Genomic DNA, 72,089 nt, shown 5'->3' on the forward strand with positions numbered 1-72,089 from the left:
ACATTCGACGGAAGGATGTCAAGTAAGGTACTTAAGGGTGTTATGGCTCACCTATGGATTTCATCAGAGTTTTTGATTAAAATTCAAAATATTTGTGTAAAAACCTTTTTGTCCAGTTATCTGACTATTAGAAAAAATATAGTCCTTCTATAAAAAAAAAGAACTCTTTTGAGTATTCATAAATTAAAATTTGCCAAAAACTCACTTCTGGGCCATAACACTCTCAGGTATCTTATGTTAAACAAGTTTCGTTAATTAGCTACTTTTAACCGAACTAAACCATCCTAATTGTTCTTAACCAAGTAGAATTTTGCTTTAACTCTAACGAACTGGAATCGTTGTTTTTTTAACGATAAACGCATTTTCATTATCTACCTTTTTATATTCTTCTCAAATCTTATCGCACGATCTCTATGTGTTACACATACATGTATATATATTCTATACCTATAGGTACATAGACGGGAAAAATGATGTTTGCTTACTGTCGTAAGCAGACATCATTGAGGAAATAATCATCGAGTTATTTTTATTCGCTTTAACCTTTGCATGGCCTCGATTTACGCGACACGGTATTGAAAGAAAACGAGTGCCGTCTCGTTATTTTCTTTGAGAATTCACGTATGTATATAGATGTATACATAATAGGTATGTATACATAAGTACACTGCACGCTCTCACTCCTATTCGAAGCACTTGGAGTTATCGTTATTATGCGATCGATTAAATGGAAACGCGTGGAACGCTCTCTCGTATAGAAGGTATTTGCACGATCGACACTATTATACAGAAACGAGAAGAAGAGAATGAGAGAGAAATAGAAAGAGAAAGAGAGAGAGAGAGGGAAAGAGTGATTCATCCATTGAATCGGAAAAGGACAATGACTCGACGGGTGTACCGAATGTATTATGCATGCATTATACTATCTTTATAGCGTAAGAATATCGTAGGAACACAAATCGATGATTACGCCAATAGAACATTTGTATTCTACGATTTTCAAGACCACCACCACCACCACCAATAATAGACGACGATAACGATTAATTCGATTTTCAAGAAACATCCAGTCGGAACTCTTCCTCAAACGAACTGCCATTACCATTCTTTATCGTCGCGTCAACATTACAATGGACTCACGAATACACAAAAGGGGAAAATCGATTTAACGGATGGACGGTATATATGGTTTTCTCTCGCGGGACACAGAACGTTCTTTCGAAATATTTTATTTCTACGGATATCATGATACCGAGCTCGATGTGGATAAAAAAATAATAGTTACCTATCTCTCTCTCTCTCTCTCTCTCTCTCTCTCTCTCTGTTTTTTTCTCTGTTAATATTCCTTATCCTTTTATATGCGTTCTAATCTATATACACGTCAGAACCCGACATCAACTTTTTTTTTCCATCGTCTGTCAGCATCGTTCTCAAAGATGCACGATTGCGCACGGCAAGCTTCCGTTTCTCAAGGACTACAGACATGGCAGCAGGCGTGGCGAAATAAAGAAAGAAAGATATTAAAGACGTCAGCTGTGCGGTAAGCAAGGCTTGGTCAAGGCAGATCGAGTCACGTCTAAACTCGACACTCTATCGCGATTCCGATCCCGAGGAGAGGTCGAGCCGAGTCGTGGCCGAGGTATAGTAGTAATAGTAGTAGTAGTAGTAGTAGTAGAAGACCGCGTGGCCTTGAACTTCGTGTACAAGACCGTGACTTCCGTGCAAGGAGGAAATATTTACAGTTTCTTCCAATTCGCACTCTTGATAGGTTACTTCTAATTATCCATCATTCAGGTCTTCATCATCTACTAAAACATTTATAACAATTTTCGATAATTACAGAAATTTGTTCGCGATATTTTACATTTTTATTTAGATCAAATTAGCATTTCTTTATTGACCTTGAAATACGTTTAGTTTATAAATTTCGAAATGTTTATGGTTCCATTCGAAACTTATTATAAAAATTGTTTTACAATTTAAACATTTCGATTGAGATCGAATAATTTAGTGTAACTTGTTCTTAGTTTAAACGAGACTAATTTTAAAATACGATAACATTGAATTTAGTTATGTGTGTGAAAGGGATTTTCTCTCGTTGGAAGGTCCGATGATCAACGCGTCAACGAACAAGCGAGCTGAGCTTGAATTATCGACGCTCGGCACGTTTTCCTTCCTTTTCTTCGACGTCGTGCAGAGCCTGGCTTACGTCAGTCGCGTGTCAGACTTAAAGCTATTCCCATGGCGCGTTTCCGTTTCGCTCTTGCCATTCTTTTCTAACTCCTCGATTCCCTCGATAAATGGAAGACGCGATTTTAACTATCGAATTATCTTCTTTAAATACTAAACTCAATGATAATTCATTGATTGATACTCACTCAAATCGTAATCGACCAAATGATCGATCTTTAACATAAATTATATTTTTGTTTTTTAAACGTAATCCAATTTAAATTAAAACAAGTAGAATGAAAACCCAATAATATCGAATACATAATATTAATACAAACAATTTGATGTCAAAGAAATTTACTCGTAAGGAAAAAAATAATTTGATCAATTATCAACACGGGTCAAACAATTAAAAAGAAAAGTTGATTTCTTTAATTAACGCGCATCTAAGTTTAGTAGTCAATCGGTACGTTTAATCTCTGCTGTGAGAAGTTAGTACTTCCTATCCTATCCTGCGATGACGCAAGCTTTCAGATTTGCTGGATGTCATGACGTAAGAGTGAAAGCGTAGACCGGTGATGCAGGACGATGATGAGAATATCCGTGAATCCGAAGAAATAGTAATAGTCGACGATGACGTACTTATGATACTTTTAGTTTCTAACAATAAGTTGAGGACGCCCTACCTTACATTTTTATTATATTTTACAACGTAACTTTAAAGAAAATAATACATTTTTCTGTAATCAAAGTAATTTAGCAAGTTGGATTGTTTGGAAAAATTTATGCCAAATTTAACCAAATTTTAAATGAAACCATTTAAATTTAATATTCTATCAATATCCATGATTATATATATATTAGCAACAAATTAAACCTATTTGCATTGTAATAATTTGATCATTAATTTAGATTCTTTTAGAACTTAAATATTAAATCGAAGTTTATTTATAAATCTACATAAACTTTGTGGAAAATCTAATAGACTTATATACATTACGTTTAGATAAATTCGTGACTAATCGTGATGAGATTTCCGAAGGAAAGCTCGTGTCGTTAGTGTTGTCATATGAGACGCAAATGAGCCGTGTTATTTATGTAAAGCGCTTGGAAGCTCTTTGGTTCGTGCTCGAAGGAATTGCTGATGGTTGAGTATCAGAGAGAGAGGGAGAGATGAGAAGAAAAGAGAAAAAGGGAACAAGGAGAGGTACTTGAAGATAAGAAGAGAAAAAGAGAGAGAGAAAGATTTTCTTATGTATAGATATCCAGCCAAACGCTTTGTAAATTGTATAGCTTATACAGCCATATAGATATAAATAGTACGATATATATAGTCATATACATATACATATATTCTTATCCAAACAAAAACCGATCCTCGTGCTTTTCTCCACGAATCACCGAGATGCTTGAAATAAGAAACATTTCTTATTGCGACGATATTTCTTTCAAGAAAGAATCCTTTCTAAAAGGACCTTGAAGAGGTAAAGGAGGAGGTAGATGGGTATATAGGTAGGTAGGTAGGTAGGTAGGTAGACCGGATAGCCGAAGCTGAGTAAAGCTGACTGAAAAGAGCAAAATAAAAAGAGAAGAAGAAGAAGAAAATAAAAGAGATTCAAGATTCGTAAGTTACTCTAGTGAGATCCTTTCTCGAATTTCTCAGTTATCCATCTCTTTTCTCCATTTGGCTCGTAGTTCCTTTCGCACTAGCCCAGGGTGCTTATCGTAATCATTTCTCCCGTTTGCCCTGGGGTTATATTTATGCGGTAATTAACTCTCATTAACGGCGTACTCATTAACTTGGTAAGTACGTTCTGGTGCATCGCCGTATAAGCCACCTTGCATTTTGTCTGGACTTCATTACGACGATAAAACAAGTCGATACTTTTCCTACTCCTCAATTCTTTCCTTTCTCTTCTTCCTTTTCTTCTTCTTTTTCTTCTTCTTTTTCTTCTTCTACTTGTAGAATTCAAACAACTCGGCAGTGAACACAGACGATCGCGTCTGACAAACACCAGCTCTCAATCTTTCGATCTTTACTCGACTAAATCCCTATTTCCTATCTTATTCCATTTCACTTTCACGCGAATTGAAATCATCGTAAGAATATCTAAACGTTAATTACTTTTCATCGATACAAATGTTTGATTTCTTTTTAGAGTTTAACGATAAATCGTAAAAAAACAAAATATTCTGCACAATTCATTTAAAATTTGTCTTAACCCCTTCTTATAGATAATTCCATTAACCCCAAGTATGTTCATAATCTTTTGGACTAAAGTGGCTAGCAAGATTCGTATCTCTATAAATTTTCAACTCTACGTCTTTATATGTAGAGTTCATCGTCCTTGACAGGATCTTTCGTACGCCCACAAAGCGATTATCCTCGGGTTCAATCCACTCGGCTAAAGTGCCTTATGAAAAATACCTACGAGGTCGAGGGACGGTTGGTTCCTTTTCTTCTCTCTCTCTTTCTCGCTCTTTCCTTTCTTTTTTCTTTTCCTACGATCTCCCCCTCGTATCTTTTCTCTCGGCTAGACGTGTGTGTGAGGATGGGAAAAGGAGAGGCTTTTAAATTTTTCAAGAAGGAACTAATTCTTTCGAAAGAATCGCCGATTACTCAATTCGCTTCTACTCCACGCATTTTGATGAAAAGTTTTTGAAGAAAGAAAAAAAAATATAATTATAAAGTTTAAAGAAAAAAATAAAGAGGAAATAGTAAAAATTCTAAAACACTAAAAAAGCATGAGCGAGAAAGAAAGAAATAAACAAAGAGAGAGAGAGAGAGAGAGAGATTTCAATTCTCGGAGTTTAAGAGCGAGTTCGGAATACGAAAAGAGAAGCCGAGAGCTCGAGAATTAAAAGTGAAACGATCCACGTGCGAGTATGAAGGCGTGCGCTCGGTACCGACTAACACCGTTTGCCAGCGATGCGAGAGGGATCCATTTCAAGGTGCGGAACATTACCCAAACCATCGGCCAGCTCCCTGGAACCCAGCCATAGTTGCCATGGTGACCGCGTCCATCTCCCTCCCCGACTCGTGCAATCCTCCGCAAGCACCCCTCGCTCTTTGCCGACGCCCACCGCGTTCCATACCCCTTTCCAACGAGCAACCCTCCACCGACCTTCCGTTAACCCTCCTCCGAGCTTCCACCCCCCACCCCATCCCATCTCCCGCCATATTCGACACGACGTCGACCGATATCAACCTACGCGATATTAATTATTGCCAGGCAAATCACCGTGTCTAACGATTCCGTTTAACCAGTTTCAAAGAGGGATACTTTTTAACAAAGCTATATAACTTTTTTTATTTTTTATATTTTATGCTGCTTTCTTTTTTTTTTTTTTTATTATTTTTTCTTGCGTTAATTCGTTGTTTATCTGCCTTCGTCCTTCGAAAAGGAAACAAATAGCGCTTGGATAGATTATTATCGAGTTCGAAAGGTAGTCGATAAAAACGATAAATCGTGTTCATTATCTTCTCGGATTAAATTCGAATTTAGCGGGTAGGATTAAACGAACGGATAACACGGGTAGTTGAAGGGGGTTAACTTGCGACGATGCGAGAACGTTATGAGAAAACTAACATAGATATAACCCTCGACTGTTATCCCATCATTGATTAGATGAAATTCCTGTGGTTGATCGCATTACTATTACCATTGTCCAATCTTTTCCATGCGATTATTCCCAAACAGTATTTAAATGAAGTTTTAACTAATGATTTGTTAATTATAACAAAGGATAACTTACAAATGATATTTAATCTTAGAAGAATTAATATGATAATAACGTTAACTGTGGGCCGAAACGTTTAGAAAAACTATGTTGAGGACACGTTGATAGAAAAGATAAGAGAATCTAGTCTTTCAGGATACGACACGTAGCATAGTCCTGAAGGTGGAAGCGATATCCGCTTAAGAATCAAGTTACGAGAACACGAGAGAGGTAGTAGCACTTCTTGCACGAAACCGTACGGGAGAGTCTCTTTCTTTCCTTCTAAATCCCTCCTTCTCTCTGACGTTCCTGTCCGGAACGTTTCTCCTTTCCTCTTTCTCCTTCTCTTCCTCCTCCTTCTTCTTCTCCTGTTGGTCGTCGTGCACCACCTCTTGGCGAGTGGAGTCGATCGGTCGGTCGGTCAGTGAACCGCTGCCTTGTAACTCCGTGCCATTCCATCCCATCCTGGTTGCGATCGAGCGAGTACCGTTACGATCTTGCCCCGGTCTACCTGGAAAATACTGAGAAGGAGGTGGGGCTGTAGAAGGAGGAGAAAAAGCAAAACTACCAGAAGTAGAAGGAGGTGGTTGATGTTGATGTGAATGTGGATATGGATGTGGAGGTGGTGATGATGGTGGTGGTATGGTGGTGGTATGGTGGTGGTGTTTGAGGTGGAGGAAAAAGAGGAAGACTCGTTCGTCGTGAACGACGAAAAGAAACGCGCTCGTTGCGTGCACGAGTAAGCGAACGCACCAGCCGAGTAGTCTAGAGCGGATGTGTACATAAGTGCCAATTTCACAAATAACGGTATTAAATTGTTCCCGTGGCTAGCTGGCTGGATGACTGGCTGGCTGGCTGGCTGACTGGTTGGTTGGCTGGCTGGTTGGCTGGTTGGTTGGTTGGTTGGCTAGCAAGCGCGAAACGTCACGAGCGCGCGTAACTTCCTATCAAGTTATGGACGGGAATTCGAGAGGGGGTTGGAACTTACTCGAGAACGAAATATGTTCGATTAATTTAAGTACAGGTTTTTTGATTTTGTGTTCTATTTTATTTATATTTTTCTTTTTTTTTTACACTAAATCTACTCTACGCACTTGTTAAATATTTATTTATTGCACAACTTATGAAATTATCGGGCTTTAACATACGTTATTTTTTTTTTTAATTCAACGTAGATAATAGTGCAGTAATTTGATATTGATTTAAATGGCAAATAAAATAGTATTAGTAATTTAAATGATTATAAAATCATATATAAGCAAATGATAACATTCGGTGTAAAATTGTAATCGAATATTTCAAAACTCTTACACAATATGTTGTTTAATGAAAATATGATAATTTAAATATATAATGAATAATAAACGATCTCCATCGGTATCGTTCATTTCATATTCATCATTATTCTCCTTACAATTAGCTTCACGGGCTTTTCTCTCGCGGAATGAAATTTATTGATAAAATTTATCGAAGGTCGTGAAAAACGATTAAAAGTCAGAGCGAATAGAAGTTTTGAACGAGATGGAAGGGTTAAAAAAACATAATGAAACAAAAAGAAAAAAAGTTGAGGAGGATCGAATTGAAACTATTGAGAATAAAACGGGATAGATCGATATCGTTATTTCTTTATTTTCTTCCTCCCTGGTACTCTTTCGTTCTCATTCGGAACTTTAATTTCGTTTAAAACGAATCGCGCCGACAATTATACCTCCATGGCACGCTGAACCTTTCTATCGATTCTGATTCTCTTCCTCCTTCTCTTTCTCCTCTCTTTTCCCTCTCTTTCTTTCGTAAAAGAACGCACGACCACGAATTCCACACTAACCGTACAAGGATTTATCGTCGTCGTTCGATCCTGAAAAAGGCTTGGCGAATGAAGGGGGATGAATTCGAGCGAAAACGTTTCCTCTGTGACAAAAATTCACTCTCCAGTCATTCCTGTTCGCAGCTGCGAAAGAACGTTGGAATGTAACCTAAGCAAATCATTCATTGATTAACAACAATCTTTTATATAGGACCTCTTCGTCCTATTTATTTATTTCAAGAATCTTATTACTTTATTATTTATTTAATCAATATTCATATGTATCGCTGATTTTATTCAAACTAATTTTTATCGTAATAACATTGTTTATTGGTTTAATACAATTTATATTTATCACAAAACTAGTTTAAAAACGTCTCTCAAGTAATTTTTATATTAATCGATGTAATATAAAACATTCATATAACACATTGTTTTCTTTTTTTTATTATGGATATATTGACTATTTATTAAGAATATTTATTATAAATATTGAAAAAAAATACTGACCTATTGAAAAATACCAAACAAATTATATCGGACGATAACAATTTCTTCGAGGAGGAATTGTAAAAAAAAAAAACAAAAAAGAAAGATAAAAGTAATGACGAGGAAGAGAAATAGAAAGAAAGAAAGAGAGAAAGAAAAGGGTCATTGTTTCGTAGTAGCTCCCTGTGGTGCACTAACATTGCAGTGGCCCTTTCGTGCACTTTCCAAAAGCTACCGAGATTTTATTTCTGTTATAAACGCCGACGCCACCCCTCTATTACATCTTCTCTAGCCACGTACATACACTCACACCAAATAGACGCACACACTCACACACATACACTAAAAGTATATAGACGTTTGTGTGTATGAGAGAAAGAGTACGCGATGGACCTTCGTGCCGTTGAATAAATTACATAATTTCCCTCTCGGAGACTACCCTTCTTCTTCTTCTTCTTCTTCTTCTTCTTCTTCTTCTCTTCCTCATTCTCCTCTTACCCCTTCTTTTTCTTCTTCTTTTTCACCCTTCTCACGTTACTTCTCCTCTCAAGCATTGTATTTCGTTCTCGAGGGATACACGACAGCAATGGGAACGGCAGAGAACTAACTTTCTCCGCTTCGTTTACTATTTTCCTTTCTCTCATATTTTCCCCTTCTTTTTCACCATTTCCTCTTTTTTTTATTTTATTTTTTATTTTAAATGTGTACATATACAATGAATGTTCCTTAAAATCCATACACCTTTAACGCTTACTAGACTTTTACTTCAAGACTATTGATATATTGTGTTTAAAGTAAGAAAAATTTTAAATTAAATACATTAGGATATCTTAAAATTACATATTTAATGAATTTAATTTAAAAGTCTTATTTGTATAATAACACGTTAATTAAATAAATAGGAAAATAATGTACATAGAAAATGCTTTTACCTTAAAATCGTACATGTTAATACCCGGTTTTTTCATGCTTAACAATTAACCATCCTTTGTTTTCACTACTATTTAAATGTTTTTTGATATAAAGATTTATTTAATACCCATTAAAGTAAGAATAATACAAAGTACATTTTTCTATTAGTATACTTGAAATATTAAATAATTTCAATTTGAATTTTATTAAATAAAAATTTTCAACACTAAAAGTTATCATTGGTTAGGAACATTAAAAAAAATGTATTTTAGTTTAAATAATCCAAAATCTTAGTAGGATGCATTAGAATTTTCCATGTATCTTAAATGATTATTAATTAATCGAAAAAACTTTTATTGTAATCTAAAAGCACGGAGTATATAAAGTTCAACGTACCGTACGCGACGTACACCGTTAGACTGTCTCATTGTTATCTATGAATGTCAGTTAAAATTCTTTTATTGATTGTTGCTTATATAGCTTTCAAAAGAATACATTTTATTTACTATGCGTATTACTTTTGTTATATGTATGTAACCTTCGAAAAGTCATATAAACAAAAATCAATAAGAGAATTTTAACTGACTTTCAATGAGTCAGTTTAACAATGAATTTTCAAGAGGACGGTACGTAAAATATATACTCCGTGCTTTTAAACTATAATATACATTTTTTTTCTATTATTTAAAAATCGTTTGAGATATATCGAACACTTTAATGTACTCTACTAATATTTACGACCGTTTAAACTAAAATGCATTTGTTATACCAACACATACGATTTTTATTGACGAATATTTCTTATATCCTATTTTCGTATTTCTTTAATTCACTTGTTATAAATAATCCTTTCAAGTTAAAACTCATTAAAAATGTAATATTTCCAGACTGTCTTGGTTCTAAATTCCCTATATTAATATTTTTCAAGCAAAAATCTAATAAGCGTAACGGTGTACGATTTGAAGGAATACTCACACACAAACATTATATGTATATTTCTTTTTCTTCAGCTTTTCAGACGGCTAACGAAAAAGGTAAGATTTCTCTTTGACTTCGATCTTACTCTGTTTCTCTTATGCATGTAAATGTGTAAACATATACTGTACGTTTTTCACAAACGCGAATATAATGTGAAAACACTGTAGAAATAACTTTTCAAATTTGCAGTTTGCGCTTGAAAGGCTTTCAATTAGTAGAACGAATAACGACCGGTATATTGCGATGCTAAAGCCCACCACCCGAAATCGCATCGAATTTGCACTGGGACGAATTGTCTCTCGTTACGGGTGCGCTATTATACTGCGTAATGAGACGTTAATAATTCGTCGAAAGTATGGATGTACGTCGTTACAGTTCGCGATCCGTACTAAATGTTATCGTGTGATTTGCCTTTCCCTACATTTTCGGGTACATCAATAAAATTAGAGAGAGAGAGAGAGAGTAAGTTGATCTATCTTTTAGATTATTGAAAATGGAAATATATCCATAATTTCTCTCTCTTTTAGAGTCGATAAAAATAATCAAAATAAAAAAAAAACAAACAGTAGCAGTGATTTCGGATCATTATTTCGGATTCGCGTGAAAAATAAATCGCAAAATATAATCGATAATAAATCCAATTAAAAAAAAAAGATACAAAACAAGATATACGTCTATAGGAAAAGAATAAAAAAAAAGAAGGAGAATAAGATGAGAGGGTTTTGTCGAAAGACGATGTCATCGTAAGACGTTCTTTGCTTATCCCCTTACCAATAGCCCATAGCAATGCTCGTAAAAGCCGATGGACGTTGTGCAAGCGATAGGACAAGTTTACGAGGCTGTAGTACTTGCTTACTTTCTTGTGTTTCTTTTTTTTTTCTTTAAGCAAAAATAACGAGCTCACAGATAGTAGATATTTGAAAAGTCCGAAGATATAACACGAGCTATGAACGATCATCGGGATATTGGTGATTGAAAGTACGATGAGAAAAGAAAGAATAAATAATAGAATAAGAAAAAGAAAAAAGAAAAAGAAAAGAAATAATAAAAAGAAAGTTAAAAACATAAAAAGGAAAAAATATTTGGATGAGGGGTGGGAGGGGGAGGAACAAAAAGAACGGAGTTAGATCGGGGAAAAACGTTATCGAAATTTTTCCGGATGAACGGGAGAAAGGCAGATAGAGACAGAGAAAGAGAGAGAGATAGAGATAGAAAGTGAAGTACGTTGGAGCTCTCTCGGTATCGAGCCAATTAACTTTGTAGCTATCCAGTAGAGCGATTAAATCAGCTTGCGGAAGATCACTCGACGACGATTAATCACCACGTTTCACCTATGCGTTCGTTTTCAAAGTACAAAGCGATCAAATTAATTTGTTTTATCATCGGGGCAGGAAGAGGGGACGAGGCCTCGTTTTATATGAAACGTAATAATTAGCAGATGAAAGTAAAAGAATTTTTGACGAAAATTAAAACGAAAAAGAAAAGAAAAAAAGAAAAAAAGAAAAGATTAAGAGAAATAACTAAAACTTTTGCTAGAAAAGATCCGTAGCAAGGTAATATCTTTGCGCATATCTTTCTCTCTCTCTCTATTATTCTTTCTCTTTCTCTTTTCTCGTCAGACGAGACCGAACAGACGACTCGATCTCGCTCTCCACGTTGAGCTATACGGTGCAAGGAAGGTCAGTCTATTAATAGAACAGAACCCGGGACCATCGGGCCTCTCGACCATGGAGAGAGAAAAGAAAAAAGAGAAAAAGAGAGAGAAAGAAAGAGACTCAATCGCTATCTCGACTTACATAATGGAGCGTCGTTTAACGCGACTTCTCTTATGTTATTAGTATTAGATCTTCATTCGTGCGCAAATACACGCAAGACGAGAAAAATGTCGAATAGAAAGGATCGATTATTCGGATATCCGCTAGTTTCGGATAAATCGATCGACCAATAACTATATTACCTTAGAAACAAAACATTTTCATAGTGACAATCGATTCAAATTTATTTATCAATTTATATTTTGTATATAGTTAGAATTTATTTTAATTTTCTTTTAGTATAAATAATAATTTTGTCAGTAGATTAAACGGGTACTCAGTTGCATAAAGATTTATTATTTATATCGATATTTTATTATAAATATTCTATACAAAATATTGATAATTTTCAGTATAAAATAGGTTTGGTAAATTAATCACTTATATTTCATACTCTGATATTTTAATTAATTAAATATTAAATAAATTTACTTAATCATATTTTATTTATTTTTCAATATTCATTTATTTATTTTACAATCACGACGCAACTCTGACAAAAAAATCTTTTCGAACATTGATTTAATAAATAACATACTTTATGCATATATTTGTTTGTTATTTGTATAATGCACCAAAATTACGATCAATATCACGAATGTGATTTTGATTTAATTGAAAAAAATCGACTCCGTTATTTATCGGAAGAAAGTTGAGCGAATTTCGAAGCAATCGATGTTATCAGTTTAATGGAAACGAATCGATCCACGAATTAACAGAACTTCGCTTTCGAGAAAAAAAAAAGAGGATGGAACGGAGCGAGTAGTTGGCATAATCGATTATCCGAGACTACGTTAAAGCTGGACTTTGTAATGTTTTCGAAGTACTACTGAATTCGAAACTACACGAGATATAACAACACGTTCTTCCAAGAGTATTACGGAATTCTGAGTTACGTTTACTTGTTGGTTATGCACCGTACGTTTTCTCTCTTACGCATAGTGCTTATTGTTCTTCACTAGTTCTTACATCAGCCAATTCGATGAAACGAAGAATGTAATAATGTTTTCTATAATATTATTTTCTTTCTTTCTCGTATTAAGCATAAAATACTAGAATTTAATTAAATATTAAAAGATTAAAGGAGAATAATATAAGGAAACATAGAGAAGGATCGATATTCGAACGAGGTGTGGATAGATAATATAGTGTAAAGTGGAATATAACGGATATATATCGGACAAATATCGATTCTAAAGACGCGATTTGTGGCATACACTTCGTCCTATTCCGGTTCTAATCTTCTATGCACCATCGACTTACGGGCTGGGCTCGTGGCACACGCTCCATCTGTGTTTCCGCGTACATGGACCTTACATTACCATCGTCGTACGTGCGAACAGGCAAATCGATATTGTTCGTTCGTCCGTGTACGTTTTACATATATGTATCTATATATATATATACTGCACGAAAATACACATAGAGAAATATGTGTGCGAACAGAGAGAGAGAGAGAGAGAGAGAGAGGGAGGAGGAGGGGAAGTAAACGAGAGAAAGAGAGAAAATAAACGAACGTGTTCGTGTAAGTCCATGTCTGTGCACATCGCGTACGGTTAGTAAGCAGAAACAAAGTTTTAATGAAGCCACCTATTCCCTGGTATTCCGTACGTATGGGCCCTTAAAGTAGGCCAAGTCGTATCGTTTCTCGCTTCTAACCACCTTCGAGCAAACGTTTATCTCAACGGCGAATCCACCTACGAACGATTTTTTTTCTTCTTAACTAACGACAATATAACGTAGGTGTGTAAGTAAGTACACACGCTAATAATAATAGACATTTAGATCTTATATTATATTCAGTGAGTCATTGGAATATTCGTTATTTTACTGTTCATTTAAAACAATCAATATATTTTTGTAATACAGTGTTTTAAAAATTCTTATACATAAAAATGTATTTTTAAATTATTCAACTTTTAAATTAATATAAATTTGATTACATAAAGAACATTTTATTATATATAAGAATAATTATAATTTAACGTAAATGATAAGTATTTGACAAATTGTATGAAAAGCGTTAGAAAATGTAAAAGAGGATCAACCAAGTATTATTTTTTTTAAAATAATCATCTTATATTTATTATATCTTACACAAATGAATATACTCTCTTGTGAGATTAATTTTGTATCATTTAAGTATTATCATAGTTCTCTAATTATAAAACGTTATTTTCTATAATGAAATTTATATCAAGAAAACTTGATATTATGTATATATATATTAGGATGGGTCAAAAAAATCAATTATTTTTTTTTACAAGTGCCACGGAAAAATGGGTTGCTTGACACCTTAAAAAGATTCTCACCAAATACGAGCTCTTAATTTTAATAGGAAGATCCTCCGCATCGCAGTTTTTTTCTTCTCAGTCCAATAGAATAAAATTCATACCTCATCATTAATTGATTGTACAGGAAAATGTTCTGGAAGAATTTTGTAGGAAATTTAATGCTCTACAAAAAAGGTTTCTTATATTTTTTCCGTAAACCTCACCATTTGAATTTTATAATGTGTTTTGATTATTTTAAGACAAATTTCATTTTTGTTTATGAATTTTATAACTCGACAATAAATGACTATTAAAAATTAAGACTAAGAGAGAGACTGCGATGCGGAGGATCTTCCTATTAAAATTAAGAGCTCATATTTAGTGAGAATTTTTTTAAGGTTTCTAGCAACCCATTTTTCCGTGTCACTTGTAAAAAAAAAAATAATTGATTTTTTTGACCCACCCTAATATATATCTGATTATGTCAAGAAATATATTTATCGTATTAAGCGGTAATGAAAAGCCAACGAAATTCGATGGTAGAGAAGAAATTTATAAATATCAACGAACAAACTTCGTGTAGACAACTTTGCGAGATCGTATTTCGAGAATCTTTAGGATCACAGTGGGTGCACGTTGACGTTTTAAATCGAGATAAAACCGGCGTTACAAACGCTTTGATCCGGTTCAGAGATCGCAAAGAGAGAGAGAGAGAGAGAGAGAGAGAGAGAGAAAGGAATACGTAGAGGATGAGTAGCGAAACCCATTAGGTGTAGTCTCTCGTATAATCCTCCTTGAAGGATGATATAGGTTTTTCCACGGTCCAGAACCGACGAGTTTTGAGCTTCTCTTTGCATCCCCTACCTGAGATAGAAGAACATATCTTTCTCTTTTTCTTTCTCTCATTCATTTTCATGGGAATGATCTCCCAAAAGCATGTAAACTTATTCGCCAGAGATTTTATTCCCCCTATCATCTCGGTCGATTCTTTCTCTTCCGAGGAGAATTCACGATAAAATACCGTATCTCTAATGTAATAACTTCATTTTTTCCCTTTGAAGCACGGAGCATTGAAGAAATACTTTTTAAATCGATCGTGATCGACAATCGCATTGAACGATAAGATCGTACTGAAAAATAATTAAACTTGTTAATATTTCAAAAAGGGAAAAAATGAATAACGACAAATCGTCTCAAAATTAATCGATAAATGTGATTGCTACGAAAATCGTTTAATTTAATTTAAACCTTTCTTTTTTTCGAAATAATTTATATATTCGATATACAATCTACTTACTTACTTACTTGTATCACAAAAAATTTAATCCACGCATGGTATCGAATATAAACAGTACCGTAACGTATTCCCTTTGTTTCTCGAGAGGGTGGTAAAGTAAAAGAAAGAAAGAAAGAAAGATTTAAAAAAATAAAAACAAGATAAAAATATAAAAATGAGAAGGATGATCGAGTGATTTGTATTTTTCCGATATTTCAAATATGTCCGATTAATTTGGCCCGGACGTGTCAGTCATATCGGTAAACGAGCGTGTACGAGTCGTTACGGTTTAATTAAAACTCGTTATTATTTGTATCGAGCACGAGGTAACATTTTGCGTTTGCGTTATACCATTGAGTTCGATTTTCTCTCCCTCTCTCTCTCTCTCTTTCCTTCTTTTTCCATTTTTCTTCTTTTTTATTATTTTATCATAGAGAAACAATTCGCAACAAAGTTTGCAAATTTTCTACGATCTCAACGAACGCCTCTTTTACGATACATTTTTGCATGCATGCATGCATGCATACGTGCATGTGTGTTTGTTCGTGTGATTTTGTGTGTCTGTATGTATACGCGTTTACGTTTAAATAAAAAGGAAGCATTTTCACGATACGAATATCGTGTGATAGAGAACGAGAGAAAGAGAGACATCAGAGCGATATATTTATATACCGTTCAACGTTTCAGCCGTTACGGATAAAATGCTGGAATCGGGATCAGCTACAAATTGTAAAATCGATGTCTTCGTTCGGTATAAACTGGGGACGACGTGATATATGTCCCTGAACGGAGAGCAGAGTATTCCTCCTCTTTTTCCTTCCATTGGTGCAAGCGGATTCGTTCGATTTAAACGACGCCAACGATATTTTCCGATTTTCCTAATTACGATGTAAGTAAATTATCGTATCAACTCGATACTCCCAATACTCCTATCTTTCTGTCCCTTTCTCTCTCTCTCTCTCTCTCTCTCTATTTTTTTTCTTTTTTCTTTCTTTTATATTGTCGTAAATTTTAAGAAAAGAATTTTCCTTCTTTATGTTTTGTTCGCTTCGCTAGAAACTCCTGTAGAAATTTGATAAGGAAATTAATTCATTAGTAACTAATTCTGTGAGTAATGAAAGCGATTATACTGTAAACTTAAGAAGAACAACCCTTTTGTCCTAGTTAAGATTATAAGTATTGCTTAAACAATTAATATTTATTATTCATCCTACATATATATTGTATATATAATCAAATAATATTGAAAAAAAGGAAAAATAATCTGTTATCAAAATAAAATAATTGTAATGAAAAATATTTTCTAAATCATTAATGTATAATAAATAAATCTAATATATAAAATTCTCGTGTCACAGTGGTAGTAGCCAAACTCCTCCGAAACGACTTGACCGATTTTTATGAAATTTTGTGTGTATATTCGGTAAGTTTAAGAATAGGACTTAAACTATTTTTCATACCCCTAAGTGATAAGAGTGGTCCACCCAAAAAATTTTTTTTTTATTTTTGGACAAAATTTTTTATTTTTATCTTTTTATGATTTGGCATTAAAAAATACATATAACCCTAAATTTTCACCCTTCTACAACCAACCCTTATTTTTAAATAGTGATATTAGTACTTTAATAATTTTCAACCCTTGGTGGTCGATAACTGATGACCAGTACCACAAATCCTTTGTAGACGATAAACTTTATATTTGTTATTTTTATAATATTCAATTTCTGTGAAACAGATCCTGCGATGAGCCTATAAAATAAAATATCATAAAATACAATAGTTAGCAGGTATAAGGTAATGTTTACTTAAAGAATAAGAAATTCCAAAGGGCCATAAATCCCATACTATCTCAATGATCAAAAAAACATATGGTGCGAAGAAAAAACCCTTTTACATTGTCAGGTCCTTTGAACTGTTATACAATACTATGTAAATATGAGGTAATACAGAAAGAAAGAAAATTCCTCATAGAGAACATTCTTTAGATTTACCCCCACTACAACCCTTTCCCTACAAAAAAAATTAATATTATAATAATAATATTATTATATATATATTTAATTTATTAATATTAATATTATATATTATTATTAATAATTATTATATATATATTACATATTATATTTAAAATCTTTAAAAGAATAATTTTATGGACACAAATTAGTAAGAAAAGAAACAAAGTTGCGATTGAGATCGTGAAAGGTAAAATAAACGGAATTCAAAAAAAAAAAAATAGAAAGAAGAGAAGAAGCAAACGACAAGGGGACCGACACGAAGAGAATTTAGAAAGGCTTTAGTCGAGTCGGACGTGCAATATCCTTAATTTTAGTCGCCACCTGCGGAACTCATCAACGATTCAACGAGCCGGGTTACTCTCGCGAATTTATAATCGCAATTCTCTCTCTCTCTCTCTCTCTCTTTCTTTTTCTCTCTTTCTCTTTCTCTGTTTTTCTTTCCCTCGTCGTTTAGTACTTTAATATTGCGAGAGTTCAAGAGGCAAACGGAGCCAAGGAGGATACAAAAGAAGATAGAAAGGTTGCACAGCATCCTTTTAAGATAAATATCCGTTTTCTCGACGATAGATGACGGTGACTCGTGAAGCATAAAAAAAAGGAGAAAAAAAAGCAAGAGAAAATGTATTTTCAGAAGAAGAAGAAGAAAACTTCAATGAAGAGAGATCGACAAAGTTGGTGAACACTGCGTTCTACTTTTTACATTTTTTCTTCCAAAACATTGAAACAAACGTTCGTATGAATTTCAATGATGGAAAGGAACAACAACAAAAAAAGAAAAAAAAGTAAAAATAAAAAAAAAATGTAATCATCGGATGAAATAGTTGGAACCCGTCCTATGTGCGGAAGAAACTGATGAGCCACGCGCGACACGATTCTGACTATATACGGAAAAGTAGTTGCGAATGCGGACACCACCAATAAGTGGGTTATTGGGACAGAAGAGAGAGAAAGAGAAAGATAAAGAGAGAAGAGAGGGAGATGTTGGATGACGAAGATTTCGACGTTTATCGTTGTCTCCTTTCAATATCCACCATTGGAAATAAGAGGGAATACCTTCACCTTGCACAAGGATGCGAAAACTGTGCTACCTTGCAGGATACTTCGGTTACCATAGTAACGCGTCATCCCATTTACGATGAAAGAAACTTCTTTTCTTTTCTCTCTTTTTCACATTGTTTCTTTTCAACATATTTCTCTCTCTATCCTGTTTTCCATATTATTATACAAATTTTTAATCACAATTTTTTTAAATATGTTCTACACATTTATATATTATTATTTCGATTTTATAAAATGGTACGCGCATGTGACATACACGTTCGGGAATAAAAATGCATATCAAATGCATATGTAATAGGATTACATTGCAAGTCTCCATAAGTGAAAGGCTCGCTGATAAAACAAGACAGAGAAAGTTTCTTAATCCGTTGTACGCAAGGTGTTGTGCGCACAGGCGGTTTAAATGAAATTTTATTATACAATCATTGTAAATACGATTTTTGAATGCATTACATATTAAAGATGTTCTGTTTGTTTTGTCTTAATCAGTAATCCTAAATATAATTAATAAAAATTAATTGTTACTCAAATTAAATAATAATTATATTTCGAAAAAGAAAAAAGATATCTCTCTGCAACGTTCAAGTAAATGGTGTCGGTCTGTTTTGCATTACATTCATACACTCCTTAATTTATAAAAATATATTTATAAAATAATGCATATAATGAATAGAATATATAACCATTATTGAAACCCATCGAAAATCATGAAAAATGCATTTTTCAAACGATCCAATATTCTTGCGCTTCATCCCTCTTCGTCATCTTCAGCCCCTCCCCCTCCCTTCTCCCTTTTTTTGCAACGTCTTGCCGTAAGTTATATCAGCAAGGACACCGATATCAAGGCTACTCTGGCCCCTTTTATCGACACGGTAAATATTTGAAGAAAGTTCGCTGCTTGCCGCGTCGAGATCGGTAATCCTGCATCCTTTACACGGACCTTCTTCGATCGAGGATCGTGGTTAACCGTGAGAGATGTTTGCCTGGCTCTTTAACTAAGATTCCGGCTCAAGCCGAGAAGCATTTAATCGAATTTCTCTGTAGACTTGCTGCCAAAGCTTCGTTATACATTTTTTTTTCTTTTATTTTTTTTTTTTTTATTATTATCTTTCTCCTACATTATGAGTAGTTATTTGAGAAATTGATATTCTTAAAGTACCGCCGAACAAAAGTATTGACATGGATAAAATTTTTGGTTCTCTAAAATAAAATTGTTCCTTCTCAATTTTAGTACCGATTCTTATAACTTTTTTATTCAGATATTTTCTTACCTTCGTATGTGAATAAATAATAATTTTATTAACATTTATATTCTTAATATTATTTATTATTTATGAATACTTTATATTGTAAACAATGAAGACTATATATTCATATAAAATTTTTAATAAATGGAGAATGCATAAAGGCTCCATTTTAGCTAAATTATTTTTAATCATTATAATACTTGTTTCTTTTTATTTTACATTCGAAAAATAAAAAAATTAAATAAAGAAATATACTTATAAAAAATATCATTTCTGCCGATACTTCGGGCACTATATATAAATAATTTCAATGAAACGAAATAATGATTGATGATCTAGTATCGATCGTAGCTCATATGGATCAATCGATCTTGTTTTTTGAAAATAATATTCGTTCATTTTTCGAATTCGTTTATCTTCTTTATTTTTTTATTTTTTTTTCATTACTAGTCTACGATGAACTTTATATTAGATCGAAAAGTTAAATCCGTTAGAAAGCGGTTTTCCTACTACCCCCGCCGATCCAAGTTTTTAGGTTAGAAAACTATCCAACTCAATTTAAAGAGAAATGCCTTAACCTTCGGAAGTTCTGACGTAATGCGTGACAGGCTTTTCAAACTTTCGGCGAATATTCTAAAATAGATTATACGCTACGATGCGATTTTCGAGAATATCGAAAGTATATATGTGTTCATACATACATGTATATATATATATATATATGTATTTCGAAAAGCTATACTCATTTTACGATTCAGTTAAACATTTTAAGTTTTAACATTTATTAACATTTCAAAAATCTAACTCATTAATTACTTGTAAAAGCTATTCATTATAAATTTTACATCAAATTAATAAACTCAATTATATAGGACCGAAAGTTGATTATAAAAAAAAAATCAAAAGAAAAAAAATGCAAAAAAAAATTTAGAATTGATTCATTCATAGCTCGCAGTTATTTTGCAATTCTACATGTCGATAAAGTAATTCTGCCTTACGGGACATATTCTTGTAATATTCATCGTTGCGCCATCTGTCGGCAAAAACAAGTAACTCATGATAAAATTATTATCACTCTACTATACCAATGGTATTCAATCAACGCAAGAAATTGAATAAATTAAATAAATTAAATAAATAATTACTCAATATATACCATAATACTAAATTTCAATAAATTTGCATAATATTATAGTTAAAATCTCACGATAATTATTTTACTTCTTGAAAGTAATGTTTTATAAAATTTGTTCAGTTTCGCATAAATTTTGTAATTATTCAAATGAAATAAAAATAAGAGTAATATTTAGTTGTTATCTTTTATCTCAGCTACCTGTGAGAATAAAATGATACAAGTTTAAAACGTAAATATAAACAAAAATAGTATAGACATCAGATTCATTGTTAGATTTTATAAGCGATCTACGAAAAATAATAATTATATCCTTAATTGTGATATCCTGTTTACTTTCAATGATATATTATATGAGTATAAGCAAATTTACATAGTTGCACTTTACTACGATGTAGACAAAGTTCAATCAGTGATAAAAAAAAAGAGAACAAACTAAAGAAATATTAAAAAAGAGCAAAGAAAACATTAATTTCGTTTTTACTTTCTATTTAACATATGTATTACATAATTTTAACTTGAAATCAATAAATTAACCGAACGATGTTAAAACGATAGCAAATATCGTTGTGAGTTCCTCAAAACCACTACTTAGTTTTATTACCCATAAAATAATAGTAAATTGTTGGTGTTCTTGAAAATAAAATAAATTATAATTACAACAGAGCTTATATTTCGCATTATTTCTTTACATCGGCAGACCACCTCTCGTACAAAGCTTTCATTCATCAAAACGCTACATCGACTGGCAGATTGATTTTATACTTTCTCGATAAGTATAAGGGTAATATATGAAGTTATATCAGCGCAATGAAACGATGTTTGTATTTTTATAATAAACAAAAAAAAATATAAATCAACGCTCTTAAAATTCGCTTACTCTGCCTATTTTCTAGCCATATAGCAATTAAAAAAAAAAAACTTGCAAATAAAATATATATTATTTCATTTGATTATTCATATGATCGGCTCGTAAATAAAATTAAGCATTTTAAGACAATTTGAGAATTAAAATTTCCAAATTGAAATTTTCAAATTGTAAAAGCTAATTTTATCCGACGTGGCGAATATATTTCTTTTTTTTTCTTTACGTGAATTGAATAAAAAATCCACAAATAAAGGATAACGTTAAACATAGATAAATATTTTATCGTAGTTTCGGCCGTATCAAAAATAGAGAGCAAACGATAATAATCAACGCAAATAAGTACGCGTTGTCTCGATTAAGAGTTAAACGAGGTGTGAACTATACGTGTAAAACGCAAAAATATTATAGGAACAATATTTGGATACGACGCATAGTCACGCCTTTTTCTTTTCTTTCTTTCTTTCTTTTATTTTGCTATTTTTTATTATTCCTTCTTTTCATTCACATGACGCATCTTTGGTGACGCTGCAATTTGGCATACTTGTACGTAAAAGGTACTCTCATTTACTCATTTTGCCAAGCTCTTTAACTCTTGTTAACCTTCGAATACGTTTCGGAAGACCAAAACGAAAAAAGAAAAGTGCATCAATACACTCGAGTACGTTGGTAATTTTGTAATAATAATTAAAAAGAAAACGGACAATTCGACGTTTTTTACTTTTAACGTGTGAATATGTTTTTTTTCTTTCGGTGTGTAAATACAATTGATTTTACTAAAATTGTGATATAACAGCCTTATACTTCGCTAATAAAGCTAAACCTTTCGGAAAAAATACGAGTTTAGAAACCTAAAGTTTCTCAACTTATATGAGCGGTACAAACATTTGTATATAAATATGTTATATATATATATCTATATTATTATTATTATTATTATTATTATTATTATTATTATTATTATATATCGTTATAATAATATATTTTATTATTATTTTTTCTTTTTACCATTAATATTAATATTAATAATATTATATCATCAAAGTACGAAACGCGCGTTCTATCTTTTATCGCAGTTTTTATACATAAACTACTTTTTCTTTTTTTTTCTTTCATTTTCAAAATAAACGCCGAGTATCTTGTCATCCACATTTAAGGCACACGAATATTTGCGAGATCGCTTTTTAAAGGAACTATAATAATTTCAAAATCAAAAGGAACGAATGACAATTTACATTTAGCCTTCATTCAAATTTCTCTGTAAATGTTTTCTTTTATTTCTTTTATTTAAATGTATTAGTTTCTTTTAATGAATATAAAATCGTGTAATTAATTGTTAATTACAAAATCTCTTAGAAAAATGATCGATGACAAGACGACGAACGTCAATTGGCTGTTGCAATACAACCAGCATTTTAAAGTTAATAATTATCGACATCAAAATTAGGCATAAAGCATTTTCGGTATATTTGAATGAAATCATGCGAGTTTTTTTTTTTGTGGAAAAAAATTTCATATTTATTCGCACGTTTTTGACCATTTATTTCTCAATATATATATAAAGAAAATAAAAAAAAGAAATAATAAAAGATAATACGCTAAGTGTTCTTAGTCATCTACAAATCTAAACATCCTTCTATGCTACATCACAATCAACGTAGTAGTAAAATATGTTACACATCGGAGATAATAGATAGAAATAAAGGATATAGAAGAAATGTAGAGAAATTGAAAGAAAGAAAAAAAAACAAAAAGAGAGAGAAAGAGTATAAAATATACGTGTGGTTTATCCTCCATTTACGGTACATCATCTACATGCACACGTATATACACAAATATACGCAATAATGTTTAAACATAAGCAACAAATAAATATATATATATATGTGAATTGTAAATAATATTAGGAGAGATATTTTAACACATTACGGACCAGGCATTTTATTACTAACCATTCCCAAGGACCGGATATTATTATGCTTTCAATATTTTTACATCTGTTACATTGTAGTAATAATAAAACATAATTATCACGTTAAATATTTATTTTCAAAAAAAATTGTAAAAATGAATAATTGTTAATATTTATCAATAATTCACTATATTCTTTCTTTAATATTATTTAATAACAAACTAAACATTTTTTCTTGTACGATATTTTGTAAAACATCTGACTAAATAAAGTGGAACACATTAATGTCATTAGTCGTTTTTTCGCTACCCATATACGGTTAAACCATTTTAGTACCGAGCGAAAAACAGGTGCCTATGCGAAGAATACCGAGCCAATTTAACAAATTTGCTATAGTTAGGAAAAAAGATCATAAAAATAAAACCAAAAATATTTACAAAATTCATATAACGAAATAAAGAAAGAATACAGTAATAGTAATTATATTTAAATATCTTTTAAAAATCATACTAATATTATTAATATAAAACATGATGAGAAAAATAGAAACAAGTTGCCATTCTTCAAACAATATTTGTACATAAAAATAATTATCGTTTGATCATTGTCTTATTTAGATCACGTAGTGTGGAGTATAAGTATTACATTTACAATCATTTGTACATCTCGTCAACGGCCCTTTAGCAACACAATAAAAAAAAAGAGAGATATTTCGTTAGCGGTCCGCAATGTGTTAATCGTAATAACATCGTAGATAGTAATAAAAGTATGTACTATACTTTGGCGTTATCGTTCGAGCTTTAACAAAAAAAGAAAACAAAAAAGAAGTATAACTTCAAAAACAAAAAATAAAATAAAATAAATAAAAAATAAACAATTAAAGAGCATTTACAATCGAAAATCATTCGAAAGTGAAAGACAAAAAGAATAGAAGAAAAAGAAGAACAAGATTTATCAGAAGTCTTCTAACAGGGAAAGATCTTTTAAATTAACGTGCAAAGATCAATCAAAGAAGATTAAGAATAAGAAACGCATTAAGATCTAAGAGAGCGACTAGCGACAAAATCGTTTTGTGCTTCGTTTCTGTCCGACTGTTCAGTCTTATGAAGAGAGAAAGAGAGAGAGAGAGAGAGAGAGAGAAAAAGAGAGAGAGAGAGAGAGAGAGAAAGAGAGAGAGAGAGAGAGATAGAGAGAAATGAGAAAGGAGAAAGAAAAAGAAAGAAAACAAATAAAATATAATTTAATCGAGGACAATAAAATCAGGATTTGATTTACACGATGAAATCCTGCTAGAGAGAAAATATCGACAATAAAGACATAATAATAATGCACTTTATAGTTTTTGTTTTGTCGTTTTTTTTTAAATCAAAACAGGCAATAAGATTAAATAAAAAAGATATAACGATGGGGGTGGGGAGGGGATAGTTGCGTCAGGGGTGGTTTGGCTCATTCGTCAAGGAATTGGCGCACAAGAGCTTATAAATGAAGAAATTCGCAGCGTGTAGTAGAGTAGGGAAGTTTACTTTGGTAATGACTAGGTCATACGCTATCGCCACGTTACGATAGTTCGAGCGTAAGTGAATTCGTGCTTGTATGCATAACGTGTATGCGTAAATGTTCGTTCTACGTAACATTAGAAATATGAATCCATTATTAGCAAAACTAATCGTCGTTATATGGCTGTATATATATGTATACTGTTGCATTGCATATTCCAAGTGATAGAAAAATAACTGAATATATAACCGAATACGGCACGAAGATAAGATACGAGTACGATTGATTCGGTTGCTCGTTTTCATCGAATAACGAATCGAAAAGAGAAAACAAGATGAAAAAAGAATAAAGAGAGAGAGATTTAACGAAAATTTATTCATGTATCTGATCAACGGATTACAAGGGTTGTCTCATGCAGTGCAACATCTGATTTTCTTCAAACTTTTCACTCTTGTAATATATTGGGTTGGCAAGAAAGTAATTTCGGCTTGCACCAATAGATAGCGTTATGTTTATTTCGTTATTCTTTTGGTAATGTTAGAATTTTTTTCTTTTGAGGTTTGGTAGTTGCTGTAGACGCAAATGCTGTGTATTTTGTTTACAACTTTTAGTTTACGGTCAATTTTAACATGGAGTGCAAAAATGAACATTTTCGACATATTTTACTTTTTTATTTTCATAAAGGCAAGAAAGCGGCTGAGGCTCACAAAGAGATATGTGAAGTTTATGGTGTTGATTGTTTAACAGAACGCACGTGTCAGAATTGGTTTAAAAAATTTCGTTCTGGAGATTTTTCACTTAAAGATGATCAACGTTCTGGTCGACCTTCTGAAGTTGATGATGACCAAATAAAAGCCATAATTGAATCGGATCATCATATAACTGTGCGAGAGATTGCAAAAAGGTTAAATGTATCACATACAACAATTGAAAATCACATAAAACGTCTTGAACTTGTTAAAAAGCACGATATTTGGGTTCCGCACGAATTAAAAGAAATTCACTTAACACAACGAATCAATATTTGCGATATGCATTTCAAACGTAATGCAATCGACCCTTTTTTGAAACGAATTATCACTGGCGATGAAAAATGGATCGTCTACAATAACATTAATCGAAAAAGATCATGGTCCAAGCATGATGAACCAGCACAAACCATATCTAAAGCTGAATTGCATCAGAAGAAGATCATGCTGTCAATTTGGTGGGATTACAAAGGTGTTGTGTATTTTGAGCTGCTTCCAAGCAACCAAACGATCAACTCAGATGTTTATTGCCAACAACTTATGAAATTGGAAGAATCAATCAAAGAGAAAAGGCCAGAATTGGAAAATGGCAAAAGAATCGTGTTTCACCACGACAATGCAATACCTCACACATCTTTAGCAATACGTACAAAATTATTGGAGCTTGGTTGGGAAGTGATGTCGCATCCCCCATATAGCCCCGACCTTGCACCGTCGAACTATCATTTATTTCGAAGTTTACAAAACTTTTTAAATGGTAAAAATTTCAGTAATAACGATGACCTCAAGTCGCACTTGGTTGAGTTTTTTGCTGATAAGAACCAGAAGTTCTATGAACACGGAATTATGGAATTACCAGAAAGATGGCAAAAGGTCATTGAACAGAATGGAAGATATTTGACAGATTAAAGTTCATTTTTTGTATAGAAACAATTGAGTTTTATTTCACATTAGAAAACCGAAATTACTTTCTTGCCAACCCAATAATTAATAATTATAAATAGAATAACACAACAAAAAATAACATAAATTAATCTTTTGACGTGTCTAGGATGATACATTTTTAGAATGATATTCGTCGTACAGACACACGAAACATAGATTTTTTTCATGTATCATAATATCATCTTAAAAAATATAACGTTTTATATACGATAAAAGATTAATTTATATTATTTATTGTGTGTTATTCTATTTATATAATTATTAATTATATTACTTGCATAATAATGTTGACTTTTTAATCAAATAGAAACGTTTGTAAATAAAAGGAACTTAAAATGCTGTATAACCTTTTTTGATTATATTATTAATTATAATAATAATTATAGTTATATTAATATATATAATTATATAAAATTAATAAAAAAAAAAATAGAAAAAAATAAACATACTTTACAATAACAAAAATAAAAAATAAAGAAATAAAACAAGATTTCTCTCCTTTGAGGATCGATCCAGCAACATTAAAGACACAAGACCGTGTCGTTACCCTCTTGATGCAAAACAACATGAGGTAATATAAAAATTTTTGCGAAACTTCTATCCTAATTTTTTCGCAAATGGTTGTTGACCATTGGATTGTCTGGATTTATTAAATTATGCAATATATATTCCTCGTGGACTACTACAAGTAGTTCAAAGTACTCCTACAAGTAGTCCTACAAATAGTCCTACAAGTACTCCAAGTAGTGCTTAGTTTGAAACAAATCTGAGGGTTCACTACCCAAGACTGCCCTTATTAGTCACGTTGAAATACTAGTTTATGTCAGATCATTTAAGTCAAGCAATTATGGACACAGTTGGTACATGGATGATGGGTAGCCCCTTAAAGAAAAAAACCGTTTACTTTTGACTCTAAGGAAGCGGTAAAAGACGACCGTTCTTTTGAAAAAATAGATTATTTGCGAAATTATGTTCATAGAAAAATAACTCGAACCCGTAAAAAGAGAGAGTAATAAAAAAAACCTATTAAATGTAGGTTTTTCTCTCTTTTCTCTCTCTCTCTCTCTCTTTCTCCTTCTCTCCCTCTCATGTTCTTTTTTCATTTTGTTATTTCTTCTACTCCATATCGTATTATATTAAAATTGAATACGATAATTGGCAGGTCTTGGTATCGATCTTGCCTTGATAGGCGACAAGGATGAGATAGAGGTCTCACTGCTCGCAGTGCCACCAGAATCTCGTCCACCGCTCTTACTACTGACGGTACTTCCCGTACTCTCTCCACGCGAGCCCGTTTGCTTTCTGAGAGCACCTTTGCTGCTAGCAGAAGCATCACCGTCGCTCAAACGACCGTACTCTCCAATTCTACGCGAGGGTGGTGGTATCAAGGAACGATTTTGTCCGTCCCTATGTTTAACGTCGTTCCCGGTCGTTAACTTCTTTTTCTCGGTATCACCTTGAAGTCGTTCGTACTCGTGACCCGACATCGACGTAGGTTTCTTCAAAGAACTGCTGTTCTGAACGTAACTTACATCCGTACCAGGTGACTTCTTCCTACGTTGCGCCTTTGCGTCAAACCTTCCATATTCCAAAGTGCAATTTCCAGAATCCCGACCCTTGCTCACGGACGAATCCAAAACTGGACCTGGATCTGACTTCTTACGCGTTTCCGTATCGCTCAAACGACAATAACGCGAATTAGTTGACTTCAAACTTCTCGGTGGTCGTGGAAGGGAACTCGGTGGAAGACTACCAGCCCGACGTGGTTCACCTTCCTGCATTCTCTGTCTCTGTGAACTTCTACCTTGCTTCTCCAGCAACAACATCTCCTCTGGCTTCCCATCCGACAATCTTGAGACGGTACCCTTCAGTCTTGTACTCGCAGTCGCGAATTCCATTATACCGGCTGATGCATCCCCTCCAGAATCATCCAACAAACGACTCTTACTCGATACGGTACTCGAACTACCTGCGCTCTCTACACCCGCCAATAATGGCTTGGGTATTTTTCCCTTTCGCGACGCAGTGCCTGGATTAGAGAATCCTGGAAAACAGCAAAGTGCCCGCTGAAACAAGAGAGAAAAACGCCTACGTTGGAAAGGAATAACCGGAGGACCTGGAACGGAGTTAGTGCTCGCCACAACAGCGCATGCACACTCAAGGAAGGGGGTATTGGATCGGTTTTGAATTTGGTATTGGAATTAGTAGGATATTCTGTCAAGGAGAATACTTGAGATTAATTTTCGCGTGCCAATTCACAACAATCTTTATCTATTTTTTATAATTTATGTTTAATTCGTTTTTACGTTTGATTAGTAAATCGAAAGTAGTACGTAACAGTTAGGATTCTTATAGTTCGTCAATTTTCATTCGATAAATGTTTTACGTTAGATCACACAGTGTTATGTAAATATTAACAATCGAAATACTGTGATAGGAAATAGTAAACACGTTTTCTATACGTTACATTTGATTTTTTTCACTTCATCGAATTATCCGTAAAAAGAATAAATGATGAATAAAAAGGTTATTTGAAAAATGTTTACCGTTAATCGTATTAACTATTTCCACTTTATTCAAAAATACTAACTCAAACACAACACGAACACAACAATACCTTGACGTTGATCTGTAAATTTTTCATAAATCTCTGCAACGGCTATTAAAAGTAGAGCTAAATAAATTAATGTATAATTTTATGCAAAATTGAATGAATTCAATATTGCGTGGATACAAAAACTCACGAGTGGTATAAGTAGAAAAAAGTTTCACCACAGAACAGTGGCACTTTTAACTTTCATATTTCCTGCTTATAATTTTTTTGTGTATGAATTAACTTAATGAGAAAATGTTCTTTACCAGTCTCGATAAAAGCTTTTCGAGAATGTGATTACACGCAAATTATTCTGCCTACCTTGCTGAGTAACTGCGAATCTAACTCTTTCAACTGATCGTCAAGACTTTTGTTTGTTTGTTCAAAGCTTCCTTGTTTTCGATATTTGTAACTGTCCGTGACTCCATAAGATCCAGTGCTACCGTAACCACTTCCAGCTCCTAAAACGCTGCTTACTATAAACAAAATTAATAAAGATATGTAATTGTAATGTAAAATACTATGACGTGTTTAAAAGAAACAATTTAAAATACTGAAGAGGGAATTGATCATTGAAATCATATTTTTGTTTCTAATTATTTTACCAAGTTCTGGTGTACTTGTCAGTGCAGTATGATGATCTGCCGACGTACTTGAATGAGATGAATGTGCAGCAGGATAACTGCCGACTCCACTACTACTACTATTATCTTTGTCGTATGTGTGTTTTTGCAAGACTCTTATCATAGCATCCCTTTCGGCTAACTTAGACTCCAAATCTTTCATTCTATTTATATAAAATATTAGAGATTTAATGTCTTTTTAATATCAAATACACATGTATTCAATATTTTTCAATATTTTGTGCTACTAGGTTACATTCATAAAGTTTGAATATTTTTAAATTTACCTTGATTCAAGATCAGTTAATTTCTTTTGCGCTGCATGCACTTCGTCCATATGTCGCATTTTATCGGAACGAGCTTCTGCGATTAATTTTTCTGCATCTTGACTATTCTTTTCTAAAGCGGCAATTTTGGCATCCCTGAACAATCATTATTTATATTTAATTGTTTTGAATTATTTTAATATTTATCATATGTACTGGTAATTATACAAATGGATTTAGTCAAAATATTGCAAAAAATGTATTATATTAAAATAAATAAATAAAAATTATTTAGAATATAAAATAAATCATAAAATAAATTTGATTAAATTTTTGGACTTATTCTCCTGTTATAATTACCGACATATATAAGTGTAACGTTTGATTAAAAAATGTAAACGAACTTTGGTAGACTAGCTGCATCTATAGCAGCTTGCCTTAATGCACTTTCTTCAAGATAACGTTGTTCCCATTTAGCCACGTCACCCTCGAGGGACATAATTTTTTCGTCTCGCTCACGTAACCGTCGTTTCAAATCGGTGATAGTTTCACCAGTCGAAGATTGTTCGTTATTGTTACCACCACCACCTCCTCCCTCTCTTAATTCTTTTTCGAGCTGACCTCTCAATTGTCTTTCTGTTTCTTCCCGTCTATCGCTTGACGCTTGAAGAGAAGATAAAGCTCGTTGAAGTTGTCCGACTCTCTCTACGTATACTTGCTTTTTTCGACACTATAAAACGATTAAATATGTAAACATTAATAATATATATAAATTTATTAATTAAAATAATAATTTATCGAGAATTCAAATTGTGTACCTCTTCTTCAAGGCGTACAACGTTCCCCTGTGCATTGGTAAGAGCAGTGTCCAAAATATCAATATGTGTGCGTTGTTCTTGTAACGTTGCCCTTTGTGCGGTTAATTCTATTTCTTGTCTTTCCTTAGCTGCAGCTAACTCCTTATCTATAAAGAGCAAGATGTTAACACAATAAATAAATAATAAATAAATTTACAAAATTGGAAAAAATATAAAATAAAATTAACATACTTTGTGTGATTAGCTGTCCAATAAGCAATTCACGTTGCGTCAATTCTTTTTTCATTGATTCTACGATCGGGGGACTATCTGTTCGAGAAGATAACAAATCGATTTGATCCCTTAATGCACGATTTAATTCTGTCAATCGTCTACAGTCATTTTGTAACCTCAATCTAGCTGCCCGCTCAAGTTTTTCTCTTCGCTCGCAAGAAGCAGCTAGTTCCTCGTGTGCGCGATGGACCTTTGATATTTCTTGTTCCAACTTTTCAGATTTAGCTACATTGTTGTAAAGACGTTCTACTTCTAATTTTAAAGCACTGTTTTCTTGGATCACTATCTGAATGATTTCAGATTGTGGCCAGGTTTCACCCATTGCTGATCCTACTTCTTCCCGACCTTTAGTTTGAGGTCTAACAAACGATAGATCAATTACACTACATGAATTAAAGGATTAATCCTTTGATCTCGTAAGTCACGCTCGAAGTGACAACAATAATCATTTACTATTATGACATGTTTCAAATTTACTAATATAGATCTATGGAACGGTAATATAAATTATAATAGCTCAAGCTATTCATTACAAGTAGACACACCTAATAATATTGCAAAAATATTAAGTTCAAAGGTTTAATAGAAATATTAATATTACTTATATTATAATACCTAGGGGAAGTAGCACGTGGGTCATAAGATGTTATTTCAATGTCTCGTTTACCAATTCTAGATAAGTCAGGCTGTGATCTTGACATTGCTAATTTTTCATTGGGTCCAAGGAATCTAAGTTTATTTTTCAAAGTCAGGAGAGCGGGAGTATAAGTTTGTGGAGGTCCATCTTCGAATTCATTGTCATCCGCTTTTCCTCTTTCACTTTCTCTCATTCTTACTTCTATACTCCCTCCATTATTTACTAGTTTACTATAAGAAGGCACTTTTACTTCCTTAGCGAGATGCTTTAAAACCTGCTTGCAAAAATAATTATTAATTCTTATATTTAAAATTCAATTAAATAATATTTAAAACATGTTAGTGCATTCCTTTTATTGGTTAAATATCTATACTAGGATTACCTGTGATTGATTAAGGTAATCATCGGGTATATCTGTAATTTCTTGACAACCTCCACCTCCGGACTGTTCATAAAGATGTTCTTCGTGAGGCATATTCGATATTGATTGCATTGTAGGGCTATTTGAATGTCCTTTACCACCACCATCGCAGTACACATAGCCCATATCTCCATGTTCTCTTACTATGCCCGATAATCTAACATACGATAATAGGATATGAAAGAAATAATTATAATGTATATTAAAATTTATGTATAAATGTTTTCTCTTATAGATTCAATAATTTTTTCTAGATACTTTAGTAATATTATTTAAATAATCTACCTTCCAGGTGGTGTCCATGAATTGTCATCATTTGCATTATGAATAATAAGCGTGTTGTATGAACTTGTGGAAATATCCAAGCTGCTTCTATTAGAACCTACACTGGTACGGTTGCTTAAATTATCTTTCAAACTGTTTCTGTTAGATCCATTGATACTGTCTTTGAGACTATTTCGATTAGAACCATTTAAACTCTCCTTTAAACTGTTTCTGTTTGAACCATTCAAACTGTCCTTCAAACTATTTCTATTGAGTAGATTACCCTATGTTTTAACAAAAGAATTTCTTATGTAACGCAACATTGATTGTATAGTAGTAGGCTTAAACAGCATGCAATCAAATAAATGGACTATTTCTCTGTGTAATATCCATACCCAATAATAAGTTAGTTATTTTTTTTTCTTTGAAACTTTTAAGTTAATTTTAAATTAAAATTTCACGTCATGATACATTTTTAAACATATTTGACCATTCTAATAATTTTGTTTATATAAAAATATATTTATATGAAAAGTATTATATTTACTTGAATATTGGGTATATTTTCTTTATGGCTGGAAGATCTAGATGGGCTTTGTTGTTGATTTTCTTGACCTTGTGGTTCTTGACGTGCAGTATGTCGGATGACATATCTTTCTTCATTACTTAAATTTTCATTTGAAGTTGAAACATCTGTATCACTACCGCTTAGACTTTGAGGTAAACCACCTAATATAATATAGCATCGATGAAGCATTCAGAAAATCAAATTTCATATTTTGTACAATTTGTAACAAGAAAATAATTAGAAATTGTACCTTGCATCGACAACTGCTTTCTTTGTATATTATTATTAGAGAACGGAAGAAACCTGCCAGTTTGTTGAATCGAGCTCATGATCGGTGTTATTTCATTTAAATTTCTTAGCTTTCATCTGAAAATAAATATTCAATTTATTTCAAATCTCAATGTAATTTAAATCAATTAAAATAACACAAATTATTTATTTTTAATATATAATTTTTTTTTAATCATATCTAATTAATATACAAACTAATACTTTATTAATCAATCGAAAGGAAATATGGAAATTAATTAAATTTCAAATTACCTAAAATTTAAATACCATAAGTTAATACATTGACTTTTAAATAGAATCAATGAAGAATTATATAAAGTAAAATAAAAGAAAGCAAACAAATTCATGTCAGGTAATCACTAAATTTGATTTGCATTTTACTATCCTAAAACACTATTTTTTAAAAGACGTTTTTCTAGAATATCACATATTCCTTTTATATATCTTCGCTTTTTCTTTAAGTTTCTATTCACAAGAACACAGTGTAATGTTCGAACACTTAATCTCTTCGTGTAAGAAAATCTTAAATGCATACGGACGAAAGGATATTTAAAACTACGTTTTCAGATTAATCGTGGTTACGTGCTAGCATGTCACGGACACGTAAAAAAACACGGAGCCGCCGTGGAATGCAGTCCTATTCGTGCGATTCATATTTGACATTACTGCTTGGAGAACGAAAAGGCGCGAGCGAGACAGAAGCAGAGATAGAGACAAAGAGAGAGAGAGAGAAAGAGAAAGAGAAAAAGAGAGGGAGAAAGGAACAAGGAATTGGGAAGGGGTAAAAAGAGAAAGGGGAAGATACATTCTTACGATGAACGTATAACTAGAAGAGAGACGGAAGAAGCATCGTAGCAGTAGCAAAGCAGAACATTCTGACAGAGGAGGTGTCAACATTTAGGAGTCCTGATTATCTCGAGACATCAAATTTTTTCATTATTATGAAACATTCAAACACGTTTGTAGCTCATGTATTAGACACTTATTCCGAACTCTCTTTCTTTCTTTTTTTCTCTTTCTTTCTCTCTCTCTCTCTCTTTCTATCTATCTTTCTTTCTGTCTCTCTCTTAGGGTTAATATCCGCTCGTAAAAATATTTCCCCTCCAATCGCGAATCTTATCATTCTCATCTGTGTAGTATTTTTACAGCTTTTCGGAACTGGTACTATTCTACAGCTGCATAAATAAACAAAAGAAGCATCCTCGTAGCAAGGCTTTTGCAAGGTTCCACGTGCTGAGTATGGTATAACTACGATCCGTTTGACTCTAATAATTATCATTCGATTACTCACACGACATGAAAATGCGACTACGAAACAGAATATATCGCGATTTATTTCAATGAATTGGTACACTTCACTCTCCGCGCACGAGAAATAAAAATGCGTGTATTTTTCGCATTCCTCGGTAGAGGGCGACACGCGCGAAAGTGGGGGCACACTCCACCAAGGTGATAATTCCTTTCGTTACTCACCATTCGTGTCATTTTTCATCCGCCATTTTGTTCGTTTTCAAGGAGATGGAAATATAGTTTCCATAAAAAATATTTATTTATAAAGATTATGACGTGGATGATAAAGAAATTGCGTGATTATTATTTGTGGACACATTGAAATTGTCTTGATTGTAAAAAATAAGAAATTTAACATTGATCTCTGATTGGATTATTTGATTCACCAATCATGGCGTACTTTTTAATAACCAATCACAAATAGCAAGAACGTTTAACTATGTTCGTGTTTATTAGGCAGTCTTGGATTAACAGCGTTCGTGTTTGGTACGCCCATGAAGTCGAAGAAACGAATGTTCTTTGGTCAGTAATCGCCATTTTCTGAATCTTAAGTATAAATTTATCTTTTGAGATTAGAGGAGAGAACTTTACGACAAGAAGAACAACAACAACGACCAAGACGGAAGAACGTGTAAGCGAGACGTCGGAGTTTTCAACGAACGCGATGAATCAATCACGAAATTTCACGTCGTTGTTGAATCCAAGTTATTTGCAGAATGCGCAGCAAAACGCTGCTACTGCTAACGCGGCTGCTGCAGCAGCAGCCGCAGCTGCTGCGGTGAGTGCAGCGATCGCTAATGGAACACCTCTCAACGCTAATAACAATCCTACAACACAAAGCAGAAAACGCGAAGCCGACAGTGCGTAACCAACGTCCCCTCTTCTTTCTATAACTAATATTTATATATATATATATATATATAATAAATAGTAGATATAAATATATATATGTGTATATTTACTATTATTATTTTATAATATGTATTGAATATTTTGTTAAATATTTATTATGTATATATTACTTTATTGCAATGTAATTTTTTTTATAGATTTTGTACATATTATTACTATTGCATACATATAATACTCTATAGCACTTTAATCTTACAGTATTTCTAACGTAAACAAAAACCTGTTTATAAATTTGAAAATAATTGGATTATTATTTTAGGCGATGTTAAGCAGGAGAAAGAAACGAAAGAGGAACGTAGGAAGAGGAGGAAAACTAGATGGAGTGGTAGTGAACATGACAAAACCTTTATACCCGGGATGCCTACAGTTCTACCGACTAATCTGACCCCCGAACAGGAGAAAGCTTACCTCTGTAAGTAATATTTTACATGTGTATTATAATAATCCATCATAAGTCTTAATATACTATTATATAGGTAGAGAATGTTTTTTAAGTTAGACTTTTGTATATAAATTTTCAATATTTATTTTTTCACGTATAATATTATTATAAATTATACATTATTATGTAAGTATAAATATGTGTGCCAGTAAGTACTTGTAGATACAAGAGGTAAGGCTAATTTTTTTTTCTAAGAAACAAATAGATCCTGGATTTCGATAATAAGGATTGCCAATTATTACAAATAATTAAAATTATAGAATGATTATTGCAAATTTTTACTTTGTTTTTATAATTCAAATTCAATTTATAAAATTGCAAAGTTTCTTAACATTTTTAAAGTATGATTATGTGTAATTTCAATAATCCTATTTTCTAAAAACTGTGTTCTTTTAAGGCACAAACCTTGATATCCAAATCTTAAAATGAAAAAGAAACAAAAATTAATATTTTTCATCTTTGAATATATTTTAAGCTTAATAGGAAGTTTATTCTCAAAAGGTTTATGTGTTGTTTTATATTTTAAAATCATGATTAAATTATAAAACGTATACGGTTGTAGCAAATTGGCAATGTCTAACTGTTGGGGTTTCTGCCCCCTCTAACCCGTTGGTTTACAGTTCAGCTGCAAATTGAGGAAATCAGCAGGAAGCTACGCACTGGAGATCTTGGAATACCACTTAATCCTGAGGAAAGGTTTGAACGAAACTTACATACCAAAAATGACCATTACATATCTACAATCCTATCTACTACAGCAGCCCATAATACAGGGGTCTTAAAATATCTAAATGGCTACAATTGAATTAATATGGGATACTGATGTCCATTTGAAAAGAATGGACTAGTAAATAGCCACCACACAGCACAGAAGATGAATTTTGATAACATTGGTTTGCCCTAATCAATTTCTTTTATTAATTCATTTTTTACTAAGCACTGCTACCAGATAAATTGTTCCTATCGCAATAATTACAAGTTTCAATTCTGACATACTTCAAATATTGAAATAATCAATATTAATAATTCCATAGATACATATATATAAATATAAAAATATATTAACTAGAGAAAATAAAACAGTAGTGGCAGTGCTTAATCTGCAGTGGGTATCCTAGTTCATATATTTTTTAAATAGTCATTGTCTTGCATATGTAGAATGAATCTGAGGTAGTCCGATGTAAATGGGGTTTTTATAAAGTTATTGAAAAACATATTTACTGAGTCGGCAATTCACAATTTTTAAACAAAAAATTTACTCGGTAACATACAATGCAAATGGATGCATGGGTCACTTTAAGTATAATTTTCTTCCTCTCTTTCTCTCTCTCTCTCTCTTTCCTCTCTTTTTCTTTCTCTTTATTTAGGCTGCCGTGATTTGCACGGCAATTTAAATTATCAGATACTAATAATTTTCATAGGGTGATAATAATAATAATAATTAATAATAATAATAATTATTATTATTATTATTATTATTATAATATAATAGGGAAATTTTATTATTGATCAACCACAGCAGATATTTTAATAATTAATTAACGATTTTATCGAGTAGATTTCAGGAAAATATTGGATAATAAAAATTACGTCTGCTAACATAAGCATATCTTTGTAACTTTCATTGTTACATTACTTTCAGGTGCAACTTGAAATATAAACTTAAATAATTTTTCTAATAAATTGATTTACTCCAATAGGTTTAACTTCTCTGATTTTAGCTGGAACCATTATGTTATGTCTTTGTGTTTCATTAGTATTACACGTAATAGTAAAGTATATAAGATGATTATAACTAATCTGTCAGAAATTATTTCCTAATAATCACAGGGTCTATCTCTTAGCAGCTGACATCATACCGATTTCTGCCGTGCACAAACGCGCAGTCTTCCAGTGGTTACCTACTATAGAATAATAAACATATAGCAATGCTACTATTAACGATAGTATATTTTTCATCTTCTGTTCTGATACCTTGGCATTGTTGGTCAAACTTTATATTGTTTGTACCATTAGATAATTAAGCAATGTGGTTATTAACAAAAAAATGTGATAAAATCTTTTAATTATCTCATCTTATTTTAATTTCACAAGATTACTTTATCGCATTTCTAAAATGTCTGTTATCTACTATAGTTAAATATTTTTATTTATTCTTTTTATTGAAGATTTTTGTTTACTTTTATGATTTTTTGCTAATTATATTTTAATTTAATTTCTTTTTGAAATTCTAACTTTTCATGCTAACAATAAAATTAAATGTAAAATATAAAATTCCAACATAGTCAAAGAGTATCAGGTACATAGTAAAGAAAAATCGTTTTAAACTTATTAATAATAAAAATTCACTAAAATCAAAATTTATTTAGTCTTTAAAAAAACTACTGCTCCATCAAAATTTATTCACTTAATCACACAATCGTAGTAGGTTCAGGTTGCTTGTATGCTAGTACCATCTTAATGAAAACTTTGTATCTTAACAATTGTTTATTTTTTTTCAGGTCTCCATCACCAGAGCCAATATACAGTAGTGATGGTAAACGGTTAAATACAAGAGAATATCGTACAAGACGTAAATTGGAAGAAGAACGACACAATCTCATACAGAAGATTCTCAAAATAAATCCGGAATTTAAGCCACCACCAGATTACAAGTATATATACATATATTATTCATTATCTAATATTTTATATTTATAATTTTTAATATTTACTGATTGTATTGGGTTAAACATATATGTAACGTTTATATATATTTTTAGGCCTCCAATCATACGTGTTCATGATAAAGTAATGATTCCGCAAGAAGAACATCCAGATATAAACTTTGTTGGTTTACTTATTGGACCACGTGGAAATACTTTGAAATGTTAGCATTCCTAATCAAATTGATATTTGTTGCTCTTTGTTTTATATTTAACAATAATTCTTTTTTTTATATTTGTAGCGATGGAAAAAGAAACTGGTGCTAAAATAATTATTCGTGGTAAAGGTTCTGTCAAAGAAGGGAAAGTAGGTAGAAAAGATGGGCAACCTTTACCGGGAGAAGATGAACCGTTGCATGCTTATATAACTGCAAATAATTTAGAAGCCGTAAAAAAGGCTGTTGAAAGAGTAAGTTCAATTTTTTTTCTTTTAAATTAACTATCTTTATTTCATAATTCGCAATCATTACTTTTATTTTATTTTCAGATCCATGAAATTATAAGACAAGGCGTGGAAGTTCCTGAAGGTCAAAATGATTTACGACGTAATCAATTGAGAGAGTTGGCATTACTTAATGGAACATTGCGTGAAAACGATGGTCCTCGATGTACGAATTGTGGTGCATCGGATCATAAATCATGGCTTGTACGTAGTGTTAATTCATAATTAAAGAATTACTGATTATTGTTATATGTGTATTAAAAATGAGTTTATTTTTTTTTTTTTGCAGTGTCCAGACAAACCAAATGTTACCAATAATATAGTATGTTCAAGTTGTGGAGGGGCTGGGCATATTGCACGAGATTGTAGATCTAAACGTCCTGGACAAGGTGGTCCAGCAGCTGCAGGGATGGGAGGAATGGGACCAGGGGGAGATAAGGCAAAGATAGATGAAGAATATATGTCTCTTATGGCAGAATTGGGTGAAGGTCCACCACCGGATAGATCGAAGTCTGGGCAAACTCGACAACCTGCACCAAATCCAAATTATCCTGGACTATTCGATAGGTACATACCACCTACAATAAATATGTAATGATTGTAATATTTATATTTCACAGTTTGAGTATCTTCATATTGGTTTTATGATGTAGGCAACAGGCACCTCGCGCTCTTATGGCTGCGCCGGCACATCCACCACCTCAAATGATGCAAGGTGGGCCTATGATGCCACCACCGGGTATGGCTCCGCCACCATGGAGTCAAGGTGACGTAAATAACATGAATGGAATGAATATGCAATGGCAACCACCAGTTAGTATGCCGCCACCGCCGGGTGTCATGCAACCACCTCCACCTCCTCCTGGATCTACTACTCAGCCAAATATACCTCCCTTGATGCCCTGGATGGCTGGAAACAATCAGCCACCACCACCGGGACAAATGCCACCAACGCAAATTCCACCACCTGGAATGGGTATTCCACCATGGCAGCAAGGGCAGCAAGGGCCAATGCGTCCACCGCCTCCTGGTAATAACTAAATTAGGATATATAATATTATTAAGTAAAATATGTAACAAATGTGTCTAATACTGGAACTTTGATCATCCGGGATAAAATTTTTGAACAAGTCAGCAACTTTAGGTATTTAGGATCGATCATAACCAGACGAACGAAAATTAACGAAGAACTTAAGAAAATAATCAATTTAGGCAATGCGTGCTTTTATTCGGTCAATAAATTACTCAGCTCGTGGTTGCTGTCTAGGCGATTAAAAATCAGGATATGCAGGACAATCATCCTGCCGGTAGTCTTTTATGGTTGCGAATCGTGATCGCTTACGTTACGGGACGAAAAGAAATTTAGGGTTTTTGAAAACAAACTTCTTCGTAAAATCTTCGATGCAAAACGCGATGAGGAAACGGGCAAATGGAGAAAACTCCATAACGTTGAAGTACATCGATTGTACAGCAAACCGGACATTATGAACGTCGTAAAATCACGCCGATTAAGGTGGGCTGGTCACGTGACGCGTATGGGGGAGAATCGAACGGCACACAAAATATTGGTCGGTATACCGAACGGGAAAAGACACTAGGTAGATTGAGACGTAGATGGGAGGACAATATTAGAAGAAATCTTAAAGAAATAGGATACGAAGATCGCGAATAGAGGGGTCGTGCTCAGGGACGGAAACAATGGCAGGATTTAGTATTTGCGGCAATGAACTTTCGAGTTCCTAACGCCAATTAATAATAATAATAATAATAATAATAATAATTTGTAACAACATTTTAGTAAACCGTATGCGGCGAGCAGTCTGCAGTTTGATTGCCATTAATATATATACATAGAGAGAGATTGCTTTTTATTTTATTAATATCTTTGTGAATACCACATAATTGTACTGTATTGATATTATGAGGCATCACAAACAAATTTTATTAATACTAATTACATATTATTTTGACCCCCATTTAATACAATATCATAATACTTGATTATTGATACATATAGGCATTAATGAATAATTGAATTAATCCCATTATTAATTACAGGAACAGCACCACCTCCAGGATTTCCAGGATGGCAACCTCAGCAAATGGGTGGCTGGCCTCCAGCAGCTCCCGTTCCACCACCACCACAACAGCAACAAACTCCTGCACCACCAGGAATCGATCTGAATACCTTACCTACATTATTGGCTCAGCCACCACCACCTCCACCGCCCACTAGTTAGTGTGAAAAGTAATTAAATCGCACGATTAAATATTTATAATCCTACTCTGTAGGATCACAAATAGGTAAGATTAATAATAGTTGGGGCCCTACCCTTTTAATATTAATATTAATATTAGAATAAATTATATGATTTTGTTATATTAAAAGAGACTTGATCATCGAATTTTAGGAATAATTAATGTATTGAGTTTCGTAATTATAATAATACGTTATGCCTTGTGAAACTTTGTTTATTCCAAATAGTATTGCATATAACAAAGATCCAAGTTCTTAATAGTTATTATACAGTATATTTTATTAAAACAATGTATTATACATTGTTCATAAAATATGAACAATGTGTTAATTGCGCATTGAGACGACATTAATTACTTGTATTGGTATATAGAGTAGGCAAGGTATTTAACCTTGTTTATCATCTATTATAAACTGAAATAATACTTATCTTTCCTACAAGGAAAGAAACTAATTATAATACGTTGCGCATTTTTTATAATGCAAAATGTCCCTGTTAAGTTAACGATAAAAATCTTGTTAACATTGCACATGTGATTATACAGATATCATTTGCTTACTATTTGTATAAATTACTATATCATCATAGTATTAATTCAGGTTTTTTGCACAGCACATTAGTAGTAATATTAAGCTTAATATGAAGAATAGTAGTAAAGTACTATTCTTATTAGTACAAACTTACCCAGAATGTACTGTTTGTGCATATAATGTTATTTAATTCAGGAATATATACGGTAAATAAGTATCAATGGGAAATAAAAAGCAAAACAAAAGAAAAGTAATGATTTTGCAATATTGAAGAAAAAAAACATTAACAATTCTTCTTACCTTTATAAATATATACAAAGAAATTTATCTAAATTTATATGAATATATGCACAAACATAAAATGATAGTAAATACCAGAAGTAGTATGTTTCGGATACACAGTAGGAATACAATATTACTTTATAATATACAAGTTATTGTAGTAATAAAATTAAAAGTATAGTCACACAATTATACTTTTAATATCATTTAAAATACCACTTAAGAACAAATGGACATATGTTTTATAAATTAATTGGATTGCTGATTCTTCTAACAATTAATGTTTTTATTTTTCTTTATGTTGGCGTTTGTTCTATTTATATATACTCAATAGAAAAATTAAATTAAAAAATAAAAATACTTGTAGATCAATTATGTGCGTGAACATAAAGAAATTATTAAAATTAGAGAAATTATAAAATATATAAGTAGAGTCACAGGAAAAATGAATGTCTACACTTTTGCTTATGTAGTTAATGTACCTTAACTATTTATATGTCCTATTTATATGTCCAATGTTGAATGAATTATAAATATCAGTTTTCGGATTAATTACAGACTATATTGTTTCTGAAAGATGATAATATTAAGCTATTATTATTACGAATTTATTCCATTAAAAATAGTTTTGTTATTGAATTTGGTATTGGATTGATAATAATGTGAATAAAACATTGAATTCTATTAGTAATCATAATAAACATTAAATGTTAGTAGGATTACATATTAAGACAGAAATGTGTAAAAATATTTACGGGGACAATGCTAGTTTGCTTAATGTTTAATCTGTAAACAATAAAGATATCCATTAAAAATAGTTATATATAAATACATATATAAATACATGTGAATTTTAACAAACAATTAGAGATTTTATGGCAGCACATCCTGATGATACTTTGGTGAGTCAACGTTATTACTCCATACCACAATTTCTAATAATTTTAAGTAAGTAATTTTGAGACAGAGGGAAAAAGAGATAGACATACACGTGTACGCATACGTTATCATTGCATAATGCAATGCTGTCAAATAATGACAAATAATACATAGTAAATAATGATTCCAAATCAACGATATTCTGCTACTCAGAACATAACTTTAATTGTTCAATTTTGCTTATAATCATCTTCGTATTTCTAAGTTCACATATTTATTTTCTCGATATTTCTGACGCGTCCCTGAATATAACAAATGGACCTCTCTCTTTCTCTTCTCTCTCTACCCTTTACTTCTTCTACTATCTCTCTTACTACGTAAATGCGATGAAAGGTCAATTTTTTTGAAGTTTTGACTAGAGAAATTCAGACAAAAAAGAAATTAAATTATGCGTAAGAAATGTAATGTACTCCATTCATAAAAGGTGACTGAAAAATTACGAGTTGACTTAAATTAAATTTAAATTTCGATTTATCATTATTTGATGTCATTTTGCGAAATGGATTAACTTCATAAAATAATACAGTTGTACATAGCGTTATATAATTTATTACTGAACGATTATAAAAATTTGAGACATTGAGTGTTATTAAATCTAATTATCGAGGAAATTTATTTTAATTATAAAAAATTAAATATAAACATTATATTAAAACACAATAAATAATCAAAATGAATATACTACAAATTTTAGATCTTCAACTATGTAAATAAAAGCATTTTAAAATATTACTTGATTATTAAAATTAAAAAGTTTTTAAAAGTACATTTAATTGTTTTGAATGAGGATTGACAAAACAAATAATTATGAGTTGCATTTTCAGTTAATTTGCAATTTTAATTGCATCTATGAACGATTCTTTTAGTTGATTTGTACGAAATATTATATAAGAAACGGCTTGATAAAAGACTTTCATTTTTGTCTTTATTTACTAAAATGCAACAAATGCAAATTCTCTCATTCGCACCCCGCATAAACATTAATGAACGATCACGTGAGACAAGGCCATATAATCACCTTGGCGCTCCGCGCCTTCCGAGACAGCACGATCGTCCTTTTCCTGTCGGCTAGAATAGCGGAATTGCCATTTTACAGTTAGCCAATCAGCAATGGTCAACAGCCAAGCCGTTTTCGCAGCATAGTAAGTGGATTGACTGCAGATGACTAACCTTTGACTGTCCACCACCAGTATCCTAATTATTTCTTATTTAAATTTTAAATATTCTTCCTATATATGATCACTTTCGAAAAGGAATAAAATAAGATACAAGGTTATTAATTTTTTGAACCACATTAACTAATGTTTATCGGGTCCGTATTTTTAAACTTTTTTGGGTCAGTATTTTAAATAAAATTTATTAGTTTTTACAATTCAAATATTAATTTTTTCTTTTGTATTAATATTAGTGATATTTCCTCTTTACTCTATTTTTTATTTTATTCATTGAGTCTAATTAATAACAGACTAATATTCATGAGATCAATATTTTTGAACATCATTGGGTCAGTATTCTAAATAAATCTTATTGTTTCTTATAATAAAATATTAGTATATATCTAGTATCAATATTATTGATTCAACTCAGTCTTAATTACAAATATAAATAAATTAATATTTATGGATTTAATTTTCAGCAAAAATTAATATGAACAAAATATTCATATATACTGAACATTTATATTACGAAGTACTATCCTAATAAATAGAAGTGTTGACTGCAATTAGACTCGGTCGACTGAATTTATTTGTAAGCTTTTACGTTACGGTAATAAGTAATGCGAAAAATATCATTAATTACATTGTCCTCATAATCCTTAAAAAATAATGAAAAAAATAATTTCGCAGCCGGTAGGATTCGAACCTACGCTCCCAGAGGGAATCTGATTTCGAGTCAGACGCCTTAACCACTCGGCCACGACTGCTTGCGATATAAATGGTTTGCGGTTAGAAGGGTGAAATCAACCCTTTCGTAGATTCAATATAGTTTACAAACATTTTTAAGATTAAAATTTAATATAATATCAATGAAATATAGAAAAAATTAAATAATTTATGCGTTCTGATTTATTATTAGCTAGTATCTTTTTTTAACATACATATATATATATATATATATATATACATATATATATATATATATATATATATGTATTGTTAGCTATAAAAAGATAAAAAAGAATATATTTGAATTGTTAAAAAGATGTAATTAAAAATTAAAATGATAAATTATATGAATGATTGTTGTGAGAAAAAAAATTGATAAGAAAATAAAGAAAAAAGAGAAAGAGGAAACATCTTCTAAAATATTTATATATATGTATATACATACACGTGTATCTGGCGAAGCATGTTTATGCATTTACGTGCAAGCCTATAAAACAACTGCCTAGTTAGCCGTCAACTTTGCAATCAGCAATCTCTCAAGTAGTAGAGTCGAGTCCGTTTGCGGCTGTTCCAGATTGCGTCCTTGCCGTATAAAGTGCAACGGCATGTGCGTACGTGATGGTATAACGGGTGCTCTCAAATGCCCATTTTAAAGACTTCCCCTCTCTTATTCTATCATATTTTATATACTTCCAAAAATATTAATAAATATTCTACAAAAAAGGTGTATCTTAAATTTCATAAAATTTAAACGATTAATCGTTTAGAAGCAACTGATTTAATATATACCCTTTTTTATTTAGAAAAATAAATAATTATTCAATAACGAGAGAGAGAGAGAGAGAGACAGTAATTTGTTAATTACAATATATAGAAGTTGGATATAATTATTCCAAATGTTATTAAAATGTAATATACATATTATGCCTCTCTTTTAGATACCAGGTTAATTTATTTTTATAATTGTGGTCATTGAAATAATTCTTTTAGACGAAATAAAAGAAAAAAACAGGATAAATATCTTTTCGTAGAAAGCTTCTCGATGTCACGGACGATCGAGAGCGTGAAAGTAAACCGTTAAATAAAAGTAAAGGAAGAATGAAGAGAGAGACCAAATGAAATATACATGTACATGTTACGCATATATGTATAACTATATACTTATATATATAGAAATATATGTAAAGATAGGTAGGTGAAGTATAGCAAAAAGAAAGCGATGGTTTGTTTGTTCGCATAAGAAAGAGGATTTAATTGACAGGACATGATGCGGAAGTGACGTTTTACAAAAACTTGGAGAGCTTCGTGGCATAGTGTGCGATCGAGATTTCCTTTTAAAGGATATAACCGTAAGAATGTACATAAGAGAGAAGGTTAACGATTTATTGTAGGATCAAACATTACGAAATTATGCGGGCTCGTTTGATTTTTTTTCATACGATTGGCAATTTTTCTTTATCTTCAATCGGCAATTATCGTTTTTGCGATAAATCAACCGGTAGATCTTTAAATTATCGGTCACCCGTTACACTTGCATTCTAACGAGTCGTACAAGTCCTAGTTCTCTTACTCTCACCCACAACAGTTTCGAGAGTAAATTCCAGAACAAATACACATGTATATGTTATATGTACGTTGATTTCTGTTTAGTTTATATGTATAAGTTGCCGACTCTATCCTATCCAATCTGTCTAGAATCATTTGGAATCGAACTTTACCATGTTCTATGTATATATATATATATTATATACATGTATGTACACGCGTGTGGGAGCTACATGCGTTTGCGTATCGCTCGTAAAATACAGAATCGATTGATTATAATAACCGATGAGAAGCAAATGTCGTCATTTTGCAAGAACACGGTTCGAAATATGACAGCTTACAATTGATATATATGTTACTATAATATCTACCGATCTATGAACTACTTTCGCCTTTCTTCGAATATAATCGAGTACGAAAATTTAGATATTAACTTATGATAATCTAATGTCTCTCTCCTTTCTTTATTTCGTAAATAATAAATTAAATTATCTATTCATGAATTCAAAGAGTTTCACGTATGAGTTTAATTATAATTAATAGGACTTTATTTACGCTTGTCATTTTAACATAGATGGTTCCACGGTTGATAACTTTATTCGTTCCCTGCATTAAGCAATAATCGTAAAGATATAATATTAACCGAACGAGAAATCGAATGAAAGAATAAAATAGATCGAAGAACCTAGCGGTCTAAGTAAGTATATTCCTCGTCCAAAATATCAGATAACATCGAGATACAATTACCGTTAATCGCCGAGATACAGACTTTCACGCGAATCGATCGCACAGTTTCAGTTCTTGTATTCCTTCTAGCGGAGCAGAAGGAATAGAACGCCCCGGTGGACGGATGAACGATCAAGCGGGCCAACGTAACTGTGCACAAAGATCTCTATATTATTTTTCTTATTATTCCCTTTTGATCAACTTCATTCAATTTGATAATTTCACCAAAATTTTATACAAAATTCTAACATATGATCAGAATTTACAAATTAAACTTTTCAAAGTTCACTTTCTTGGTCCTAATATGTTTTAAGAAAAAAAAAACAGTACATGTAGCTTGACGTTACTTTCTTTTCCAAATTCTTTAGTAAAACGGGGTATAATCTTAGCGTTGATTGAGTTCAGTTTAATTTGAGAAAGAAGAAAAAAGAGAGAAAAAGAGAAAGATAAATAAAAATATAAGAAACACACTGGGTACTGTTGCTGCTGTTGTTGTTGCTATTGCCGTTGCTCACTTTTACTTCAACTAGGAACGAACGGTACTCGATTAGATCGCCAGCCGTCTAGCCTGCCCATCGGGGAATGCTTTCGTAAGGCAGGATGTGTGCGAGATGCCGGAGGGGTCGATTCAATTGAAATTCAATTACAAAACTATTTTCGAGTCTGTGTCCTGGCCTGAGAATCGAACTACCGGATACACAAGGACTCTCGAGATACCCGAACTCTCTTACGTGTTTCTTATAAGTAGATTATTATATTTATATCTGGGCTATTCGGATAAGTAGACAAGCGTTCGCGTGTGAACGTATAAACACGAAAAAGGTGTTTGTGCACACGGAGAAAGTGTATATCCATCCAACGATGGTGAAGTTAACCTTACGATCCGCTCATGCGGAATTCGTGTTCCTTTAGTTTTACTCGCCGATATCTTGAAAACCGCGACTTTCCACGGCCACGTGACTAGGATACGAATCATTTGCGAACGTGCAAGAGTAAGATCTTAAAGATCTTGAAAGTGAAAAAGCCGCGGATAGAGTGGAATTTTTTTTTTCGTTCAAGTTACCTTTAGCATTGAGCCGCGAACTCAAGATCACTAATCGTACCGATCGTAATGGTCTATGTAGAACCCAACTCGTGAAGGGTGAAATCTCGATTCGGATTTTTACCGATTATTTTCTTCCCCCTACAATTATGTCATTTCTAACAGTATCGCTTGTACCACGATCTCTCCCTTTCGATTACATACGGCCGCGTGACCGGAGTTAAGATCAAAAACTAAACGAGATTCGAGTCTATATCTCGCTCATTTTTCTTCTTCTTTTTTTTCTTTCTTTCTTTCTCTTTCTCTTTCTCTTTATTTCTCGTTAGGGTCGGTTAGAAACGATTGAAAGTTGTCGTTGATTTTTTTCTCCATTAATTATATTCGCCGCCAAGGCCTTTTCACGCTGTTGCATTCCAGGCAACAGCACGACCTGGCACGCACCGCACTTTTCTCCTTCGATCTCTCGAAGAAGGCGGGTCTCTATCTCTCTCTCTCTTTTTACTGTTGCACGCTCGACAAGTACAATCCAAGACTTGTCAGTTGGGTCAGAACGCGGTCAAAACCGATTAAAACTCATTTTTCTCAATCTTCGTTAAACTCTCTCGTGTGGCCGATCTCGAATACACGAATATAATGTACAAGGTGTCGTTCAAACGAAAAACCAAATCCAACGTATAGAGAATAATCCAAAAGTCATTTACCTGATTGACAAATTTATAATACTCTTTTTTGCCCGATATTTGTACGATCATATTTTTTTAATGACACCCTCTTACTAGACGAGCTTCCTATCTTGAAACGAAAAATGAAATAATATTATAATTTTACTCTTTTATAAAATACTATCTTTTTTTTAGTAAAATGATTTTTGTTACATCCTGTAGTAAGTTTGTGTGTATATATTAATATTATATACCCGTGTTTAAAGTAGGAATCGATGCTTGATTCGTTGATTCGTTAAACTCGAACTCACTTTCCAGCTTTAATCCTTTCTTCATCAGTAAATATACTCTCTCATCTTGGAAATGTGAAAGGTTTCATATCCGATGACTTATGAATATTAATTTTGATTATAAACGTGCTATCGGTTCCGTGTATCGATGCAAAACAGCCAAGGACTATTTTGATTGACCTATTCGAGAAAGAAAGTTTTCTTTATCTTTTTCCAAAAATACTTATCACTCTCAATATTTTCTTTTGCAAGATATTTTAGACACAACGTTTGCAAAAACAATTGTCAAAGTTGTTTAAATATTATTCATTTTAAACGCGAGATGATGAGGGAGAGAAAATAAGGTAGAACAATTCGCTATATCGTTTAACACCTGTTTTGCTAACGGTATTGTTTTTTTTATTTCGTATTTTTTGTTTACTTATCTTTCCCTTCCCAAAGTATCTCATATTTACACAAATGTTGTAAGTCTCTGATTGTTCTTGCAAATGGAAACACACGAGTATACAGGGTGATTCTTGGAACGGAGGCGGGTAATAACTTTTTTTGAAGTAACAATAGAAAAAAATTATAAAGGAAAAAGTTAAATGGCAAAATAAATGTCAACTTTCTATGACCTTACTTTTTTGAAAATGCATCGATGCACCCGGTAGATGCAGTTGCACTTTTTTTTAAATGGAACTTTATATTTTTTTATATACTATTCGATTCCTTTTTTTATTCTGCATTACAAAGTATTTAGTGAAGGTCATCGAAATGTCAATAGTTTACGAGATATTTGAAGTTATATAAGGAGAATGTAACAATGTATTGTTCCAATATCAATTCAAATCAATTAAAAAATGTAATGAAAAATGTAAAAAAGCGCAATAGAATGTGCGCATCTAATTGTTTAGAATGAAATGGAGAAACATTCGAACATTTATTGTAATAAAATACATTACTGATATAAAACTTCAAATATCTTGTAAACTATTAACATTTCGATGACTTCCCCTTAATACTTAACGTAGAATAAAAAAAGGAATCGAATAGTATAAAAAAAATATAAAGTTCCATTTAAAAAAAAAGTGCAACTGCATCTACCGGGTGCATCGATGCATTTTCAAAAAAAGTAAGATCATAGAAAGTTGACATTTATTGTGCCATTTAACTTTTTCCTTTAGATTTTTTTCTATTGTTACTTCAAAAAAAGTTATTACCCACCTCCATTCCAAGAATCATCCTGTATATAATTTTTCGTTATTCAAATTCACAAATCTGCATTTAGGTTTTTTTGTGATAACATCTGGAACTCTGCGTTATGTTTTTTTCTCCTTTTTCTTCTTTTTTAACGAATATTTTTTTTCGATACTTTTTAAGTATAATTTTGTTTATTCCCAAGACAGAAAGGATATTTTCCATCCATTAGAGATACTAACACCGACACTCCGCAGAATATTATACCTATGAAACGTGACACGTATCTACCGTATATAGTCCGAAGAAACGTTTTAATTTCGAATTACTCGACCGCGCAAAAGAGTTGGATAGGTACATACACATATATATATATATATATATATATACGGAAGACGTATAAAGCTTATATATATAAGTTAGGTATAGAAAATTGTACTTACGCAATGACATAGCTACCCCTTTTTTCTTTCTATCTATCTCATTCACTTATTTTCCTTATTATACGAAAGTATCTCGTGTTACTACATGCGGTAAGAATAAGTAAAACTGTCAGAATCGATCTCTTTTACGATATTATCGCAATGTAATTAGAGTAGTTCATGGAGCGGCACACGAGAAGAGAATTATAAGTAAGAAAGAACACGTGTATAATTTATCGTTGATGCGTAATAAGAGAAAAGAGCATGCATGAGAAGAATGCTGACATATAACGCTAATTTAGTTAAGTGGTCAGTGTTTTTTCTTCTTTCTTTTAACCTTTTTTTTACCTTTTTTTTGGCTTGAGAAAGTACTTATATTCTATAATATCTTCTCATAAACGAGATATATGGTAATTGTCTCTAATATGAAATATCTGATTTTTAAAGCATGACTAACCGATGTATATATTTATTTATTTTTTGTTTTCAATGAAACTTGCGTTTACAAACGTGACGAAAAAGTCAAGAATGGTGAGTTGAAAATATGCCACTTGATACGTGAAATTGATTTTTATCATGAAAAAATGAATAAGCTGTTCAAGAAAGCTCAAATGTTATTATAATATTGTTTTTAAATATTTCACACAATTACCAATAAATCGTATTGTTTTAATGCTTAAAATGTGTACGTTGTTCAATATACGGTAGATTTGTATCGAAATAATGAAAAATTAAATGGTGTTTCGTTTAAAAATGTATTTTTTTTATTTAAGATCAATTTCAGGTTAAATATCCAACGAAAGAGGAATTATCAAAATGCGAAATAATGTGCTTGATTATTGGTGGACTCGGAATGAAGGAGATAAAAATAAGGAGAAGAAAAAAAAGAAAAAGAAGAAGGGAAGAAGAGAACACGATGTGGCCTCTCTCTCTTTTATTCTGCACGAAGAAATAATCCGCCCTCGCCTGGAGCGTAATTTCTCTTACCCAATTCAGGTCGACGATGTCTACTTCAAGACGAGAGAGGAAAGAAGCAGTGAGAGCGACCAGTATAAGAAAGAAAGAGGAAGAGGGAGAAAAAGAGGGAAGAGAAAGAGATTGGAAAGGACAATCGATGGAACGAAGAAAAAGGATGGAAAAAGGAAAAACTCGAAGGATGGTGGCTGATTACTCAAACTGTTCGAACCGCATTGTGAAGGTGTATGTAAGTAAAGTAAGTAAGTAAGTAAGTAAGTAGATATATCTTTATTTCGTAAGAAAACGCGATCCGTAGATATTCGATATACGAAACACACATGTTGCACGAATCCCAACAAAGATTTACAGTTCTTTCGTATTTTATCGTTTTCTTATTTGATTTCTTTTCGTGCTTCTTTACGGTTCCCTTTCAAGAAGATCCTGTCATCGATCTTACCGTCTTTCAAGAAGCTGCCGTACGAAATTGCAATTGACGATCGTTGTTGGATTGATCGAAAGGATATATTATAATCTACTACCTATTCATCTTTCTTTTAATGTATTATAGATATACAGAGTGTCTCAAAAATTCGAACTAAACAATTATTAATTTATTATATACTAAAGTCTTCATAAGTACGATTTTTTTTTTCATTTAGCAGGATTGCTTCAGGATTCTAAGTAAAACGACTTTTGAGACTCCCTGTATATAACAGTAATTAAACGTAGGATCGTATCGAATTACGAAATATCCTGACAATTCTTAATTGACCGTGTAACGATTATTAATTGTAAGTGATTTTATGATTTTTACTCGAACAATTTTTTATTTTTCATCTGTCCATTGATCGTTAATAATTACATATATAATTTTTTACTTGGTGGAAAGGATCATAGATGATAAGTTCTTTCCTTTAGATTTTAATGCCGCGCTAAATATCTTTCGATGATTATAAATCGAGCGTATGTGAATGATGAGTTTGATGTAGAAATATTATCCATCGACATCGGTTAGGAGTAAAGGTTACCTGTGAGAATCTTCTGTTAAATATCTATCGATGCAAAATGCGTGATCATCGATATCTACTTACTCGTATTAATCGAAGTTAATAGCACCGAGATACAATGTACGATTACGATACATACGATAGACGATTTATTGCAGTTGTAATAGTTCTAAATAAATGTTTTGTTACTTTTCATGATATTTTCTTATTGTCAATGAAACATTGATTTTTGTTTAAAATCAATAAGTAAGTATAGATTTACACGAATAAGTACCATTACATCTAATATCTTATCCTTGTATTACCGATGCTCTTAAAACGCATCCTATCGCGGCTACGAATTTGATCCTGTGATCCTTTTATGATAGTTGTCATTATGGTTAAGAAGAAGAAGAAGAAGAAAAAAAAACAAGATATAAAAAAATAGAAGAAAAAAATAAGTCACGTGTAAATGTAGATACTATGATTTCAAACTAGGCAACGGCGGCGGCGGTCGAATTGGTCTACGTGATTCTAGACACTAGAGTTCGAAGTAAGCATTACGTCTCTATCAGTTAGGAAACACCACGTCTACTCTAATTTCAAGATTAATTCTAATCTTAATACTTTCTGTCACCGTATCCTTCGTAACTGTTAATCCGACTCTGTTTCTTATGTTAATGATTCTTTACGTGTACCTACTTTTCAATATAATAAAAGTATATTGTATTATTTTTATTAAAAAATTATTTTTTCTACTTTTTTCTTTTTAAAAATTCTTCGGGATACAGATGTCTTCCTATTTTTATTTGAAAAATGTTTTATTAATTTTATTAGCAATAATTCTTTATCTTTTCCTCGAACGATTTTAATTTGAATCGTTCAACGTATTCGGTGATATGAACGCTTGCAGAAGACATGCGCTAGTGACGGATGAGTATACTTCGATGCAGATACGAGTATACGTAATATCAACTAGCGTTAAAGTAAAACGATTAAAGTACAATAGAAAGATTTACTTTAGTTTTACACGTAAAAATGTATTTTATAATTCGTATTATTACATTGAGATTTCGTATAAATATTTTTTCATATACACTTTGAAACTTTTAACGTTCGGTAAAAATCAATTGAAACTAAATGAAGTGCATCGAACCGTGACTGACATTCTTGAAGATACTTAATTAAAAGGTCATAAAAATAGCTTGCATTTCCCTTCTATTGTATATACCGCGTTATAATATACATATATAAGTATATATAACTACGTCAATAAATACGAACACATTCAAAATTGATACGTATAATATGATTTCCACAGAAAAAAATTTTGCAACGATAATTTAATCACGCTTCTCGGTTGTTCTTTAAATCCACGCGATTCGTATCCGCTTATCTATAATAATTTTCGCTATAGCCGTTGAGTTGTACGAAAACCGGTTGGTGGTACCTGGTATGTCAGAGTGTTGGCATAATCAGATTATTTTAAAAGTGGCCTTTCTTTTAACACTCGCTTGGTAAAAGTTGTATCACTGTATATAAAAAAAAAAAGAAACAAAAAATATGTGTCAATATTTTTTTTATATTGCCAATCAAAACAAAAAGAGTAAGTATATAGGTATATACTGATATCATTCGTGATAACGTTTATAATCTTGTTGCTTTCTCAGATATATACGATAGATATTTGTTCTCGATGAAAAGATATAAAAATTTAGAATAATATTTGATTAAAAGTTGAAAATACAAAAAATAAGATGAAACTAATAATTTTGAAATCACGCGGGAGCAAGTGAGATGATAGAAAAAAGATAAATCAAGAAATAGAAAGAAACAAAGATTATTGAACTCGAGATAGTAGGTAGGTAGATAGGTAGGTAGGTTTAACCAACAGGACTACGACGGAGCAGACTTGTCGCTAACAGTTCACAGCCGGAATATCTACGGCCTTGTAGAGGAGAGCCGATCACCAAGCTCTACCACGCCCTGCTTTGGCATTCTCCACGATCACAAACGCACTCTCTACGAGATCGTACGTAAATATATACTTATATATACTTACACGCCGATCTCTTGAACAGCACACACGCAACTACCGTGAAAGTATTTTATCTTATTCTCGATATAATCTCGATTATGCGAATACAATTTTAACCGGTTGCCGCGAGCCGCAATTCGTTCGGCATGATTTTTTTCTCGGAACCGTTAAATGCGAACCGATTCGGCTTCACTAACTCACTCAGGACGTATAACTACGAAAGAGAGTGTACTTACTCGGTAAAAACTAATTCCAAGTTTCGCATACTTACTTTCCAATCAAATTGATAAAGATTTTTTATTTATTATACTTTTTTGTCCGAAGATGAGTTTCTTTTTCTGTTTTTTTTTTCTTTTTAATAACTATCGTTTCATTGAAATATTAAATACGATTTAATGAAATTTTATCTATACAAATAGATTTTTTTATTGTCTTTAGTACTAAGCAATAAAATAGATATAAATATCTAATTATAAAATGGATACCGTACAATCTCTTGATAAACCTTTTAAAAGAGTAAAGATTTATACACAGATTATTTGTAAGATTACAACTTGTATCGCGGATTTACAAGGTGTTCTTTCATTTCTTAACACCAACTAAATGTATTTGCATATTGATAGATGGCAAAGATATAAAACGTTCGAACTTTATCGAAATCGTGTTGGATGTTTAGAATGCTCGCAATTATCGTTTAGAATAAAGCGCAAGAAATTTTAATTATTTTTCCCATTTAATCGAACGATTCGCTTTGCATGAATGAAGTTCATAAAAGAAAAAAAAAAGAAAAATGAATAAATAAAAACAAACACCATTTGATCGTTGACTCTTCAAATCTTTTTCCAAGAAAGTTTATCCATTAGTTAATCATTTTGAAAGCACGTTGACATTCTCTTTACCGTGGAAGATCATGCCGCATAATTAATAGCATACTACGTTTACCACCATGATCTACCTACGACATTGCCTGTTTTCGTGTTAGTTTCGTAAAACTTAACCCATTGATCGCTTCATGGTGAATTAACAAAGTCACATAGTTACTTAAGATATCTTTTGACACTGAGGTATTTACAATGTCTACGATAAATTCCATTTTTCATTATCGAATAAATCTCCTTAAAATCTATACCTTGATTTAGCATTAAACACTATAACCTGTAATATGATCCATTTCAATTTTGAGTTAAAATTAGGCCATTCATTGTTGCTGTTTATTTTGTAATTTTTTGATTTTATAATAATTAAAATTATACAAATTATTTTAATTATTATTTAAGCATAAACAGGTATATATAAGTTCAGTATTAAAATTTACATTGCTAATGGATTTGTAAAAAATGTCGAATATTAAATGAAATCATTATGAAAATATAAGATTATCTATTTTGTAAAAATATGCAAAATTATTAATACATGATAGAGGGTCAAAAAAATTAACATTAAACAAGAACAAGGAGAAGCCTCGAACGTGAACTATTGAGTGATTACAAGGTACTTGTCGAAAATTAATTGTAAAGTTTCAGTTTCTTGGTTCTTTGAATTTGTAAAGTTTCGCGGAGATCCGTGATTTCGTTTGCGTGAAACTCGATCAGCCGGAATGGATCGGCATGGCGTTGTTGCTTTTTGTTGTCCTTTCACGTAATGCCGCATTCATAGTGCACAATGCATAATACTCCAATATGAACTCATCCAAAGATAAACTTTCAACTATATTAATGTGGTAAATATGATAAATTATTATTATCAATTTGATGACTTTCATTTAAGCTACATGGGTTGTATATGGACCCGGTGTAAATAAAAATTTTCAAATTTAGTACGGGTAACATGCACCCGATATTATTTTCAAATTTTTAATAGAATAATGGTTTGAATGATTTCCAAATCATTTAGAATGCATTTGTTCAAATGCGCATTGTACATTTCTAAAGTGACGAATTAATAGGTAGTTGAAAAAACTCGGAGAAAAAAAGCTATCTAATAAACGAGAAAGGTATAAAATATCTATCGAAATGTTTAAATAATTATTGATCATTGTTCGATCACGATTAATAGCGGAGATTAAAATCGTAAGGCGTTTCCAAGTACCTAGAAACGTTTAAAAGTTATGCTCATGCGAAAAAGACTTGGTATGAACCAAGCATAATAGCTACGGTATTTACGACAGCTAACAAGTGGCGTGGGCGCTATTAGATACCGGGATCGTGCCAGTGAATGACATTATCAGTAGATCCGGATTATTATCAGGAAGCCTTCCATAGATATCTATTGCTATAATCGTGTATTCTTATGGTATAAGTATCATACAATTTTATATTCTCTTTCATACAAATATTATGAAATAATTGACAACTATTTATTATCTAATAAATATAATAGGATCAATTGAAATTGGGTCGAACGAGAATGATCGTTTACGATAATGATTTCAATTTGTTACTTTCATGATGAACATTATTCATATTGAAATGGAAATGAATCATCGATAGTTAAAGAATATAATAGAATAGTTGATTTCAATGAATGTAACAGTGCACCGATCGAGGTTTCGTAGCATTCGTACGAATGGATCGCAATGGCGGTCTCTTTTCTTGTAATTCGAATCGTCGAAGGAAACTGTGGATGTTAGGAATCGGACATGTGGACGTCCTCGAAGGTAAGACATCCGGGTCCATGGCCCAGTTTCATGCACGCGTGTGTTTCGTGTCAAGCATGTCTTGTCCCCTTCTCCACCATACTACACTTCATACACCAGCATGCGTGCGCTCCTCGCACTTTCCCGCATTTGTTATTTCACCGCAGGTAACTACTTACTGACGTCAAAACGAAACCAATTTACGGACAATCTCTTTTTTACTATATCTCTTTGTGTGTATACGCATGTACTTACGTGTGTGTATGTATATGTATGTGTTATTGCTACATGTCGTGAAACAACCAATTATTATTATCCAAGATTTTATGATGCTACCCATTCCATAATTTTTATCTCATTTATAGATTTCCATTAATTATCATAATAAACTTTATCATATCGTCTCTATGCATATTCGGAAATGGCAAAGTTTGAATTTTGCTAATTAAAAATTTAAAAGTTATTACGGGGGAACAATTTAATTGGAAATTTGATTTTAGAATCTTCAATGCATTTCTTTAAATAATTATTTTATCACGCTATCTAATCTTGCTATCTTTTTAAACATAGTTAATACTGTGTAATTTTATTAATATGTTCAAATATAATTTAAAATGAATATGAAAAACCGACCGAAGTATACAGTCATTAGCACGGTAATATTTGCTTTCCATTTTAAGACACATTTCGAGCAATATCAATATTGTTCAATTCTCAACATTTTTTGATATAGAAAATCATTTGTTTAAAGCTCACTTAAATTTGAATAAAAAAACTTTTCCGTGTAAGGATTTGAAACGCTTTTCTTTGGCGTTTGGAACAAATCATAAAATCGGTGCATCAGTTTACTTATTCTCACAAATAAGTAAACAATAAACTTACTCAGGGAAACAAAACATACTATTCAAACGTGCATAAGAAAATCAGTAGTGGGGGTAGAAGCTTCATCTCTTTCACCGCAGATTTCTAGGGGCGCCACTGTACGAAACTTATTTTTCATAAAAAATATTGAAAATAATTTTTACGTCAGCCACTAATACATAGACATAATTTTAATTCTCTTTTGATCTATAAGATTTTATTGAAAAGATAAAGATCCAATCTGGGAAAAATGATTTTTTGGAATTCTTAAATCAACTTTTCATACCACCTATATTTTTATTTTATTTTTATGCACACGCAAAGTAATTTTTTTTTGTACGATTTTTTTCAAAGAATATTAAGTTTTTGAATCTTTAAATTTGAAAGTTCATCAGTTTGCTTGAATATTCATCTTTGAAATGAAATCTTGTTTATATAAATATATTAAGTATTAGATCAAATTTCGGTATTGGTGAAAATGCTGATTTCTACATTCTTATGAAAAGATAGAAGAACTTGTTTACAAATACGCGAGAAGGAAATATTTTAATTTAAAATATGACGAAAAAAAACAAGAAGACTGATTTACATATTTTAGTTCTACTGACCTAAATAAATTCCAAATAGTGAGATTAATACTGAGATTAACATAAATTGCTAAAACTTATTTGTTTTTCATGTCAAAGTAGACAATAATAAACTTCTCTTGTTTGCTTCCGTATAAATGCTTTACACGTGCATACTTAGTCAGTTGGAAAAAACACTCATAAAAATTCTTCTTTCAAAAATACATTTTGTTTATATCTAAATAAATATTTGTTTATAACGTGGAAATAATATTACGATGTTTAACGTTACATAGACAAGATGCTACCGTAGAAATATCATTGTATTTGTCAAACACAAAATCATAATAATAAATAATATTCAAGTAAATAATGTAAAATATGAATACCAAGGTAACATAGGATCGATATGAATTCACGACGATCATTAAACTACAAGTAACTTGTTATTTTATTTCTTAATGACTTCCACTTCAAGAACAATTTCGATGCATCGTAAACATTAAGGTATAACGTTTAATTATTGGTAGGACTTATCTCAAAGCCACGTATTAATTGGTAAGGAATGAACGTCTCCAGGAAGAGGATATCCGGATGACTTACCGCTATTTAAGTTATTTATTCATTTAAACAAGTTTTATCACACAAGAATTTTAGTAACAGTAAACAAATAAAAAATGTAATTATTTAATGTAACGTTGAAGATCTATTAAAAACTTTCTAAAAAGTTGGTAACAATTTTCACAGGTAGTACGGCATACTTTAAGAAAGGGTCGACCCTCACGAATCGAATTGAAGAGAACCTCTTACTGCGGTCATTTACCTTCCGCATAACCGTACGTTCAGACCGGTCCGAAACAAATGACTGCCCTGTAATTCCTTAACTATCAGTAGGTATATTTTCTCAATCATCGTTTTAAGTTTTTGCATAGGCCTCTCGAATACATTGTGATTTATATTTTTCTCTTATTTTAAAATATGCAGAAGAAAGAAAAGATGATTGTAAATAGATAAACAAAATAAAAAAGTAACTACTTATCAGAATAGTATCTTTACACATTTCTTGATGAGTATTTATAATAAAATCTCAGTTTTATAAAACTTTCAATATTTCAATTAAAATATTTGTAAATTTAATACTTTCGCTTTATACTAAATTATTCAAATAACAATAATTTTACAAAATATTTACGATTAAATAATTAATAAATATTAGGTCTACCGGAAACTAACACTGGGTAGATTTTTCGCTTCTATGAATAAGGTATTTCTTAAAAATGGGATTATACAAATTGCCATCACGCTAGCAAGAAGTCATAAATAATAATGACAATTATATTATTCAATAAAGTTTATTCAAGATATGAAAAATTTATTATTTTTTTTATTATAAAAGTGGACGTAACTTTCCTGTAGACTTAATAAATTGCCTCGGAAAAAAGAAATAGGATTATCGTCTTGAAAAATGTTAAAATTACAAAATTACTCTTTACCTGCTTTTTATAAAATCGAAGTTTCTCCATCGCTCGTAAAAAGGACAATGACTATATAAAAGAGTATATAATGCGTTAATGAGACAACTAAGGAGATTAAAAATCATGTGGCCGGAAATTGTAGAAGGAAGAAGAAACGAGCTTGGAATGATAAAAGAAAGTCAGTCAGAACGGCATAATCGAGGCTTGGTATGAACGTCGATCCCGTTTCTCGGCTAAGATCTTGACCGATTCAAAAGGAAAGCGATCGAGTGCGCAAGCGCACTCCTGCACACGTGCACGCGCACGTGCGCTTGCGCTTACGATCGTACACTTTCCGATGCCACGCTCTGATCGAATGACTACCAAGCCAATTTCTTCGTTTCTAGGAGTGAATGAGAGAGAAAGAGAGAAAGAGGAAGAGAAAGAAGTAGAGAAAGAGAAAGAGAAAGAAAAAAAAGAAACGATGATCGTCGGAGAATGGATTAATGTCGAAGAATAAGAAAAAGAACAAGAAAAAAAGGAAAATTAAACGATAAAAACGAAGAAAGAAAACGGAATAAAAAAAAAGAAAGGAAGGAAAAAGAATCATGGACGGACGTGAAAGTGAAAAGCAGGATCTGGATCCTGTTCAATAATTAGCACGATAGCCTCGGAATGTGTCAGGATAAGACTGGTGACATTAATAGTATCATAAATGTTGGCATATGTTTAAAACTTACCCATATAAAATCTTTCCTTTTCCGTTCGGGGAGTCAATAAGTTGTATTCATCCAATTTTAATCGCATCCGTATACGTATGCTGTCAAATTTTAATTTTGTATGAATGCAAATATACAAAATATTTTTCACTTTATCATAGAATTTATTTTTTAAAAATAATTTAATTATCATTATTATTGTTTTTTTTAAAGAGAAGAAACGATCGATATGTAAATGTATATTTATTTCTTTCTTTTCTTCATATCTTATGGATTGTATCATAAAATAATGTTAACGTTAATATTGATAAACAAAAAATTTGTTTTGAAATATTATTTCACCAGGGTGATTGATTTTCTTTATTATAAATCAGTTGTGGTATGCATGTCAATTGAACGAGACTAATCCTTCGCATAATAAAAACGATTCCTGTGTTTGCTTAGTATAATTTATTAATATTTATAATGAATCGTTTATGTGTTTTAAGTATCAGCATTATTAATGTACGAATGTGTATAAAATAAATTTTTATAGGCATTAACTATATATTCAGAGTAAATAAACCAATGAGAGGCTTCCGAGCAATCTAACCGATGGTGTAAACAAATACTCACAAGTACTTAATCAGACATTCCAAAAAGAAAACACTGATTTTGCTCAAAATCTACACAGTTGTACGGACCCATTAGGACCATAACTCTGCAAACAGTAAGATCTAATAATCAAGCATTTTCAAGAAAACAGAGAAAGAAATTTCACATGAATTCATATATATATATATATATATAAGTTAGTTTTATGTTAGATGGAAAAACACATTTTTTACATTTTAATTCAAGAAAAAGAAATTCTAGAAAAAATATACATGAGAAGGATTGAAATATTTTGAGCTTAGTACAAGGAAGGTTGAAAATTTTTGAACCTAACCATGTATATTTAGTCTGCACTTTATTTTTCTTGAATTAAAATGTAAGAAATTTATCTTTTCATTTGACAGTAAAACATACTGGTACATATGAATACAAGTGAAACTCTTCTCCCTCTATTTTTTTTAAACAGTTAAATATTGAATCTTGCTGCTTGCACAATGTATAGCTCTAATAAACCTCTACAACTACAAAAAATATCGGTTTTCTTAAGATCTGATAGAGCACTTGTCAAACGATTTTGATAAATTTTAAGTCAGTTGTTTTTTTAAATTTCAGCGAATAAACACTGTAACTGTTGTGTTTCATGGTACAGTAAAATTTTAATAATTTATTCTATTAATTTTTAAAAAGTTTGTTAAATAATATAGAGTATTTTTCTAATATTATTATATAGTTGACTATTATCATGTAAAGATAATATTATAAATAAACGAATAATATATAATATGTAATAATTATAACTTAATATCATAAACACGTTTAAATAATATATTATCATATATTATGTAACTATGAACAATATAATAGCATGCGAATATTAGAAAGTAATTTTGCATTAAAATATTTCGTTCAAAGATGTAAATTTGGAAATGGAAGTTGGGAATCGTGTGATATATAGAACCATACTATCAACTCTATTACTATGTTCCATACTACTTGACTTTACAAATGCAAACGAATTACTCACAACTTTTTAGTATGTCCATGTGGAACGCAGCGGTACCAATCTTTGATCGTGCCTTACCTATATGCGAGACTTTCTATTCCTCGGACGTGATACTTTTCTATATTGTGAAGCTCTTCCATGATCACGCGATTATATTATAATGACGTTTGCGCGAGTAGAGTCGGAAAGATTTCATTTCGTCTTATATGCACGTATATAACTATATATACACAAGATAATGAATGTTAATTGATTAATATACATGTATACGAACGTATATACGTTACTGTTTTAATTCTACGATGAAATTCACGTTTATTAACATCTCTATAACAGAATATAAAATATAGAACTAGAAGAAGATTCAGCGAAATAATGAGGGAATCTCACTAGAACGTGAGACAAGGTCGCGCGAGTGAAAAATCATGGTGAAAAAAAGATTATAAAAAGTATGTGTGTGTATGTGCATGTATAAAGGGAGTAAAGAGGAGGAAAAGGAGGAATATCTCGAGAAGAAACAATGCTTTGTCCTATCGACGTTTCGATCGGCGCTCCTCGTAATCGTGCAACATAAATACGTATGTAAGTATATTCAATATATATATAAATATACATATACATATATCTCTATATATATAGATATATATGTTTATATAGCCATGTAATAGTTTTCCTTACAGACGAATATTATGCAGATGTACAGTGACGTGCTCGTAGAATGTTAGAATGCAGAAAATAGGTGTGTATCAACGCGTTAACGTTTTGAAGTTGAAATTCTTGCCGAGTCAATCCGGTGCTAGAAGCGCAATCCCGATTACTTATTTACAACTCTACACCTTCCTTGATCTTCGACGTCGCTTAGTACATCGTAAAATATATTTACGCCTTATTTCTAACGGTTCTTATGTACCTACCTACAGAGAAAGGTTCGTAATGAAATCAGAAATGATTTCAAGCAATTAGATCTAATCGTTGCGTCATATAGTAAGCGCAAGTAGTATATGGGGGTATATCTGGTATATGGGGTTACATCTGTTTCGAATTTTTTAAATATCATTTGAAGAGCTCGTTTGTAAGAATAATATTTGTGATTTCGTTTATACTACAAACATCGGTCATAAGAATATAAATTCGTAATACACATGTAAAAACACAGTAAGCATAATAATTTGATTTAAAACGATCGATCGTATTTTCGATAAGATAGAAACATGCATAAAAAGAAGGGGTAGGGGAGGGGAAGGGACTCTTTCGCAATGTTTTATTCTAAAATAATTGCAGCAGTCATATTATTGCGATAAAACTCAACCGCGCGGCATTGAAGTCTGACAACAACAATCCGTGGCTTATTATTTTTTGAGAAACTTAAACTCTGCATTTTATGAACAAAGTAGTACAAGGACATTTAATATCCGGTTATTACGATGCGCGTCTTCGGTTAATTAAATGCCAACTAAGCAAATTTATATCGAGATCGTATGTAAATTGGTGATACAATCTGCAACCGATCGTTCTCATGTATTTATATATGTTTGAAAAACGATTAAATGAATTTTGTTTGCTGTTAGCGATGACTACCGAATTCGTTGAAGTCGACCAAACGGCCTTGTTTCTCTCATTCTTTTTTAAAAATAAACTCAATGTATTTTCTTTCAATCGATGAATTCGAATTAAATGTTACACGTGTAAATGTATATATATATATATCTTTCTACGTAATTTTTAACGCATAACTTATCAACCGACCTTGTTATTTATCGTACCTGTAATAGTATAGTCGATCAATATCACCAATATTTTATTTGTTTTTTTTCGAAATAATAATCGCCCATCTTTAAAATTTCTACATTGTTCGATCGAACGAACGATTCTTTTGTTATCGACATTATCTCGCAATGATAGAGAACGTTATTAAAAATTTTCTTCCGAAAATCGTTTCGTTTAGTTGATCGTTAAAAAGAGAAAGTATAGGAAAGCATAAAAAAAAAAATTACAAAAACTATGGAATCCTTACAGTAGTGTTATTCGCTTTCTGTTTTCTTTATAAATGTCGTTAGAAAATATCTAAGTAAATATACTTATTTTCAATAGATATACGTACTATAATGTTTTAAAGAAAACAATTCAAATTGACATAGACTTTGTATACGTAAATACATCAATATTTTAAATATATTAAACATTGATAGATGCTTTCTTGCAAATTGTTCTCTAGTGAATACATTTGTCAATAAATGTAACGGTGTCCACTGCCCACGAGCATGTACTATGCGTCAACTAGGCGAAAGTTCCTAGTGTGGAAGGCGGGAGGTTTGACATTTTCGAACAATAGATCGAAGAAAAGTGCAATTGAAGTAAGGCGTAGAATGGATAGAAGGAAGGAAAATAGAAAAACAAATTGAGATACGGATGAGTTGATATTATTTACATTCGTAATCTTTTTTCTATTTTATTTTATTTTTTTTTTCTATTTACGAACGATCGATAAATAAGCGAGAAAGAAAAGGGAAAAATTAATTTTAGAAAAGGAAAGAAAAGAATCGATGATGAGAAACATGTAACTTTAACGAAAGAGATTCCCCCTTTCGACATCGCCCCATTCGTCTCTGAGATCATTACAAGCATAATCGGCATTCGTTCGTTCTGATGTAACCACCGCATTGTTTCTATAACAACGAAACGCATCTAGTAGTTTGCCGTTACCCGTCTCTCTCACCCGCCCATCGACCCAGTAACGCTCGTGGAAAGAAGAAAAAGAAAATAAAAAAAATAAAAAATAAAAACGAAAAAAAAAAAAAAAAGGTGCTTTTTAAAATATTTAGAACGAACGACTGATTGTGTTTCGTAACGTCCCTTCCTACGTATCGATATTATCGATTCTGGTTATGAACCAGAACGACTCGCGCGAAACGAATTCTTTCGATTATGTTCATGTTTTCTTTTAAATTTTTTTATTTCTACGCGTTACTTTTTATTTCACTTTATTCGTTGTTTTTGTTTTTTTTTTCTTTTTCTTTTTCTTTCTATCTTTTGAACGAGTTCGGAAAGTATAGGGGCGGCGATTCAACTTTATTCCAGTCTCGCACCTCGATCGTTTAAGAATCGACGAAGCAAAGTATTTGATAAGTCACGAATACGGCCTTTCACTCTGCCCGGAGGATCGATCGACTGACTGTACTTTGCTGCAACAAGATCCGCGTTTTAATTTTCATTCTATCTTTTAATATTTTTCATCTTATAAGAAACTTAATCTTCGAATCTATTTTCTTTATTTCTTTTTCTTTCTTTTTATAAATAAATATATATTTAATTACTTTTCAACCAATTTAAATTCTCAATAAAAAAAAAATTAAAATTTGACTGAGATGTACTTGTTTGAATATAATCAAACTTCATTTTGATTAATAATATATTCGATTTATCTCATTTCGATAAATTCATCTTCAAGCGTAACGTCGAACGATGAAAATAATTTAATCGAACAGAGATTCGACCTTGGAAGGACGATATTTGAATCGAAAAGAAATTAAAATGAAAGAAAAAGAGAAGTTTTGTTTTTTATTTTTTTTTTGGTTAAGTTCACTTTCTTCGAAATAGACTCACCGTACTTGTTCTCGATCTCCTCATTGGCTCTAACCTAAGTCGTTTCTATGACAAACGGTACCGACATTTACGAGAGCCACATAATGACACGGTTCGTAGTTGACTCCTGAAGCGAACCGACAATAAGTCGCGACGCTGATACCGCACTGTGAGACCAAGATGAGGTCAAGACTGCCCTCTTTCTACGAGACCTTGGCGAACGTCCAGTCTTACGCATAGCTAATCCACCTTACTTACCTTATTCTCACTCTCACCTTCTATTTCTTCCATCTGTCACCCACATACATAACAACTCTCTCTCATCTTTCTTTCTTTCTTTCTTTAAATAATCTTTTTTCTTTCTTTTAATATTAAATCCTTCTTACAATTAGTGATTCAAATGAACAATATTTTACAATTTATTATATTATGTTATTGAATAGATATAAATATAGTGATCCTTACCCCCATCTAATACTGGATTTATATTATTTATATTATTTTTTTATATTTTTATATTACATTTATATTATTATTATACTGCAATATTTTAATCAATAGGATAACATGAAATAAATTCTTCCTGCGTAATTATTTAAAAAAATATACTTAAAAAATAATAAAATAAAAGATATATAATATAATAATAATATAATTATATAATAAAAAATAATATAATATAATAATATAATATATTAATATTTAATATAATAATTTATTAATTAATAATAATATAATATAATAATTTAATAATAAAATAATAAAAAATAATAAAAATATACTTAAAAAAAATACTTAAAAAAAAATATCTTATTTGAATCTTATCATTTTTCTTTTATTTTGATACGATGTCAATATAATTTCAATTATAATGAATATTAATTTATATTAACATTAACATATATATTTTAATATAAATACTAATCACACACACAATTATTAAATATAAATCATAAATTGATTTGACTCATATTCCTCGGCCTTTTTATAATCTGGGTAGATATTGTTTTGTCTAATTACATTGCGAAGTTCTCGAGAAGAAAAGAAGAAATTTATAGTTAGTTCAAAAGCTCTCTCTCTGTATATATTTCTCTTTGCAATCTTGTTTCGATCCCAACTATCTTAGAACTCTGCAACGGTAGATAATTTTGCTGCAGGTTCGACGAACTTTTTTCAACTTTCCCTCTGTTGGAAGGCCGTGCGCACAGATTTCGTTTGGAAAGCGAGCCGACGAACGATCGAACTCGCGGAATTCACGAGCTCTGTGTGTGTATGTTGTGTGTGTGTGTGTTTGCTTCAACTTCGCACGCGTAAAGTTTTTCACTTCAAAAAAAGATAACGATAAGGAAACGCGATAGAAATTGCGATGGAAATGAATAGAACGTTAAAGTTCAACGTTTAATATAAATTAAATATCGCTTTCCACTAACTTCGTTTTTTAACGATTTCAATTTTGATAAATTATTGACCTATAATTTAGATTATAGATAATTTATCCAATAATAACTTCCAATGATGATAATCGTTTAAATGGTTCCAATGATTTATGTCAAAAAGATAAGCAACACTTACCATATGATTTCTCATCTTCGTTCCTTTCTATTTCAATCAAATATTTAATGACGAAATTAAAAAATCTTATCTACAAAATAATAATCAATTTTGTAGTTTTCTTTGAAATTGTATTGATAAATTGTAATTTTCTAATTGTAAAATATGATATTTCGTAGATGAACACATGAAAATACTATGGAAATTAATATACGATTTGATTTGAAAGTTCTACTGTTTATCTCGGATTAAAAACAAACGAAGTTCATCCATAAAATATAATCTAAACTTGTTGGTTAGTTGTCTACTAAACAAGATCGTCTTATCTCACGCTTCTTACATTATTTTCTTCAGTTGCAATCTACAAATCACGATATCAATAGCAACTTGAAATATATATCCAATGAAAAAGAGAGAGAAAGAAAAATTGTTAACTGTTTAAACGTGTATCAGTGGTAAATTGTATTTTCCGTTCACGATCTTGGCACCTGATATAACGTTATGTCACGTATCAATGTAAGTAGTAATAATATATAGCGTGTATTTGTATTTTATTATTATTATTCGATTAAATTTTTATTTCTTCGATCGATATTAAACAGATTATCAATCGAAGACAGATTGATTCGTGACTTATTAACGTTAATATTCCTATGATTGTGTTAAAAGGTTTATAATAATCAGATGATAAGAATTGTGAAAAAGTAAAAAACAAAACACAAAGTAAACTCGGATCGAAGAGGTTATGTTGACCATTTATAAGCTGAAGATATTTGTTGTTGACGATGACGATGAGGAACACAGGAGGGAGTTAGAAATGAGAAAGAGAAAGAAATACAAAAAAAGATAAAAGAAAGAAAGAGATAGGAAAAAAAACGTGCAAGTAAGAGAAGGAAAAAAGTGAAGGGGCCTTGACCGACCCGATGCGTGACAATCGACTACGAACAACAAACAAGCAATAGGACTGAATCAGCCGACGAGGAATGTCTCCTTGTACCGTTATGTCGTGATCTTGCTGTTATACCGACCGAGTGGACGGACCCGTGCCTCCTCCTCGTCGTCGTCGTCCTCGTCGTCGTCGTCCTCGTCGTCGTCATTGTCGTCGTCGTAATGTTCATTTAGCTACTGAACTTAACGACAGAAAACTGGTTCGACTAGACTACATACTATCTAATGATTAATCGTATTTAGAACGTACATTACCACTATCGATAACTGGGTATACTGTTTTAGTTTTTGGACTCTTCATTTTGGTCATAAATATTTATATTAGGACTAGTTTAATTCTTTGTATCGTATTCTATATAAGTGACGTATATTTTTTTTTACTGGAATATTCTTTTTGTGCCACCTTGAAATATTTGAATTATTTGAAATTTGGTAATTCCAAAAAAACACGGAAATAATATTTATTATTTTTTAATAACTCAAATAAATCTTATTTTTACATACATTTTAATATGAGTTCAATGTTGTTGTCATATAAATCTTTTTAGTTTTTTTTTTTAAATCTCATCCTTTAAAGAATTAATCAAATTTTTTCGGATTAAAAATTATCAATCGTATTCGATAATAATTACTTGTTTTTATTTTTCGTAACTATTATAACAAATGCAGATTACTAATTTTAAAAGGAAACAAAGTTAAGCTTGAAATTATCTTCAGAAACTTTATAGTAAATAATAAAGTCTTGAAAAGAGAGACAAAGAGAAAGGGAAAGAGAAAGATAGAAAATGAAATTAATCAGTGATTGTTTTGTTTTGATAATGCACTTATTATTATCACATTTATTATATCTACAGTAATACAAATAAAGATTCCATTATCTATCTTACTTTACTATTAGAAACTTCTATAATTATTTTTTCGAAACACTCTAAAACTTTTTGACTAGCATTAATAAATTTTCTTAATAATAGCATTCGTTTTAATATAATGGATTATCAAAAACTTTATGCATCAAAGATATCGTCAAGAGTTATAATACGTTTTTAAGGGGAAAAGAAGCTATTTGATGTTTTAACGAGTTGTTTTATTACACATTCATGTATTTTATACGCGTATTTAGTCTTATACTTCAATCGTATACGCGAAGGTATGCGAAGAGGCAAAGAAGAATTTACCTTACGAAATTAAGAAAACTCAGAGAAGGTTTACGAATTCTGTTATATTGACAGATATTTATTTCAAATAGAAATATAAAGAAATGTGATAAAAAATGAAAGAATGGACAACTACTTATAATTACTTTATAAATTTGTTTCCTAGAAACTATGAAATTTCTCTAATTGAAATTAGTTATCATTTAGTCTCAACATAATTGTTAACAAAAATTTGAAATTCTCTCAGATACAACAAAGTCAACAATAATAACTTACGAATTTCTTTCTCTTGAATTTTAGGTCAGCTATTCGGCTTTTCTACCTGTGACAATTCATTTCTAACAACAATAATCGTGTTCTCTAATGGTCGCAACTACCACGACTATTTCGTCGTTTCGCGGAAGTTATTATATTACATAACGAAGCGTCACTTCCTCGTTCTTAGTAACGTGAAAAATAGATTTAAAACGTAGTACACTGTGTCATCACTGATAGCACAAGGAATATCGGAAATTATGAATACCTTGAAAGTAAAAGTATTATATTTGTATTTGTGTAAATATAATGTGTGAGTGTATTTTAAGTATGTATAGCATTGCATTTTTACTTCATTTATATTATCGGAGAATTATATAATCATGACGGGTTAATAACAGTTTATATTATCTTCAGTAAAATATAAATGATGTTAAGATAACTTAGATAAGTAAATTAAATTTATTATATAGTTCGTAAAGAAAAACAACTAAGATATAAAAGATTAATATGAATATAAAGGATAACAACGAATTGTAACACGTGTCCCATTAGAGATATTTATAATTATTTTTAATTATAATCTTATTTGTTCATAGGATTATATAACGATAACGAAGAATTAGTATGTGCAATGAGAGGGAAAACAAATAATATACGAATGGAAAAATAAACTCGGTTAATGTTTCATATTTTGACAAAAGAATTAAATAACTTCGAGTGTTGGATGATATGTATCATTTTATATATATTTAAACATTTATAATTAATATTTAAATGACAATCTTTGTAAATACAATAATAAAATAATATTTTTAATAAATCAATAGAAACGCTAAATATGGAAATATTTATTAGAAAATTTGATTTGATACCGGTACACATACAGTTCATTTATTTAACAAAATATTCATAACAAATAAATAAAAATACATTACCAAATAAAAATATAAGTATCCTTCTCGTGGTGACTAATAAGTGAGTAAAAAATTTGGCAATCTCGTCCGGTCGGTCAGTGCTCTCGGACAATTAATTTTAATGCGGGTCACGCGAGTGATTTAAATCCATCGGTAAAAGATAATGACCTGTAATCGGTCGAAGAACGCATTCTTCACGCAATCCATACACACAAAGGAAGGATCGCGTAAAACTTCCACGATGGAGAAGGAAACTCATTCCCACGCGTTACGAGGACGTTTACACACGAATGAAAAAGAGAGAGAGAGAGTTTTCTTCTTTCCTTATCTCTTCCCACACGATGCGTCTGCAGCTGCAACCTGCGTTAGGATAAAGTCGCAGAAAAAAAAGAAAAAGAAAAAGAAGAAGAAGCATAGAAGAAGGAAAGAGATATTAATAAAAAGCCTGTGTTCCATAACAAGATTGAACAAAAAAAAAGAAGAAATAGAAAGACACTTAAATTAAACTTGAGAATGCCATCCCTCGATTTCACTCGAACTGATATATTCCACTTTCCCCTTTGGAGATACGAATTTATATGCCTCGAACTTTACGTAACTCGTACATTTAAATAAGCGAACCAAAAAGAAAAAAAAAACAGAAGAAAAAAGAAGAAAAGAAAAGAAAAAAATTCATAGCGACGATAAATCGGTAGTTAACTCGA

General features: G+C 31.6%; 2 protein-coding genes, 1 long non-coding RNA gene and 1 other non-coding gene across 11 annotated transcripts; 2 read left to right on the forward strand and 2 right to left on the reverse strand.

The window, feature by feature from the left end:
• Positions 1-26,999: 26,999 nt before the first annotated feature.
• On the reverse strand, positions 27,000-35,227 carry LOC107067015 (uncharacterized). 7 transcript variants are annotated; one of them, XM_015322155.2, is made up of 14 exons: positions 34,905-35,024; positions 33,866-34,250; positions 33,573-33,688; positions 33,302-33,483; positions 32,776-33,038; positions 32,452-32,647; positions 32,048-32,343; positions 31,391-31,791; positions 31,160-31,305; positions 30,746-31,071; positions 30,363-30,497; positions 30,058-30,239; positions 29,774-29,928; positions 27,000-28,925 (listed from the first exon to the last, which is right to left on the reverse strand). In XM_015322155.2, exons 3-14 carry the CDS (start codon positions 33,649-33,651, stop codon positions 27,996-27,998), a joined length of 3,291 nt encoding a protein of 1,096 aa, XP_015177641.1. In that variant the 5' UTR covers positions 33,652-33,688; positions 33,866-34,250; positions 34,905-35,024; the 3' UTR covers positions 27,000-27,995. The 7 variants fall into 7 exon arrangements, with proteins under 7 accessions (XP_015177641.1, XP_015177640.1, XP_089035389.1 ...); XM_015322154.2 differs by having other exon boundaries at positions 33,866-34,135; positions 34,905-35,022; XM_089179263.1 differs by lacking the exon at positions 34,905-35,024 and adding an exon at positions 34,760-34,896 and having other exon boundaries at positions 30,106-30,239.
• On the forward strand, positions 34,285-34,995 carry LOC149030453 (uncharacterized). The gene is made up of 2 exons (XR_016178828.1): positions 34,285-34,571; positions 34,762-34,995. It is a non-coding gene; the product is annotated as an uncharacterized LOC149030453 (long non-coding RNA).
• A 164-nt stretch (positions 35,228-35,391) lies between the features above and the next one.
• Positions 35,392-43,291, forward strand: SF1 (splicing factor 1). Of its 2 annotated transcripts, XM_089179264.1 has the most exons (11): positions 35,392-35,534; positions 35,619-35,763; positions 36,075-36,227; positions 36,878-36,953; positions 38,759-38,911; positions 39,020-39,126; positions 39,205-39,371; positions 39,450-39,608; positions 39,694-39,971; positions 40,058-40,434; positions 41,463-43,291. In XM_089179264.1, exons 3-11 carry the CDS (start codon positions 36,173-36,175, stop codon positions 41,642-41,644), a joined length of 1,554 nt encoding a protein of 517 aa, XP_089035390.1. In that variant the 5' UTR covers positions 35,392-35,534; positions 35,619-35,763; positions 36,075-36,172; the 3' UTR covers positions 41,645-43,291. The 2 variants fall into 2 exon arrangements, with proteins under 2 accessions (XP_089035390.1, XP_015177644.1); XM_015322158.2 differs by having other exon boundaries at positions 35,406-35,763.
• A 1,964-nt stretch (positions 43,292-45,255) lies between these two features.
• TRNAS-CGA (transfer RNA serine (anticodon CGA)) lies at positions 45,256-45,337 on the reverse strand. The gene has a single exon. It is a non-coding gene; the product is annotated as a tRNA-Ser (tRNA).
• Between the last annotated feature and the right edge of the window lie 26,752 nt (positions 45,338-72,089).

Source organism: Polistes dominula, unplaced genomic scaffold (assembly GCF_049000335.1).
Source record: "Polistes dominula isolate Pdom_NZ unplaced genomic scaffold, Pdom_raw_medaka contig_37, whole genome shotgun sequence".
In the NCBI taxonomy this organism is placed as follows: Eukaryota; Metazoa; Arthropoda; class Insecta; order Hymenoptera; family Vespidae; genus Polistes; species Polistes dominula.

What these genes read in the sequence shown, in the direction of transcription:
- LOC107067015 (XM_015322156.2), bottom strand. Translation starts at nt 33,651, where the DNA reads ATGAGCTCGATTCAACAAACTGGCAGGTTTCTTCCGTTCTCTAATAAT. An exon ending in GATGCAGCTAGTCTACCAAA is followed by an intron (nt 30,498 to 30,745) that starts GTTCGTTTACAT and finishes ATGATTGTTCAG; the next exon opens with GGATGCCAAAATTGCCGCTT. An exon ending in TTAACTGATCTTGAATCAAG is followed by an intron (nt 30,240 to 30,362) that starts GTAAATTTAAAA and finishes TTATATAAATAG; the next exon opens with AATGAAAGATTTGGAGTCTA.
- SF1 (XM_015322158.2), top strand. Translation starts at nt 35,568, where the DNA reads ATGAATCAATCACGAAATTTCACGTCGTTGTTGAATCCAAGTTATTTG. An exon ending in CCACTTAATCCTGAGGAAAG is followed by an intron (nt 36,954 to 38,758) that starts GTTTGAACGAAA and finishes ATTTTTTTTCAG; the next exon opens with GTCTCCATCACCAGAGCCAA. An exon ending in TATCCTGGACTATTCGATAG is followed by an intron (nt 39,972 to 40,057) that starts GTACATACCACC and finishes TTTATGATGTAG; the next exon opens with GCAACAGGCACCTCGCGCTC.